The 63752-nt window shown below is 53.0% G+C and overlaps 1 protein-coding gene and 1 long non-coding RNA gene across 2 annotated transcripts; both read right to left on the reverse strand.

The window, feature by feature from the left end:
- Positions 1-7226: 7226 nt before the first annotated feature.
- COL2A1 (collagen type II alpha 1 chain) lies at positions 7227-38438 on the reverse strand. The gene is made up of 54 exons (XM_060657842.2): positions 38181-38438; positions 33844-34050; positions 32405-32421; positions 31941-31973; positions 31802-31834; positions 31650-31703; positions 31383-31484; positions 30095-30172; positions 29406-29450; positions 29249-29302; positions 28764-28817; positions 27945-27998; positions 27475-27528; positions 27303-27356; positions 26959-27003; positions 26361-26414; positions 23668-23712; positions 23176-23229; positions 21596-21694; positions 21242-21286; positions 21050-21148; positions 20805-20858; positions 20347-20454; positions 19898-19951; positions 19718-19816; positions 19508-19561; positions 18973-19071; positions 18529-18582; positions 18099-18152; positions 17713-17766; positions 17446-17499; positions 17202-17246; positions 16919-17017; positions 16616-16723; positions 16243-16296; positions 15950-16003; positions 15518-15571; positions 15115-15168; positions 14710-14817; positions 14085-14138; positions 13537-13590; positions 12667-12828; positions 12351-12458; positions 12003-12110; positions 11616-11669; positions 11334-11441; positions 11092-11145; positions 10827-10934; positions 10495-10548; positions 9978-10085; positions 9336-9624; positions 8713-8900; positions 8274-8516; positions 7227-7814 (listed from the first exon to the last, which is right to left on the reverse strand). The coding sequence occupies exons 1-54, from the start codon at positions 38263-38265 to the stop codon at positions 7668-7670; spliced, it is 4464 nt and encodes a 1487-aa protein (XP_060513825.1). The 5' UTR covers positions 38266-38438; the 3' UTR covers positions 7227-7667.
- Positions 38439-55683: 17245 nt separating this feature from the next.
- Positions 55684-58478, reverse strand: LOC144616918 (uncharacterized). The gene is made up of 2 exons (XR_013556775.1): positions 58348-58478; positions 55684-56964 (listed from the first exon to the last, which is right to left on the reverse strand). It is a non-coding gene; the product is annotated as an uncharacterized LOC144616918 (long non-coding RNA).
- Positions 58479-63752: the final 5274 nt, after the last annotated feature.

The raw sequence follows: 63752 nt of genomic DNA on the forward strand, positions 1-63752 counted from the left end.
AAATATGGCTACTCCAGTTTTCTTTTGAGTTCCAGTAGCATGATAGATGGTTCTCCATCCCCTCACTTTCAATCTGAAGGTGTCCTCAGGTCTAAAATGGGTCTCTTGTAGACAGCAAATAGATGGGTATTGTGTTTTTATCCATTCTGATACCCTGTGTCTTTTGATTGGAGCATTTAGTCCATTTACATTCAGTGTTGTTATTGAAAGATGTAGATTTAGAGTCATTGTGTTATCTGTAGGTTTCATGCTTGTAGTGATGTCTCTGGTCCTTTGTGATCTTTGTAGCATTCCACTCACAGAGTCCCCCTTAGGATCTCTTGTAGGGCTGGTTTAGTGGTGATGAATTCCTTCAGTTTTTGTTTGTCTGAGAAAACCTTTATCTCTCCTTCTATTCTGAATGACAGGCTTGCTGGATAAAGGATTCTTGGCTGCATATTTTTCCTATTCAGAACATTGAAAATTTCCTGCGACTCCTTTCTGGCCTGCCACGTTTCAGTAGATAGGTCTGCTACTACCCTTATGTGTCTACCCTTGTAGGTTAAGGCCCATTTATCCCTAGCTGCTTTCAGAATTCTCTCTTTATCTTTGTATTTTGCCAGTTTCACTGTGATACGACATCAGAAGATTGATTCAAGTTATGTCTGAAGGGAGTTCTCTGTGCCTCCTGGATTTCAGTGTCTGTGTACTTCCCCAAATCGGCTATGATTTGTTCAAGTACCCTTTCACCCCTGTCTCTCCTCCTCCTCCTCCTCCTCCTCCTCTTTTTCCTCCCTCCTCCCTCTGGAACTCCTATGATATAGATATTATTCCGTTTCATTGAATCACTTAGTTATCTAATTCTCCCATCATGGTCCAAAATATTTTTCTCTTTTTCTCAGCTTCATCTTTTTCCATAATTATCTTCTATTTCATTTAATCTCCTCTATGCCTCTTCAATCCTCACTGTTACCACCTCTAGTTTATTTTGCACCTCATTTACAGCATTTTTTAATTCATCGTGATTATTTTTTAGTTCCTTGATCTCTGCAGCAATAGATTCTCTGCTTTTATTGAAGCCCAGCGATTAATCTTATGACTATTACTCTAAATTCTTGTTCAGTTACATTGTTTATATCTGTTTTGATCAGTTCTTTAGCTGTTATGTCTTCCTGGAGTTTCTTTTGAGGAGAATTCTTCCATTTCATAATTTTGGCTCGTTTTCTGTCCCTTATGTGTTTTAAAAGCTTGTTATATGTCCTGTACCTGCGAGCACTACTATGTTAAAGAGGGTCATACACTGTCCAGGGCCTGGCCCTACAGGAGGGAGGTGTTTTTTGGAGAGTATTACTTGCTCTCTCTTGTTGTGAGTTTGGTTACTTTATCTCCCTACTCATAGTGATATTTTGGACCCTCCACCAAGTGTGCTTTGATTTGTTCCTTGAAGTAGCCCTGGAAAGGAAAACAAACAAACAAACAAAAAACAAAAAATACCAGCTACAAGTAAACAACAGGGTGGAGGTGGTGCTGATGGAAGAGACCTTATCCCATACTAGGAGAGAAATGACAGGGGTGGGGCGGGGAGGGGGGGTTGAAGAAAAGAAAATTGACCAGAGAAATTAAATGGCTTAATCCAGAGAGAGAGAGAAAGGAAAATAAGGAGGTATAGAACATATATAAAGAGAATAAATATGTCTGTTTAAACAAACCAACAACCAGAGTAACCAGACTAGAGGCATGAGACGAGAAAAGGAAGAATGAATCTATATGTGTGTGTATGTATGCATGTGTGTGTATATATATATGTGTGTGTGTGTGTGTGTGTATGTATACATATGTATATGTATATATACATACATATATGTATGTGTATGTATGTATATGTATATATGTATATACACACACACACACGCACACAAAGAATTGTCCAAGAATTAAATCAGGCAATGCAGCAGCGCTGGTCTGGAAGAGGCCTGTCTGGTTCGTCAGCATCAATCCCACTCGTGTAGATGTGCAGTTACCAGGCACGGAGGGGTGTGGTTTGGTGTAGGCGGCTCCCACCTCCACTGTGAGCCCTGCTGTCCTTTCCTGAAACCCCACCTTGTTGGTGATGGGGAGAAGAATGGCAACATGCCAGTCTCTCCTCCATGGACCAGGTGTCCCAAACCACTCTGTTCGAGCCATCCTCACTGTGCCGTGGGCACGAATGAGGCGGTTTGTCCTGCTCCGACGACTCCCTTGCCTCCCTGGGGCTCAGCTGGGACTTAAACCCCGATGTCTTTAAGGTTCCCACTCCATACACCCTGGTTTCAGGGAAGTGCCGCTCTGGCTGGCAGGCGCAAGCAGTCTTGTCCTTTGAAGGGTCATATACCTTCTTCCCACAACACTCCAATTAGGGGGTTGCTTTCTCCCACTTCAGACTGTGCCTCTGAACTAGTTACCGTGCTGGGGCTGGCTCCCTTCCTCCCCAGGTGCTCGATCCGGGCAGCTGGCCTCAGTCCGGAGAAAGCCCCACAGTTAGAGATTGGATCTTGCTCCATCCTCGTCTGTGTTTTTTCTTTTGTCCAGATACAGTCCTACGGTTCCCCAGCCTCTCTTTCTCTTCCCTTTGTCCCTCCGCAGAAGGGGGTCCCCCCCTCCATTCCTCTGCCGCCTGTTTTATCTCTCCCAGTTCGCAATCACACAACTATGGCCCTTCAGGTTGTCCCGGTGGGTCCCTGGAGGCGTCTCTGTCACTTTGCCACCTGGACTTTTGGAGTTCAAGATCCCTTGGCCGTTTCAACACTGCTGTGTTTGAGAGATGAGGGAACTTAGGATCCCCCTACTTCACCATGTGGGCCTCTCCTCCCCGTAGAGGATTTTTTTCATGACGGATGTTGTACTTTCAAATGCTTTTTCTGCGTCAGCTTAAAAGATTATATGGGTTTATCCTTTCTCTTATTGTTGTATCACATTGATTGATTTGTGAATATTGAACCACCCTTGCATCCTTGCATCCTGAGAATAAATCCCACTTGATAGTGGCATATGATTTTTTTAATGTATTGTTGGATTTAGTTTGCTAATATTTTGTCAAGGATTTTTGCATTTATATTCATGAGAGATCTTGGCCTATAACTAACTAACTCTCTCTCTCTCTCTCTCTCTCTCTCTCTCTCTTTTTGCAGTGTCTTTAGCTGGTTTTGGTATCATGGTAGCCTTATAGAATGAATTTGGAATATTTCCTTCCTATTCTAGTTTCTAGAATAGTTTGAGAAGAATATTAAATATTTTTAAAGTTTTTTTTGTTTCTTGTTTTTTTTTGTTTTGTTTTTGTTTGTTTGTTTGTTTTTGTAGAATTCACCTGTGAAGTCATCTGATCCTGGACTTTTGTTTGTTAGGAGTATTTTTTGATTACTGATTCAGTTCATTGCTGGTAATTAGCATATTCAAGTTTTTTTATTTCTTTCTGCTTCAGTTTTGGTAGGTTATATGTATCTAGGAATTTATCCATTTCTTCTACATTGTCCAATTTTTTGGCATATAGGTTTTCATAATATTCTGTTACAATTGTTTGTATTTCGTGGTGTTGATCATTATTTCTCCCCTTTCATTAGTGATTTTGTTTAAGTGTTCCCCTCCCTCTCTTTTTGATGAGTCTAGCTGGAGGTTTATCAGTTGTTTTGATCTTTTCAAAGAATGAGTTCCTGGATTTATTGATCTGTTCCTTTTTTTTTTAGTTTTGATATCATTTATTTCTGTTCTAATATTTATTATTTCCTTCCTTTTGCTGTTTTGGGTTTTGTTGTTCTTTTTCCAGGTCCTTTATTTTTTTTAAGTTTGTTTATTTATTTTGAGAGAGAAAGAATGCACATGCATGGGGGAGGGTCTGAGAGGGAGAGAGGGAATCCCAAGCAGGCTCTGTCTGGTCAGCACAGGGCCTGACACAGGTCTCGATCCTACAAACTGCGAGATCATGACCTGAGCTGAAATCAAGAATTGGACACTTAACTGGCTAAGCCACCCAGGTACGCCTCTAGCTCCTTTAAGATGCAAAGCTAGGTTGTTTATTTGAGATTTTTCTTCTTGAGGTAGCTCTGTATTGCTATAAACTTCCCTCTGGAGTAGCTTTTGCTACATTCCAACGATTTTGGACCATTGTGTTTTGATTGTCTCCATGTATTTAAATTAAATTGCTTTAAATTATCTATTAGTTACCTCCATTTAGTTTAGCTGTCTTGCTGTGATTCTGTCCTGTTCTTTCATTTGGGACATATTCCTCTGTCCCCTCATTTTGTCTGCCTTTCTGTTTCCATGTGTTAGGAAAGTCAGCTATGCCTCCTGCTCTTGAAAATAGTGGCCGTATGAAGAAGAGATCCTGTAGTGCCCTGCAGCATAATGTCCTCTGTCCACCAGAACCTGGGGCTGCAGGGTGTCCCCTGTGTGTCTTGCATGAGCCCTGCTATGGTGGCTGAGCCACTTTTGCCTTCAGTCCAGTCATCTGCAATGGCTTTCTTTGCCTGCTATGGGCAGGGTTTGGTCCCTGTGTTGTTAGTGGGCCAGTCCGGGGTCACCTTGGGCCTGAGTTGAGTCAGACCAGACATTTGCCAGAGATGCAATAGCACCAAAAGGCAGGGTGCTTTCCTTGTATTGTCTCCTGAGGAGCTTTTGTTGGTGGGTGGGGTCTGCAATCACATCAGCTGTCTGCCTCCAGCGCACTGTTGGGGCTGCAGTAGGACTGGTGTGCATAGTTTTCTTCCCCTCTCCCTAGGGTGAGAGTCACTTTGGAGTGGCACTTGCCCCTCTTGGGGCTATTTGCATACTGCCAGGCTTGTGGCACCACTTTGGATAGGCTTCAGCCAAGGGCATATTGGAGGGGACAGGTCCACAGGAGAGCATGGGGGCAGGGCTCATGGCCAGTGAGTTTTGCACCCATCCGCTATGGGAAGGGAAGTACCTGCCCAAAACTCTGGCCAAGGCTAGCCACAGGAGAACGCCAGGGTGGGCACTTTGTAAGCAAGCTAGGTGGAGAGCGTTGATGTCATACTGGTTCCCGACGCAGGTGTCCTTGTTTCTGGGCTGGGATGCAGGGGGCGGAAATGCTGCCTGCCAGCTCCTTTGTTCCTGGAAAAGTCTCCCAAAGATTCCTGTTCCTCCAGCACAGCTCTGAGATTAGCAAACAAATCTCTGTCCATATACCCCAGGCGCTTTCAAACTACTGCTTCTGTGCTGTATCTCTGCAGGACTGTTGGTTGTGCCATCTCTTTACTGGTGGGGACTTTTTCCCTCTTGCCATGCCAGTTCTCCCAGAGCTGAGCCTGATGATTTTTTAAATTCCACATATAAGCCCCTGCTGATTGTAAGAACTACAATGTTATGTCCCTGCAGTTTTCAAAGCCAAATATTATGTCTGGGATTTCTGGTGTGAGGGTCTGTTTCTCTCTCCCCTCTTCATGCCTCTGGTGTCCCTTCCTCCCTTGGACAGTCCTGTAGGTCCTTTAGCTCTAGACCACATCTTGGCCCTTCCTACCCTCTCTGATGCGGCCTCTTCTCTACATTTAGTTGTGGAGAGTCTGTTCTGCTAGCATTCGGGTCATTTTCTGGGTTATTTACAGTGATGTGGGTTTCTAGATGTATCTGTGGGATGGGGTGAGCTTAGGGTCCTCCTACTCTGCAGTCTTCCCCAGAAGTAATTATAAATAAGATTCTTCATCACCTCGATAGCAGTCTTAAGATTCTCTCTGTGTTCCTTCACTTGGCTGGAAGGGGAACCAATTTCAGAAATTGTTGTGATTTACCTAGGATCCAGGTGACTTGAGGAAGTCTGAGCTCTTATTTCTAGGTTTTACTAGGTACCCAGGAAGTGGATGGGCTTTGAGGGATCACCTTGATACCCTGGTGCAAATGGGACTTCTCTTACAAAGGTCCAAGCTGATGGTCACAATCTACTGAGCTGCTTCAGTAAGAACTAGGAGCTGTGACACCACTGTGGGAAGTGAGGTGGGATAGGAAGCAGTGTGAGCTTGGTGAGTGTGGCTGTGGGGTAGAGCCACACTCTGCGACTCCATTCCACCTTTGTCCACCTTCAAAAGCATCCATATACCCCGCTGCTCTCCCCTTGCCCACCTTAGCTCTCTTGGTAGATGGAAGGGCTGTTTTAAATTATGAGATAGCTATTCTAATTAGGTATTTTTAAGTATGTTTTCATTTTACTCCTTTAGTTTGTCATGAACTAGCCCTGATAAGATACCCTTTATTCAACAAAGTTTACACTGTAAGTTGGATATTAGTAATACAAACAGGTAGTCCAACAGAAATGCCCTATGTATCTTTTTTTTGTTTGTTTGTTTCTTTAATAGAAAAGCTGTCTACCTTCCTCTGGAGGAAGGGACAGGCAGGGATGGGAGAATGGGACCGAGAGAGGGACAGTTCCTCTGGTTTATCAGTAGTGGTGGGTAGCTTTTGAAATTTATGTTGCCAGATACTGTTGTCATTGATTTTGATTGGTTTCGTGTCTCCTGTCCACCTCACACATCACCGCCACTGTGCCCCCCTCTAGTAGAGAAGGTGACAGTTTCCTCACTGTGCCACCCTGAGTCACTGGAAAGCAAGGGACCCCTGATGGCAGGGAGAAATGGGAGGCCATCCATTCAGAAGCCTGGTGTTGGGAGGAAGTCCATGGAAGCTCTAAGTGTAGGCCTGGCAAGCAGAGAGGAGGGGCCAGAGGAGGGCACAGGAAAACAGAATAAGGGGTAGGGGTGAGTGTGTAACACTCCCACCTCTCCTTGACCTAAAAGTCTTAAAGAAAGATGCAGATAAATAGATCGCCAGGGTTGGCTGATGGTGTGTACTCGTCACGGGCCTCTGTGGACTTGCTCCCGTGCCTCTTCCCCACCCTCCCTTGGGAGCATCTCTGATCTCCCTCATCCAGCAAGGTGTGGCCCACACACTGTCCCATCCCCTCTGTCCATCCCCACGCCCTAGAGTTGTGTTTTGTGTTTACTCAAGAACAAGGCCGTTCCTGTTTTCTGCCTCCCTTCTCAAGTCTTGCCCTCCGGTCCCAGTTTACTCTTGGATTCCACGCAGTGCAGAGGTTACAAAAAGAGGCAAATGCGTGTTTGTGTGAGGTCACTAAACCAGGCAGTGTGACTCTAGAGTCTTCCCTCCTGGTTGAAAAGTCAATAGAAGAAGGCCTTCAGGACTGCCATTTGGTCATACCTACAGTATCAAAGACTAAAGGAAAAATGAACAAAGCACAAGTCGGTATGTACTTTCCAATAATTTTTTTGTTTTTAATATCAATTGATGTTTTAAAAAATACAGAGGTGTTTGACACAGAATAGCACCATTGTGTAGGACACACACAGTTCCTGCGCCCGGCACCTGAAGGGGGCTCTTCTTGCCTGGGCTGGGGACAGTCACTCAGGGGGCGTTTGACTCACACCAGTTAGTTTCCTGCCTCTGCCTCGACCCAAAGGTCTTACAGGAAGACAATAAATAAATAGAACACCGAGATTTTATTTTGCAGTCTGCCCAGTTCAGGTCTCTCAGAAAGAGAGAGGAGAAAAGTCCACACTGTTGAGCGGGTGGGATGAATGGACATCAGGTCAGGTCAGCCATTCAGTGCAGAGCCCTAGAGTGACTGGGACTGGAAAATACTTGGGTCCTCTGGGTTGGCAATGGATTGTGTTGTTTGTGGGTTCGGGTTTTTACAAGAAGCAGACAGGCCCTATGTCCACACCAAATTCCTGCTCAGGCCCTCCTATGTCCATGGGTGCAATGTCAATGATGGGGAGACGCGAGGTCTTCTGTGACCGGTACTCGATCATAGTCTTGCCCCACTTACCGGTGTGTTTCTAGGGGAGAAAGAGAGGAGATACTGTCCAATGCCAGCTGCCCAGGACCCCAAAAAGGAGCATCACAGAACACAAAGTGTAAAACACGCTCAGGGCTCCCCCGACCTCTCCTTGGCTTGCTGAAACCCTCTCCACCCCAGCTTCTGTCCTTACCAGCAAGTCCCCCTCCACCCACTCCCTCCCCCACAGTGAGTGTCTCTTCACTCCATCCCCAAGGCAGACTCACACACACGCCATGTGAATACTCCTACGAGAGTAACTGGACGTGCCAGGTAGGACTTCTTTCCCCTGAGCCCAGGGAGTGAAGAAGATACAACAATGGCACCTTTCCCTCCCCTGGCACTCCGCACGCCTTCTCTACATAACCCCTCACGCTCACCTCTTGAGGATCCTATCACCTTAGGCCTATGACACCTGCTGTGGACCAACCCTCTGCCTGCTCCAGCCAGCCCGACTCACCGTGCAGCCATCCTTCAGGACAGTATATGTGAACCTGCTGTTGCCCTCAGCCCGGATCTCCACATCATTGGAGCCCTGGATGAGCAGGGCCTTCTTGAGGTTGCCAGCCGCTTCATCCAGGTAGGCAATGCTGTTCTTGCAGTGGTAGGTGATATTCTGGGAGCCCTCGGTGGACAGCAGGCGTAGGAAGGTCATCTGGACGTTGGCAGTGTTGGGAGCCAGGTTGTCATCTCCATAGCTGAACTGTCAGGGCAGAGAGCGATGGCGTGAGGCCCAGAGGCAGTGTCCAGTGGGATCGTGGTTAAGAATACTCTTCCTCCTCTTTCCCTCTTCCGAAGCCTCCAAGAAAAGTGGTGGGCGAGGTGCCACCAACTTCAAGGGAGAAAGAAGAGAAGGGTTCTGAGGAGCCGTCTGGGGCCCAGAGCATACAGCTACTCACGTGGAAGCCACCGTTGATGGTTTCTCCGAACCAGATGTGCTTCTTGTCCTTGCTCTTGCTGCTCCACCAGTTCTTCTTGGGAACACTCGCCGGGTTGGGGTAGACGCAGGTCTCGCCAGTCTCCATGTTGCAGAAAACCTTCATGGCGTCCAAGGTGCAGCCCTGGTTGGGGTCAATCCAGTAGTCTCCTGCAGGGGGAGGAGGCAGTACCCCACTGGGGCTCAGACAGGCACACACATACTCCCGAGAGGGCCAGGCCTGCCTGGGAGAGACGGAAAGGCTTCCCAGGACACAAGGGGGAGAGGCACAGGCTGTGAAGGCCACGTGTGGCCAAAGGGAGGGGAGATGCAGGGATCTGGGAGCAAGGAGACCTGGACGGGAAAGTCTGATGCTAAACAGGGGCGCAAGCAACAGGGCAGGAGCAGCGCCTGCCTGGTGGATGGAACTCTACCCTCAAGTCACGTCTGCCAAGTAGCCATGGCAGGACGGGAGCCAGGGCTGAGGTATCTCTGCTGTGAAATGGAGGAGCAACCATCCACCAGAACCTTCCAGGCCTGGCTCTGGCCTGTGCTACGAGCGGTCTCCTCCCTCATTCTGATGGGGGCCATGCCCTGCACACTCACCGCTCTTCCATTCAGGGTGGCAGAGTTTCAGGTCCCGGCAGGTGCGAGCGGGGTTCTTGCGGGAGCCCTCGGGGCTGCGGATGCTCTCAATCTGGTTGTTGAGGGACTTGAGCGTGGCATCCACCTCGGCGTCGTGCTGTCTCAGGTTGCCAGCTGCCTGGTCAGCCCGCATGTACTGCAGGGGGTCGGGGCCCTTCTCTCTCTGGCCTAGGCCAGCAAAGGCAGACATGTCGATGCCAGGGCCAGGGGGACCTGGAGGGCCAGGGGGTCCGGGGTTTCCAGGAGGACCCTGTAGCAGGAAACGGAAATCAGCCAGGAATTGTGGGGATGTGCCCCTCCTGCGTACATCCCCACTTGCTAGAATATACTAGTGTCTTCTTCCAGACACTGGGTGGGGGAGGGGTGCAGCAGCCCAGGACCAAGAAAAATCACAGCATTTCCCTACTTCTTCATCAGCCCCTCTCTCCTGTTTCCCAGCACCAAGCAGGACCCTCTGAACCTCCAGGGAAGACCCAGGACACAGGATGCCATCTTCACTAGCTGCAGGCGGATGCCCTGAAAGAGGCCCTTGGCACCAGAGAGCCCGAGCCTCCCAGATGCTGGGGACAGGCCAGACAGCGGGGAAGGAGTCAGGACACTTACAGCCGGGCCAGTTTCGCCCGAACGTCCGCGGGGACCAGGAGGTCCAATGGGGCCAGGGATTCCATTAGCACCATCTTTGCCAGAGGGACCGACGGGACCAGGAGGACCCTGCAGGCCAGGAGAGAGGAGCCGTCAGCAAAGGCAGGGGTGGGGGGGGGGGGGGGCAAGGGGGGCTGGTCGGGTGGCTGTCCTGATGGGAAGCCCTGCAGCTTCACATTTCTTGGAGGGCCCAGACTTGTCTCCGCTGGGCCAGGGACCAGCAGGATGGCTTCACGGCTCTTCTGCCATCCTGAGCTCCTCTTTGTCGAATCCTATTCCCAGTGGGCCCAGCTGACAGCCAAGAGCTGTTCTCATGTTCATCCAGCCTGTGATCTCAGGGGGTTTCTGGCCACAGTCACCCTGAGCCCATCGTCCTTCCACCTCCGAGCGAGGCCCCCTGAGCCCCAGGCTTCCCTCCCCATCAGAGCGCCCACACCTGGCCCCACCCCCGAGGAAGGACTCACTGCATCTCACTTACTCTAGGGCCAGAAGGACCAGCAGGACCAGAAGCACCTTGGTCTCCAGAAGGACCCTGTGCAGAAGGAAGAAGCAAAAGTCAGAGGTCAGCACAGACAGGGCCCCATCTTCCAGGATGGGAAGCCTTCTTAAATGTGCATACGATACATGTCCCCCCTCCCCCGTCCTTTCCATTTGCTCCTCCCTCCAACCCCAAGGAAGTCTTGGAAATTTTTCTTTTGGTCCTGGATATTTCTTAGCATGATCCCAAGCTGGGTTAGCTGCATGGGACACTCAAGTGAGCTCTGAGCAGTGGGAGGCACCTGGGAGACGTGCACAGACAGCAATACTCACAGGAGGGCCAGGCAGACCCTGCAGACCAGTGAAGCCACGGTGTCCCTTCAGTCCCCTCTCACCAGCCTCTCCAGCTTCTCCTTTGTCACCTCGGGGACCTTGAGGACCCTGGGAATGAGACAGACACAGGTTGGGTCAGGTTGACCGGGGTAGAGGCCTCTTGCTGGCCTCACCTGAGCCAAGGAGTCCCAGGATCCACACAGTCCCCACTGACCTCCAAGCCTGCCCCAGTTAGGAACCCAACAGAGGACACTCAGATACTCACTGGGATTCCCCGGGCTCCTGCTGGTCCTGCAGGGCCCATGGGGCCTTGTGCGCCCTGTGAGGGAGAGAGTGGGAACTCTGTCAGCAAAACCCTCCTCTGCCTATGGCCCGGACTGGGCCCCAAGACTCCCTGGACCCAGGGATGCATCCAGGGCCTGGGAGTCAGGCACGTAGTGGACGAGCTCCCAGCTCACTTGGCCACCCTTCTCCGCTTCCAGCTTTTACTGAATTAAGGATACTCACAGCTTCTCCTCGGTCTCCCTGCTTTCCAGTTGGGCCAGCGGGGCCAGGAGAGCCAGGGGGCCCAGGGGCTCCAGGAGCACCCACGGGACCAGTCTCACCACGATCACCCTGTCAGGAGAGAGGTCTCAGGCTTAGAGAAGAATGTTCCAGAAAATCCATGGAGAAAAGGCCCTTGCAAACGGAGACAAGACTCTGACTCCAGCCTACCACCTGGGGCTGACCTGGTAGGCCCAACAGAATATTCTCCTGTCCCACTGCTCATAGAGACACCGAGATATTCACCTTGACTCCAGCCGCACCATCTCTGCCAGGGGGGCCATCAGCACCAGGGCTTCCCTGGGCAAGAGGAAACAAGATGCCATTAGAGCTTCCCCTGCCAGACTCCCATTCTGTTCCTCCCTTCTCCCCTCGGGAGCCCCAGGCTTATTCCCTTCCATCCTGCTAAAGCTTTGGAAGCTCAACAAGCTTCTTTATGCCTTCCTGCCCACGTACCAGTTCTTAGTCTCTGTGTCCCTCTCTCTCCCATCACGACCTTCCATCGCAGCTGGGCACTTGGGCCCATGGGCCCATCCCATCATCCCCTCCTCCAGGGCACCAGGACTGGGCCTGGCTGGCCCGGCACACCTCTCCCTGGGAAGGGCCACACACACAGTGTGTCCCATTGCTCACCTCTCGTCCAGGTTCGCCAGAAGGACCAGTCAGGCCAGGAGGACCCACGGGGCCGGGGGGACCTCGGTCGCCAGATGCTCCGGGAGCTCCCTGCTTGCCAGGTTCTCCCTGGAGGGACAGCAACAAAGAGGATGAGTGTGCACTCTAAGAATCCCGTCCTGGGACATACTGAGCCCTTCCAAAGAAAGGGCTGACAGAGAGACGGTGCTGAGGGTGCAGAGTAGGGGGAAATCTCAGGGGGTGGTATTGCTTCTGCAGAGACCAGGCCACCAAGAGCACTGAGTGAAGAACACCAGCCAGAGCCAGGCTGGGCCCAGTTCACCAGAGGAAGGGGCATCCTTCACTCACCGATGGGCCAGGCAGGCCGGGGAATCCTCTCTCACCACGTTGTCCAGGAAGACCAACAATGCCCCTTTGACCAGCCAGACCTTGGGGACCTGGAGGACCATCGGGACCCTAGAGAGGGAAGGCGAGAGTGAGAATTTGAGCTCTGACAGGGAGTGGCCCAGCCATCCACACCCAGCCTGGCCGCCATTCACAGATCCCAGCACTCTTCCCTGGCAGTGGCCCCTCCATGGTGTCCCCTCCTCCTCCATGCCCTCCCCTCCTCCTCCATGCCCTCTGAGCTCAGAAGATTCCTGGCCCAGGCCTGGGAAGGACTTACAGAGGGACCATCATCTCCAGGCTCTCCCTTCTCGCCAGGGGGCCCGGCAGGACCTTGGAGGCCAGGGTCGCCAGCACGGCCAGGGGGGCCGCTGTCTCCTCGAGCACCTTTAGGACCATCTTTTCCAGAAGGACCAGGGGGACCAGGGGGTCCAGGGTTGCCCTAGAAAAGCAAATGCAAGAAATGAGAACTCATCTCACCCTGCCCCATCCAGACTGCCAAAGCCACTGTGGCCCCCTCCACACAAAGGAAGCTTGACCCCCACCCCTGTCTGCTTCTTCCACCTTCCCTCCCAGGAGGGAGCTCTGAGCAGCCAGCCCTGGCTTGTCCAGCCCCACATTTGCTTTTTCTGATCTACTTGGACTTCCTCCTGCCTCCTTTCTTTTAGAAATCTCAATCCCACCATCCCTCAAGGAACAGTTCAAACGTGGCTCCTCGGACCCCTAAACCTCTGCACCCACTCCCCCTGCACTTGATTGGTGGTAAACTGGTGACTTTTCACCATCTCTCATCCCTCCATGGCAGATTCCCTGTGGGCAAAATGTAGAACTTGTACAGGCCGGGAACACAGAATGCGCTCAAGAAATGTGTTGAGGCAATCGTGCCAGCCTGTCCTGCCCACTGAGCCAGGAATCTGAGGGTCCAAGCCCAAGCCAGCAGGGAAGGTTGCCCATGGCCACAGCCCTTGCTCGCAGCTGTTTACGAGAACAGGTCCCCATGATCAATTACTCCCAGGAGTGGGAAAAGGCAAAGGGATGGAGGCCAGCTTGCACTCTTTGGAGCCCTGCTGGAACTGTGCCAGGCTCTTCAACCCCTGCTGTGCCCCCCATGCCAAGAGTAAGGTAAGAACCATCCAGGAGCATCACTTACATTGGAGCCTGGGGGTCCGACACGGCCAGCAGCTCCAGGGAATCCGGTGGCTCCCTATGGGATGAGAAGAAAGACTCTGAATCCCTCAGGCCCTCAGAAGCATCAGGAATCATATCGGGGGACGGACAGGGGTGTCTCAGAGGCTGGTGTGGAAAAGGGCAAGGAGAGCTAGAGAAGGAGAAAGGGCCCCATGGGGTCTGGCTATTGGATCAGGAAGCTGCAGCTTCTCTGCCTCCAGCTCCTGTAGGGGCTGGGGTGAGGAGGTGCATTCAGCTGGGACAGCCAGTGCTTTGGGAGCTGAGCAGGGGGCCTGCCCAGGACCACAGACCTCCCCAGATCACTGCACACCGGCAGAGAGGGGCGCCCATTCTTCCACATGGCTGTGGGATGGGCTCAGGCTGGGGGCAGAAGCAAGGCTAAGAAAGAAGCGGGTGAGTAAATCCCAGAGCACCACCGTGGGAGCATCTGGCCAGGCCTTCTTCGTGACAGCAGCTGCCGCCCCCAAGGCGCCCTCCACCCCACCTGGTGGGAACGGGGACCTCACTCACCGGGGGGCCTTGAGCACCTCGGGCTCCTTTAGGACCAGTCACACCAGTAGGACCCTGGGAAGGAAGGAGAGAGACAGTGAGGCCTGGTCACCCGGAGGAGAGCTGTGGGCTTCTGGGTATAGGGCCTGTCTGACCCCCAAGAGCTGACTCCCAAGGGGTTAGTTTTCCAAGATGTAGCTTTCTTGTCACTAAAATCCCAGCCTGGAGAAGGCATCACAGGTGGGCCTGCCACCCCCTCCAAGAGAGACTCGTGCTCTAGGAGACCTCGGGGGTGGGGGGGGGGGAGGCCTGGCAGGCATCTGCCCCCTTCCCTCCCCAGGAGCCTGGCTGCGTCGTCCCTGGTCATCTATCCTTAACCTGCACTCTGTGTCATCTCCTGGCCCCCACACCCTAGACGACATAAGCCAGTTAACTCCTTTTGAACCTCTATCCCCAAGTACAGATTCCTCCCCACAGCTGCTCCCTTCTGGGGCTGGGGCAGCAGCAGCAGCAGGCTCTAACATCTGCCAGGTAGAGGGGCTTCAGCTTGGGGTGACACCCATGCCTCCTGTCCAGGCCCCTCATCCTGCACGCCAATATCCCTATCCCATGGGAACAGCTCCTGGGGCTGCTCACTGCTACCCACCTGAGGTCCAGGAGCTCCAGAGGGGCCCTGAGGACCCGGGGCACCAGCATCACCTTTCTGGCCAGCCTCTCCTTGCTCGCCCTTGGCACCTGGCTGGCCATCAGCACCCTGTCCCAAGGAGGAGGAAGCAGATGAGTTAGAGGCAAGCCAGATACTTACTCCACGTTCTTCCAAAAGGGCCAGAACTCTGGGTGAGTGGGTGGGTCAGTAAATGAGCGAGTGAGCGAGCTGCTCTAAGATGGGACTGTGAGATCAGCGTGGAGGTTCAAGGAAAGACGGAAGAGGCCATTTCCCTCTTCTTTACATTCTGTCCCTCCCTCCCTCCCCCACAGGCTAGAAGGTGCCCTCAGGTGTAGAGCTGGCCTGAGCAGAGGGGTGGGCAGGAGGGTGGACAGGGACACTCACGGGAGGTCCTGCGAATCCAGCAGGCCCGGGGGGGCCGGTCTCTCCACGTTCACCCTGTGGGAGAGAGGGCCCAGGAGAGGTAAGGCCCTACGCCTACCTGCTTCTGTCCTCTCCTATAACCCAGGCCCTTGTGGCCCAGCCCTTGCATAGAAAGCCCAGAGACAGGACACGCAGACAGCCTCCAGGAAGCTCTGTCCTAAATACAAGGGACCCACTTCAGAAGACCTCTCTTGGTCAGAGGATCTGGCGACCTGAAGGCCCTCCACCTCGACCGCATCATGGAGATGAGGCCTTCTCTCTCCATTCTCATCTCTGCTTCCTCCCCCAGACCCAAAGGGCCAGGCTGAGAGGCAGGGTGGCTTCTCTTGCTCCCAGGGGCCTGGGCACAGGGGCAGATACTCACCGGGGCGCCACGAGCACCAGCAGTTCCTGCAGGACCAGGAGGTCCAACTTCTCCCTAGGGTGGGGAGGAGAGACGAGAGCCACAGGTAAGGGGTGGGGGTCAGAGTGGGGACCTTAAAGAGCAAAGTGCATCCAGGGAGCCCTGCAGCAGATGGCCTGTTTTCTCCTTGTAGCTTCAGTCCGAGAGGTACTTCTGGGGCCTCTGCTGAATGCTGGTTTACCGGTCCCCTCCCTCCCTGCAACAGCTCCGCTGGACGGGGTGCACAGCCCCTGACTCTGCTTTGAAGAAGACTCCCACCCCTCACTCCTTGCAGCTACTAGTGGGCAGAAGGGTGCCAGCTGTTGAGTGAGGAGAAGAGACGGCAGTCTTTGGCAGGAGATGCGCAGGTGTGATAGGGGAGGGGAGCCATGAGCGAAGGGAGCTGTGACTCACCTTCTCACCATTGGCACCGGCAGGGCCAGGGGGGCCAATGGGACCAGTCAGGCCCTAGGGAGAAAGGAGACAAAGGTGAGGGAGGAAGAGTTGACCAGGGACTTGGAGCCCAGTAGGGAGTCTGGGGACCTCACACCCGTGGCCCCAGCCTTGTCAGGAGAGTCCCAAAGCTGCCCAGCCTGCACAACTGAGATAGGACAGGGGCTGTGCTCACACACTGCGCTTCTGTGCCCAGAGCGCAGGGCTGGAGACCCACGGGGTCCCCAGGGTGCCTGCAGCCAGCATTCACTTACTCGTCCACCGTCCTTCCCAGGGGCTCCCTCGGGGCCTTTCTCACCAACGTCACCCTGTGGGATAGAGAAGATTGGCCACCTCAGGAGGGGGCTCCGGCTCCGTGTCACCCTGGCTGAGGCTGCAGGTACAGCTCAGCTCCTGGCCCAGCAGGATTGGCTATGGGTTCAGGGTGAGAGGCGTGGGATGGAGGGAAGGGTTGGGAGAGGGGATCACTAAAAGACAAATAGTGCCTGGGGTGGGTGGGTGGGGGGAGGTCTCCAAGTTCCTCAAGAGGATTAACTAGGGACCCCCCGCCCAGGTGCTGTGGGGAGGGGGTGAGTGTGGCACAGGGAAGCACGGCTTTGGGGGAGGCACAGTCGGCCTGGTACTCACCCTGTCTCCCTTGGGCCCAGCGATGCCAGCTGCTCCCCTCTCACCGGGCATCCCCTGCAGACCTGGAGGGCCCTGAGCCCCAGGGGGGCCGGCTGGGCCAGATGCGCCCTGTGGGGTGGGGGTAGAGGCGTCTGTGGTGGGCAGCACCTGCCCAGGACCCCAGCACCCAAGCCCCCCTTCCTCCCCTGCCAGGCCTCCTTTCTGTCTTGTCTTCCATCTTCCCTTCTCCCGTCCCCATCCCCCCTCCCCTCCCCCAGCAGGGCCTCCTAGGCTGACCCAGACAACCCCAACAGCCTCACTTACTTTGGGGCCGTCCGTGCCAGGAGTGCCAGGGAGGCCGCGGGGACCCTGGAGGCCCTGGGCACCGGGAGAGCCACGTTCACCTGGGAAACCTCGTTCACCCTGTGGCAGAGACACCATGGGGCAGTCAAGTGAGAGTGATGGGGCAGAGGCCCAGGGAAAGGCAGGGGGGCAGCAAGCAGAGTGGGGCCCCGAGACCCGGGCGCGGCTCTGCAGGGCCAGGCTGGCAGAAATGCACAGGGAAAGAGCAGGTCTGAGGGGACCACCGGAAACAGCCAATGCTTACCCTGGGACCCACGAGGCCGGGGGCTCCAGCTTCACCAGGAACACCCTGGAGAACAAACAAAGACGTGTGAAAGAGGGGGAGATTTGATGTCCTGCAGCCAGGGAGGAGCATCCCTCCCTCTGGAGGCTGAGCTGGGATGTGGCCCGGACACTCCCGGCCTCATGGGGCTCCTTGTGCCCTCCTGCAGAGCAGAAGAGACCTTCCCATCTAAATAGTTTGCAGGTTCAAAGAGCCCCACACTCACCTGGTCACCTGGCTTTCCACCTTCACCTGGGGGACCGGGAGGGCCAGGAAGTCCCTAGAAGGCAGTGACATGCGTTAGCAAGAGAGTAAGTTTACTCCTCCCGCCCTCCAGGGAGACCCAGCACAAGGCAAGAGCCAGGACTGTAGGGAAGCCTCACCCCCCTGGCCCCCATGAGAGGGGCGGGCCCTCCACCCACAGTGCCTACTACCACCCGCAGAACCCCGGGCTTGGAAAGGACTGAAAAGGGGGCCCAGCCCGGCCACCTACCTGGAACCCAGATGGCCCAGGGGCACCCTGCTCGCCTCGTTCACCGGCAGGTCCCTGCAGAAGGAAACAAACGTGACCCGAGCGCTCCGGAGAATCTAAGAGCCTCGGACACAGGGCACTGGGGTGGCCAGCAGGACAGGCCAGACACCCCCTGCACTGCCCAACAAGGTTGCAGGAGTGTGTGCCTCGCTATTCTCCCACCAATGACCTGCACTCCTGAAACAGGGGTGGGGTCCACACTGCCTTGGCTGAGTGGGTCTGGTGTCCCGCATGAGCCCACACCCAAACTGTTAGTTTCAATGCCGAGCGGGCCTGAGGTGCCTCGGCCTCCACGCCACCGCCCCCATGCCCACAGGGCCACCTAGAGAGGCCAGGCAGGTACTTACAGCGGGTCCGGGGGGCCCCGCAGCACCGGTCTCACCATCTTTGCCGGGAAGACCCTAGAGGGAAGGGAAAAGGGTGAGGTCCTGACACACGCTCTTCAGTTCTGTGGACCCCAGTACTGGGCAGGCACAGTCGGTGGCCCTGAGTTTCCATGATCCCCCAACCTGAACTCCATTTCTCCCCGCTTCCTTTCCTGAGCCCCTCCTTTTCCCAGTCTTGCTCAGCATGGGAGCCTTCCCCATCTCCCGGCTACTGACCAATAGCAACTAGAAGTCATCCTGTGTGGACTCCCAAAGGCCCTAGAGAAGCATGGGCTCAGCCACAGGACTCCACGCTGCTAACTAGGGACTCCAGGAGCATGCCACGGGATTCCTCTCCCCTCGAGGGTGTCCAGCCAGCACCAATGCGTGGGTAGTGAGACGGGGTACTTACTCTCAGTCCAGGGGCACCAGGAAGTCCCTTCTCACCAGCCTTGCCAGGTTCGCCCTGGAGGAAAGAGTGCAGGACCATGAAGGGAGGGTTTTGGGGGGGCGGGGGGTAGAGCAGGTGGGGGAGCCTGGGATTTGGGGCCACAGCCTGATGGACAGGAAAAGCTCAAGCTGAGAATCAGCACCTTCTCTTACGCTCAGAGGGTGTGGCAGCACTGCCCATGGAACAATGTCACGGCTGAGATGTCCCGAAGCTCTAAGGAGCCCCGGGTTTCCCCACATCACATGCACTCCTGTGGGACATGGAGGCCCCAGCTGCCCATGGCACCCAGGATCCCACTCAGACCTGCCCTTGGTTAACTCTCTTTAGGAGCCAGTCCTTTCCACAGGGGGCAAGGAGGTAGGTGGCACCATGTGGAAGGAAATGGAAAGGCGGGTTATTACTTACATTGGCACCTTTGGGGCCGGGGAAACCCATGACACCAGGCTGCCCACGAGCACCCTGAGGACCTGGAGGTCCAGGACGACCATCTTCACCAGGGGCTCCCTGAAAGAGAGGACACCGTTCTCAGAATGTAGACGCTCTTCCCACATCCGTCCATCCACCTACTAAGTGCCTACTATGTGGCAGGCACAGGGCAAGGCAACGACCAGACGCACGGCACAGGGATTGAGCAAGGTTTCGACCAGCAGCCCTCACCGCACATGTGGACCCCCGTCAGCAACAAGGTGCTGCTTAAATTAGAAGTTTTGCCTCTCACGGTGCGCACCAGGCTTCGTCTTCCCCCGAGGAAAGGCCTGAATGCACAACGGGGTGGCACTTCCAGAGCTCCACACCCGGCCCTGGTACCTACCATCTGCACCCCTCCCCTGTTCTCAAAATTCACGGGCTGCCCCCCACCCAGACTCCTGTCTGTCTTCCTACCTGCCTCCTCAAGGATATCCCCTCAACCTCTCCCAACAACTCCAAATGGTAGACTTACAGAAGGACCAACTTTGCCTTGAGGACCGGCATCACCGGGGCGTCCAGTGAGACCCTTTGGTGAGGAGAGAGACAGAGGGTGGGCGGGCGTCGGGGCAGGCCCCAGGTCCTCCCGATCCTCAGCACAGGGCTGGAGGGAGCAGGTGGGGAAGGGCACGAGGACTCCCGATCACAGTCGGAAGTCAAGGACGAAGGCGGCTGGGCTACTTACCCGGGCTCCAGGAAGGCCAGGCTCTCCGGGACGGCCAGGATCGCCGTTGGCACCCTTGGGGCCAGCAAGGCCGCTGGGCCCTCTCTCTCCAGGGGCTCCCTACACAAGGGGAGGCAGCAGTCATCAGCAGGCCATTTGACCAGCCATGCAGGGACCCCAAGCCCTTCTTCCCCCACTCACCTTTGGACCTGCCAGACCATCTTGACCTGGGAAGCCACGGTTGCCAGGAGCACCCTAGGAAGAAGTGGGAGGGCAGGTGGTGAGTGACAATGGCCCCTGACCCAACGGTGACTCCAGGGAGCCCAGCCAGGCTTTGGGGGATCAGTCCCACCAACCCACAGTTTCTGTGGGGCTGTAGCTATGGCCGGCAAGATTCTGAGAGAGTAACTTCTTGGGCCTGACCTGGGGAGTAGCTCAAACCATTTCATGCCCTCCTGGGGGCATGGGGTACAAATAAGAAGAGCTCCCTGTCCCCGTGGCATTGAGTGGAGAAGAGAGGAATCTGATACTCAGGCCACAGGACTGGACAAGAACACAGAACCACCAAGACTCCACTTCCACGTTCAGGTCACACCCACAGAAAGTGGGGACTAGGAGTCTCCTTACCTCTAGAGTAAGAGCCCACTTACTCTTTCTCCAGGGGGACCAACGGGCCCAGCACCACCAGGCTCTCCACGGGCACCTCTCTTGCCTTCCTCACCAGCAGGACCAGGGGCTCCTTGGGGGCCAGCAGGGCCCTGAGAAGCAGCACAAAAGAGAAACAGGGTGAGTCTTCACCTGACCCCGGGTCAATCACTGACCTGGCATGTGGTGGAAGTGACCTTGGCCATTATTTCAGGGCTAGGGGATTTGGGGAAGAGGGGCCGTAGAGGGTCAGCCCAGGAAGAGCAGAAGTGGCCCAGTGGGAAGAGAGAGGGTGTAAGGGTCAAAGATGGGAGCTGAAGCTGCATCAGCTTCTCAACCCCGATATGTCCCCCTCCCCAGACACAGCCTGAGGGGTCCCAGATTAGGGGACAGGGCTATGGAGGAGTAGGGCAGTGGGCGGGGGGATGGCCTTGGGCCCAAGAGCTGGTGGGCAGATACTCACAGGCTCTCCCTTGGGGCCTTGTTCGCCTTTGAAGCCAGCAATACCAGGCTCACCCTTGAGAAAAGACAGAGGCAGGTTGTCACGCTGGGTTCTCTCCATGGACCCTGCCCCCATCTCCAGAAACCCTTAAAGGCATGCCCCCCCCAGCCCCCAACAAAGGACACTGGTGTGAGTGCAGGAAGGAGGGATGGTGGGGTTTGACCCCGATGGTATCGATGGGACTTGGGGTTCACTCTGGGTCTTACCGTCTGACCTTTCGGGCCCAGCGGGCCAGTTGCACCTTGAGGGCCAGGTGGACCACGGGGCCCAGGGAAGCCGGGAGCACCAGCGATGCCCGGAGCACCCTGTCAGCATGAGTAGAAAAGAGGGGCATCAGGAGAGGGGGCAAGGAGGGACTGACCCCACCTGGAGGAGCCAAATCCAAGGGCAACACTCACAGCAGATCCTTTGGCTCCAGGAATTCCATCAGTTCCAGGGTTACCCTGAGGAAAGAGATGGGGTCATTATGAAATAAGTAGCAAAGAATAAACCCCAGCTACCTCCCTGCCCTCCCAGACCACAGGCCCAGGGGCTGGGCCAGCAGCTGGCTGTCCCAGACATGGTCCTGCTGGGGGTTTCTGGGACAGGATGGGGTTGGAAGGAGACCTGCCCCTAGAGATCAGGGAGCAGGTGCTGGGCCTAGATGAAGGTTTGATTGGTGGGGCTCCAAATGGGCTCCACGTCTCTCAGAGGTAAACAGAGTCAAGAGCACCCAGGCCACAGACTTCAGGCCAAAGGGAAGCTGTACTTACAGAGGCACCGGCCGGTCCAGGGGACCCAGGAGTACCAGGTTCACCGCGAGGACCTTGAGCGCCTTCGGGGCCTCGAGCACCAGTGGGGCCAGCTTCACCCTGGATAGAGACAGAGAGGGGTGGAGTGAGGAGACGCTACGGGGCGGGTGGGGGGCAAAGACCTCTCCTCGGCCAGCAACAGCTCAGGGACAGAAAGTGGAGTTGCACACACCACACCCACTGTGTGCGTGCACGAGCGTGTTCCCCACGTGGTCCCACACGCCCCCCCACCCCGGAGTGAGCTCGCCAACCTGATGCCTTCCCCCCACACCTCCTCCGCTCTCCGTCTCCCCTCCACACTTTAACCCCCCACAGCAAATGCACACCTCCGTGCTATGGCATCGGGCCTCAGGAAGGCCAGTGCTGGGGGGTCCTGCCCACGCTGAGGGGCGTAAGCTGGTAGACGGGCCACTGAGGCGGGCAGCCTTTACCTCCCCCACTCTCCACCTATTCCTTCACCGGGGAAAGGGAGGCCCTTGGACATCTGGACTCAGGGCACCACTCCACTTGCGTCTGGCCAATGTGCGAACACCGCCACCCCCAGGCTCCGGCCCAGGCCTGTCTGAAGCCAGCCAGGAAGCCAGGACGCAAGCAAGCCGGGACGAGCGCCCCACTCCACTTGCCCCTGCTCTGACCACGGTCCAGTCCTCCTCGGCCTCTGGCAGGTCCCGCAACCCCCCAAAATGGCCTCTGCTTTTACTTTCATTTTTTTCCTGAAAGTTACAACTGGCTGCGATCCGGGCTCTCTGGCCGGCCGAGTCCTCTGGGGAGGACTGCTGACCTGGAGGCGGGGCAGAGCCTCCTCAGGTTTCTTCTCAGAACATTCTTGCTTCACTCTTGTAATTATTATTTTCTAAAGGTCAGGCCCCCTCACCTTCCGCTGTCCCTCTTCACAATGGGTCTCCTTCACCCAGCTCCCAGGGCCTCAGACACTGTCTGGTTGCCATGGAAACCCCCAGGAGGGGAAAGGCAACCTGATGCCAGTGACCACATGGAGGCTCCTTATTCATCTCCCGGCTGCCCTGGGAGAGAATTCCCAGGGAATGTGCGCACTGGAATCCTTCTTGGGCCACAGGGGCCTTTCCCTGAACTGGCTGGCCTCCCACTGGCCCCTATTAATCCTTGGAAGAACTCTGTTCACACTGCCTGGAAGAGCCAGGCCCCCGGTGGGGTAGGGGCGAGAGGGAAGCTTGGAGCTATCTCCTTGCCCACTTCCTCCAGCTCTCTTCCGGGTCTAGAGTTTGCCGTCCTCCAGTTCCTGGTCTTCTGCTCCCTCCCAGATCTCCGGTGTCTCCCCATCTTTTCCTCCCTTCCCCGGTCTGACGCTGTAACCGCACCTCCAGCTTCTTATCCTTATATCTTACTTTCCCTTCCATCTGGTGACTGAACCGCCTGGCTCGTCCTTGCCTCCGCGGAGAGCAGCAGTGGGTGGGGGTGGGACACACTCCTCAGAAGGGAAGTGGGGACGGTCCAGGGGGCAGTCGGTGAGGGTGATGGGGTGGGGAGGGGGCGGCTCCCGACTCCACCCGCAGGGCACGTACCTTGGCACCGGGAGCACCAGGGAAGCCAGGACCGCCAGCAGGACCCACGGGACCCTGGAGGAAGGAAGGAGGGGGAGAGGGGAATGCTGTTTCCGGGCAGTGTTGCTGCAACCCCCAAAGGGGTTGCGAGCCACCCCCACACCTCACACTCCTTCCCACCTTTGTACTGATTTTGCACTACGTCCATCGTGGCCCAAAGTCCCTGGGCGAAAACCGCCCCCTCTGCCTGAGCCTGGCTTCACGAGGCAAAGCCGGTTTCTAACTACAGACATGGTGAGAAGCAGATGATTCTTTTACCTCCCTATCTATCCCTCCTCAAAAAAATGCCAAGAGGATGGCTGAGAAAAATGAACCGTTGCTTCAAAGCTTGTTATCGACAGGCTAGGGTGATACGGATTCCTCTCCCTTTGCCCAAGAAGCGCCAGCACTGCCAACCCCACTGGGCTGCTGAAAGGGACTCGGCTAAACCTACCACAGATGACAGGCACTTACCGGAGGCCCAGCAGGGCCTGGTTGACCGTCGTTGCCCCGGGCACCCTATAAGCAGGGGGGGAAGAAGCGGCTGTGGTGAGAGGTGCCTGACCAACAGACCAGGCCCTCCCCGCCCACAGTGCCCACCCCCCCACAGAAAATGTGGGCGGCGCTGGGCCCCACGGGCCTCAGGGCTGAGTGGGGGGCTGGCCAGGGATGGGTGCAGGGCAGCCCCTGAGGGAGGAGCAGCCCCAGAACCCCTCCGTGTTGGGGGTAGCAGTGGGCAAATTCTGAGCTTAAACACAGCTTGGGTGCTCTCCTAGCTATTCCATCATTTCTTAAACTTCCATTTAGACCCCAAATATCCCCAACATCAAGGCCAAGTTATCATTTAAAGACTCAGTGAATCAGGCCAAAGGACAATGAAACAGCCAAGCAGCAAACCTCACACAATTCCTCCCACCTGCTCCCAGGGGGAAACACTTCCAGGAGCTTGGTTATCCTCCTTGGTTGAGGCTTGGTTAAGGCCTCCCCTTGGTTAGGTCCGGGATGCCTCTGGGCTCCGCCCTCTCCCCACCCACTCTAGACAACCTATTTCTAAGGAAACACAGATGCTGCCGCTGGCCCAGGAAGAAGCCGTGTTCTGCGATAGGGACAGAGCCCTGGGCACAGCCTGAGGACCACGTCTGAGCTCTTGCCCCTGAGAGTCCTTTACACAGAAAGACAGGGCCTCCAGGTCGCTCTCTAGGACTAATTTTGAGGGTTTTCCCCCCAGGTTTGTGGTGAGCACATTCTCCACCCCCCCATCTCCCCCCCACCCCCACCCTGCCTTTCTCTCTCAAGGCCCCTCAGGGCCCAGGGAACTTTTACCCAAACTCTAGGAACCATTAGGCTAGGCCCGGCACCTGGTCCTTGGCAGGGGACTGGAGCAGGCCAGAAGGCGACCTTTCCCAAGCTGGGCCCCGCCTGCCTGCCTCTGCCTCTTCTAGGGTGCTGAAGAAGGATGCTTTGGCGGGGAGCTCATATTTTAAATAAGACTCAAATCTTCTTCCTGGCTATGATCCATTTCTCCTGACTGAGATGCTCCAGACTGGCATTAAACAAGAACGCAAGAGGAGACTTGACAGAAAAAAAATGTCAGAGGGAACATAAAGCCTCAGCGTTGGCCACGGCCCATTCTGGGCCAGGCCGGCTGCTTCGGGAAGCTATGGAGCACCTTTCCTCCGGGGGTTGGCCAGAGGAGAGGCCTGGGGCCCAGCATGACCCGCGAGGCCTGTGCTGGCGTCGGTGGCTCTCCCTGCAGCAGAGCTGGGAGAGGGCACAGTCTGGCCCAAGGGGGCACGTGACCACAGCAGGCAGAGGCCAGCCCAGCCCCGTCCCGGGCCCAGCCTTGACACCAGGCCTGCACTTGGAACTGCGTGACGTTGTCAACTTTCTATGCCAAAGCCTATACGCAGCCTGCCAGCCTGACTACTGCGGGCACAGGAACCAGCGGGGAGGAGCAAGGAGCAAGGCCTGCTGTGCTCGGGAAGGAGGAAGAACAGGGATGCAGCTCGTCTCTGCCCCTGACAGGGTGCGGCCACCACAGCTCTGGGCCCGGCCAAAGAGCCACAGGCCAGGTCCTAATAATCTGCAAAAATAGCAGTGTTTCTTGGCAGCCCCAGCACTCTCTAATCCCCTCACACAAAGTGACCCTGGGACAAGGCACCTCAGCAGCTCCGGGGGACAAACGGGGGTCGGGGCTGCCTATATCTGCTCTGGAGGGAAATTTCTGCCAAACTGATACATTATGCAGGAGGCAGCAGAGTGAGTGAAGCTGATTTACTTTGGCCAGCCCTGCAATGGCCTGCGAGGAGGGGCCTCGGAGCCTGGGTGGCTGGGGTATGAGCTCAACCGAAAGCATAATCTTTCTTAAACACAGCTTTCATCACATCACTCGCCTGACCAAGCGCCTACAAGGGCTCTCCATTGCTGAGGGATCAGAAATAAACACCTGCGCCCTCCGCCGCCCGCCGCAAATCCCCTGCAAATCCCTGTGCCCTTCACTTCCCACGTCAACAAGAGGCCACCAGAGGTGGAGGCTGCCGAGCAGGGTCTTAAGCTATGCAACCTTTCTGTGCCTCGGTTTCTCCTTCCCTAAAATGGGGAGAAGAACGGAATCTACTTCACAGGATATGAGGAGAGATTCGGTGAGACAAAGCATGTAAGGTATTAACCCAAGGAAGTGCCTGTGGCAGGGTGGCCACTGGGATTATCTATCACAGTATCACCAGCGGCAGCAGCAATGTCAAGTATAAAGACCCCATGTGCCTAGTTGATGCTAGACTGTTATGCTTTAATAGGGCATCATCTCAAAAGCCAGAAAGAACAGAGAGTAGCACAGCATCGTAAGTCTGTCCATAAGTTCAAACTGGATTGACCGGGGGCATGGGGGGTGGGGGGGCCCTGCGAAAGGGATTACCTGCACCATCCAGCCTGGTTAAGAGAGAATCCTGCCCTCACCAACCAACCCTCCCATCGCTGTCCTTCAACGGTGCAGACTCGGCCTGGGGATTTGCAGCAGGGTTACTCAGAGATAATCCTCACGGGGTGACAATGCTCTCTGCGCCTCACGGGGTCATTTTGAGGGTCAAGCAAAACAGCCACCCACGAAAGTGCCTTGTAATCTCTAAAGGGCCGGCCAAAAGGTGGCCTTTGGCCTTGTCATTACTCACCGCAGCCCCAGCGGGGCCAGTCCGTCCTCTCTCACCAGGCAGGCCGCGGGGACCCTGGAACACACACACCAGGCCAACACACGCATGAGTCGGCTTAACGACGCTCCACAAGTCCTTCCCAGACACCGGAGTGGGGAGCGTGCGTGTGCCCGGGAGGCAAAGGTGTGGATGCCCCTGATCCTGCCTTCCCGACCCATCTAGAACTTCTCATATCACATCAAAGTTCTTCTGCCCAGCAGACCACACACACGCTCCTGTCGTTACTGTCGGGAGTCTGGTCACAGGCGTGCCTTGCTTTGTGCAATAGACGAACACCCCCCTCAAAACGTGGAGAATAGACAGAATTTTAAAAAACTGAAGTACATCCTAAGTGTGTTCACGGGCTATTTCAAGGAAACACTGGTGACACCTTCAACAAATCATCTAGCTGATAAATTTAGCTTTTGGATCTGATCATAACCAGATCAAATCTACAAAACCGAGTATCTCCTCTGCACAAAGGGAGCAGTGGTGTCCATAGCAGAGTCATCTACTAGGCTTTAGGAGACGTCTGAAGAGCGTCCCGAGGGCCTCCCCAGGGGGTGATATTCACACTCACCATTGGGCCCGGGGAACCATTCTCACCCGGTGAACCACTCTCACCCTGGAAAAAAGATGCACAGTGTCAGTGAGCGGGACCCCACTGCCCCCAGAAAACTCCCAAGGAGGAAGCTGAAATCTCTGGTCAACTCAGCTACCACCGAGACCCCCCCCCCCCCAAAGTTCAGTTCTGCGAGGGACAATTCCCCGAGCTCTCCAGGCCTCCTGCTCCTCCATCAGGATGTAGGACTGGGTGTTCCCAACCAAAGCCGTTCTGACATCCTAACTCCATGGACTCAATAGCATCTCCTTGACCGGAAAGAAAGGCTCCTCCATTGTCCCCATGTGCTTCTTGGTCCTTACCTTCACACCTGGAGCACCAGCTTCTCCCTTAGCACCATCTAGACCTGGGTAGCCCTAGGGGACAGGAGAAAACGTTCGATCACACTTCTGGAAGAAGATTCGTGCCCCCCAAATGATTTTTCTCTCCCCAGGGCAATTCCTTCCTCCCAACCCCCGCGTCCGTGATACTTACTCTGTGACCCTTGACGCCAGGAAGGCCTGGGGTTCCCGGGAAGCCGCGAGCACCCTGCAGTCCAAAGAGACGTTGAAGGCACAGTGCGGAAGGGCCCAGGAGAGGCAGACCCGCACTACAGAGAGTCTCCAAAGCCAGCTCCCTCAGGCCGGGGCGGGAGGGGGGGCGGTCAGAAGCCCAGCACTTGGACAGTTCTTTCAGTAGATCCCAGAGCCCCCCTCGCCGTGCTTCCCCCATCTTATGGGAAAACGGGTGTATACAACAGCTGCCTAGCCATCCCCACCCCGTGGGCCTGTGTCAGGATCCTAAACATCAGCACGAAGGTCTGATGTACGTAGGGGCTGCTGGAATTCTGCTTTAGAAGTGAGCTAACCCAACTGGATGAGCTGGGTGCGAGGCCACTGCCTTGGCTGCAAAGGAGGGAGACTCACAACGAGGTTCGGGGCTGGGAAAGGCGGGGAGGGCTTTACCTGAGGGCCAGGAGGGCCTCTTTCACCAGATTTTCCAGGCTTTCCGGCTTCACCCTGAAGGGAGAGAGATGTATTTCAGCTTCTCCAGAAGACAAGGTAGCACAGTTGGCACGATCCAGATCACCTCTCTCCTCTTAGTTTTCTATGCCTTTGCCCACCTGCTTACTCCCTGCCCGCCCCGCCCCGCCCCCACCACCTCCTTCAGATTCCACACTTTGAATGCCCCTCCTGGGTCACCATGCATTCTTTCAGACAGCTGGGCAAGCTTCTCCGTCCCCCCCAGCCCCCAGCTGCCCCGGGGGGCTTTTCTCTCTCCCCTCCTAGGCTCTGCCCATAGGGCCAGCACTGCCTTACCCTGAGAGACTTTTTGCTGTCTAATGTGATTCATAAGAATAGTTCGAGAGCCAACTCCCTTCACTTCGTTTGCATCCTTTGCAGACATCCTGACTCAGGCTGCGCTTTTCCTAACTCATTTACAAGTAAGATAATGCTGGGCTGTTGAGTGTCTTCCTTTGTTTTTCCTTCTCTACATCTGTCCCTCTGTGTTTTCCCTTTCCCTTCTCTTGTTTCTCAATTTCCCTTCGTGGAGCTAATGATGTTTTAATTATTTCCCTCCCCAGTGGGTCCCAAGCAGTCCCCAGGCACTCGCAAGTGGGAATGTAGACAGTAGACAGGGTCTGAGACTCCAACTGACCAGTTCTGCCCCTAAGGACACTTTCCCCCGGACCAAGCCAAGGGCGCTTCTGCCCCAGCACATACACCCCCTCCAGACCCTCCCAAAGGAGGCATCCACTCGTTTGACTGGTCAGGTGTACTCACATCATCGCCAGGCTTTCCAGGGGGGCCAGGAGGACCGCGGGGACCCATGGGACCCTACAAACAAAGTGAGGGAGTCTAAGAGATGGCCGGAGTGGGACGATACCTGATCGGTAGACAAAACTTCAGGACTGTAGCCTCTGGAATCTAGTTCCCCCCATAAGGAAGAAAGATGGGGTGCAGGGGTCTTCCCACTCTGTGCTGAGAGAGAGTGAGCCTGCAGGGCCGACTGTACTGGAAGGCAGCAGGAGGCACAGGCCAGGGGCGGCCCAGAAAGGGGACTGTTGTGACAGAGCTCCTGGTGGTCCTCGCCCGCCGTGGCTCTCTGTCAGAGATCCCACAGAGCTAAGAAGTGGCATCTAGATTTCCTCAGGGCCCTCCCCTGGGAAAGCTCTGGGCAGAGCCAGGGAGGTGACAGTGCCGGGAGCTGGGTGGTCCATCACTGGAGGCTCCCCAGGGGGAGGACAGGGCCCAGCGCTGGCACTCACAGAGACACCGGGTTCCCCAGGTTCTCCAGGGTTGCCTTGAAATCCTTGAGGTCCCTAAAAAGTAACAGGAGGACACCAGGTTAGCCCTACAAACTGCCACCCGAGAGCTTGAAAGCATCCGCGCGGCCACCACCATCAGGAAAGACCCAGTACTTACGGGAGCACCAGCAGGGCCTGGAGGCCCTCGAGGTCCCATGGGGCCCTGCATCGGAACAGAAAAGGAGGAAGCTCAGCGGAATTGCCTCGCCAGCGGCCTCCCGCGGGCCACCTCCTCCCAGACGAGGGCCCAGACAAAGGACACAATTTACCCCGTGGGGAGGGGGCATCCAGTGGCTGCTCCCTCTCATTTCCCGCTCCCCGCACAACAATCTATTTATTTATAGGCACCATTTGGATAGAGAAGCTGGCCTTGCTCTCTCCTGGCCCGCAGCCATGTTTACTAAAGTCTGAGTTTCATTTAGCATGTGCCAAGTCCAAGCCGCAGGGCCGAGATTTCCTGCTGGAAGCCTTGTGGATGCTGGAGAACAGTGGCTGCTGTCTGCGTTCTTCAGTTCTCAGTCCAAGAGCAGTAGCAACCAGCCTTGCAACAGACCAGCCTATATGTGTCTCTCCATCCTCATTCTTCTTGGTCACTCCAGCGCATCATTGAAACCGGCATCCGTCACCATTAAAAACCAAATGCGTTGCGCTAACCGCATGGGAGGTTACATAACCGGTGGAGAAGAGCTGCTCTACGCAATTATCTGTAAAGTGAGGTTGTCAGCTTCTCTGACTCTGCTAAGGGCCACCGCCTGCCATTTTGGCTGCCAAAAAAACCAAACCCAAAAAACTGACGTCTTGTCTTACCATTGGCCCTTGCATCACTCCCATCTGGGCACCACCAGCCTTCTCATCAAATCCTCCGGCCATCTGGGCAGCAAAGTTCTGCAAATAAACCCAACCACATTAGGAGCCCGACAGGCTCCATGTAGTTCCGCTGTAAATCGGTATCGAAAAAAAAAAAACCAAACCTTAACTTCAGATAAACTCTAATTGTTGGAAACTAACCTAGCATCGGATAGAATTACCAACGATTCCTGAAAAAACGGTGTGGAAATGTGTTATTAGATGACAGCGGCACACTCATTTCCCTGGAAGATGCAGTGCTATTTGGAGAAGCATCCGTGACTTGCATTTCATTTTACAGGATTACACTTTAAATTCTAAAATGGGGGGCGCCTGGGTGGCTCAGTCGGTTAAGCGGCCGACTTCGGCTCAGGTCACGATCTCGCGGTCCGTGAGTTCGAGCCCCGCGTCGGGCTCTGTGCTGACAGCTCAGAGCCTGGAGCCTGTTTCAGATTCTGTGTCTCCCTCTCTCTCTGACCCTCCCCCATTCATGCTCTGTCTCTCTCTGTCTCAAAAATAAATAAACGTTAAAAAAAAATAAATTCTAAAATGGTAAATAGGCTGTTTAACCTACGTTGAGAAATGTAACTCAAACATCGCTTCACAGGGTTTCAGAAAAAAAAATTTCCAGGTCTTTATCGTTCAGCCAAAGACTAAAACCCACAACCTTAAAATTTTTCAGCAAGGAAGGTAGCAGGCATCTGCGAGCCACTCAAGAATTTGAAACGCAGCAAACATCAAAACGGCAAACCTGCAAAAACTGGACAATAACACAGTTCGTTGACTGGCTTCATTCCAAAAATGACTGGAGCCACACACCTTCACTCAGTGGGGCTCTTTCATGAGAATGAATAGTCCCTTGGAATGTACTTGGCAAGGGCCACGATTAAATGTCTTCCAAGGACAGTGGTCTCTCTTCTTCCAGGGAACTACAAGTGCCCAGTCATCCTCTCCCCCGGCCCCACACCCATGCCCAAGAATCGACCGCACAGTACAGACGCCTGGGAGCCAGGTAACTGAAGACTTTCTTTGCAGAAACCCAGTGAGTGAAAAAAGTCATCCCTTAGCGCCACAGTCTGATGCCTAATATGTGATTCCGCTAAATTACAGGCCCGGGGAGAAGCCCACGGGCAGGCTGTGCACACACTGCTGGCCGGCCTGGGAGCCAGCCAGGTAAGCGGGAGTAGCAATTTAGAAGCCACATTTTTCTGGAGGGGCAGCTGAAGGAAGGGGACATAAGGATACTTACTCCACCGAGGCCAGGGGGGCCAGGGGGGCCAGGAGGACCAGGGGGGCCGGGATTTCCAGGGGTCCCAGGCTCTCCGTCTCTGCCACGCGGTCCAGGGGCACCCTTGGCAGAAAGAGAGAAGGGCACCCGTGTGAAGCAGGATTTACACAAGAACCGCCCTGGCCACGGCTGCCCCCGAGGAGGTGGTCATGCACATGGGAGGGGGCAGAGGGGATGCCCGGAGGATCTGGGGGTTCCACAGGAATCGGGCAGCTTTTCTCTACTCACTTTTTCACCTTTGTCGCCACGATCCCCTCTGGGTCCTTGTTCACCTGCAGGTCCCTGAAGGTGAAGGGAATGATGAGATGACAGCATGGCCAGGGGCCTGCAGAACAGTGACTTGAGGAAGAGGTGGGAGAAGAGATTTCTCCCTTTCTTACCTGAGGCCCAGGAGGTCCTTTGGGTCCTACAATCTGTGAGAGAGACAGAGACCCAGAGGATGGCAAGTTAGAGGGAGCCCAAGGAGCCGACCCCCTCGGAGCAGTGGAGGCAACCGACGTGAGGACAATGTGTACTTACATCCTTAATGTCTCCGGGTTCTCCTTTCTGTCCCTGAAACACGACACATTGTGAGGACGGAGCCCCACAAGCCCACTAAAGCCCCCAGCACGAAACCCTGCCCTGCAGCCTGAGCATTGAGGTCCCCCCGCCCCGTAACACAGAGCTCTGCCTGCTGCCTACAAAATCACAGGCTGGGTGAGCACAACATTGCTCCTGAAGAAAGCAAAAACAGAGACAAAAAAAGGAAAAGAGGGGCACCTGGGTAGCTCAGTCGGTTCAGTCTCCGACTTCACCTTAGGTCACGATCTCCCCGCTAGGCTCGTGAGTTCGAGCCCTGCATCGAACAGCTCTGAGCCTGGGGCCTGCTTCAGATTCTGTGCCTCCCTCTCTCTCTCTGCCCCTCCCCCTCTCACACTGTCTCTCTGTCTCTCTCTCAAATAAACTTTAAAAAAAAAAAAAAAGGAAAAAAAAAAAACCCTTACCTTTGGTCCTGGTTGCCCTGCAAGTGGGAAAGAATAGAGAAGAATGAAAGATTTGTGAGATGGGTTAGCACAAGTTCTTGTGCTCAAACACTCTCTAATGGATTAAACAAAGACAAGGATGCAACCCGGGAAGGAGGCAGCTTCCTGTCCCTCTGTTGGGATGTTAGGGTCACTGGGGTCCTGGGGTTGCTGGAGGTCCCACGAGGAATGGAGAGGACCCAGACTTTGTTATTAAGAAAGCAGTCAGCATGCAAAAGAATGGAGCAGGGCGTATGAAGGGAAAATGAGCAGCTCAAGATCTCATGAGCACCAAGAAAGGAAACACCAGAAGCTGGCAGAAGGTCCAGTCTCTTCTCTCCTCACAGGGCAGGAAGCCCTTCCCACAGCCCAAGCCCTCCCGGAAGAAGGGTTAGGGAGGTAGAAGGGTCTTACGTTCAAGCGGGGTCTCCTTGAAGCGAGCACAAAAACACAGCAGGGCAGAGGAGTTATAGACAGCATCGAAGCCAGCACCCCCCACCCCCACAAATCAATGATCCCTTCCCCCTTCAAAGCAGTGAGGCCCTCACCACTTCCCCCACTGGGGCCTCAGAAATGATCGGGAAATCTAGACCATAAAAGCAGCTTGCCAGTGTTGGTGAAGGTGTTAAGGAAGGGCAACTCCTTGCTTCCCTTTCAACTTTCTTCTCTGTTTGAGTAGGAAGGGGACAGTGAGGGCCACCCAAGAGACCTAGGCATGTGCCCGTCCCCACCACCCCCTTTCCCCCGCAGGGAGATGGGGCGTATGTTCAAGTGCTGGGGAGGGGTCACGTGCACACATGTGGTCCACCAGCACTGGTTCTGGCTGGGAGTGAGTAAACCCACCAGAGCACACGCCTGCAGGGCTCCAGCCCAGCGCCATTTCTCAGAGCCCAGCCCCTCCTTCTCCTATTAACTCGCTTCGTAATTGGCAGTTAACTCCAAGAGAGGTAAAGACAACAAAAGGCAACTGCCACCAACGTTCCAGATTTCAAAGAGGGAGCCCGCCCTGTCTCCCCACTGAAGACCATTAGTGGTCGCCTACAGAGAAGACAAGGTGTGGGTAACTAATTAATCTGGGGAATTAATCTGGGGTTCGGCCCACAGGATATGGGCTCTCCATTGCAGCTCTAGTGATCAGAGAGGATTCCAGAGAGGATCCTTTTGTGGAACCACATCTGTCCTTCCGTATCTTGGAAGCGTACTTTTTTGGAGGTTTTAGGTGAGGAGGGACCCCTCTAGTGTCCCAGGCTCATTCACTTTCAACCCGCAGGCAAGAAGTGGCCTTTCCTTTCAGCTTCAGCTGCCGGGGTCCCATGGATAACCAGCCCCTCTGCCGCGCAGAGGTGACCAGCATCCATGGGAGGTTTGCTGCACCTGCAAGTAATTTATTTATGTGGAAGAGGAAATAAATAAATTACGACCACTGGCAGTGGCGAGGTCAGTTGAGCAGATGGGGCAGCACTCTCCGAAGGGGGTCTCAGGGCTGAGGCAGTCTTTCATGTCTTCACAGATTATGTCGTCGCAGAGGACAGTCCCAGTGTCACAGACACAGATCCGGCAGGGCTCGGGCTTCCACACATCCTTATCATTATACCTCTGCCCGTCCTGCACACAGCTGCCAGCCTTCTCTGCACCAAGGGCAGGGCAGGGGAAGCAGAGAGTGAAGGGAAGGAGGGGGTGGGGAGCCAGAAGAGAAAAAGAGAAAGAGGTCGCAGTCAACTTGACATCATTCGAAGAATGATGGGCTCCGGCCATCCAAAAGTAGAGAACTTGGAAATCATTTTTCTAAGACATCATTCAATCTTTTGTGCAGTCAACATATGTTTATTGTGCACCTTGCACTGTGCTATCCATTGACCAGTGAAAACCCTGCCCCAGCAGTGAAGGTGGGCGAGGGGTGCTACTGTAGCATATTCTCTTCCGAATGCCTGGGGCAGACCCAAGGGTGTTGGGGGGGCGGGGACTCCGAGTGGGAACTCAGGAACTGTCCAGAGGAGAGGGGAAAATGGAGAGACCCACCCCCCCCCCCCCAGCACAGGAACAGAGGCCTTTTTTCTGCCTTCCTCTAGGAACTACGGGATTTGCTAAAAAGGACTGACAGCTACAATGCAGGAGGCATGTAGAAAATTCAACCCACAAGAATTAGAATCTATAAACAACCAGATTCCAAAAGCAGATATACGGGGTGGGGGTTAAAGGAGGAGCGGTGAGAAATAGGATCATGTCCCACGACTTAAATCATATTAGAATTCGGGCCAATTTGGGGAGGAGGATAGGGGCCCATTCAAAAAATGCCCTTGGGACCCCCAGCAGGCTAACAAAATGCCTTGGGAGACAAGAAGGGCGTAGGGGCTCCCCTCTGCTGACCTCCAGCTGTAGCCCTCCCTGGAGAGAGCCTACCTTCATCAGAAGACAAACCTCAATGTGGGGGGGGCGGGGAGGGCGCTGGGGGCTTTGAATGCCTGGCCTGGGCTAAGATTAGCCAGTCCCGGCCTGGCCTCCTCCAAGAATGAAGACCGAGAAAGGCACGGACTAGTCCCTCTCCACCAGCGCCCTGCCGTCTGGAACTCACCCTGCAAACGAAACCTGTGCTGACAAGAGCGCTCCCGAGAGCGCCAGGGGCTGAAGAGCCCGCACCACGTGCTAGGGAGCGCCCAGCGCTGTTTTTCTCATCAAAATCCCCAAAGCGAAGGCAGCTGCAGGGGATGAATAATAGGAAAGCGCCACAAACCAGGTGGGCGGAGAAAGAAATGGGCCTGCCTCCTGCTCTTTAAAGAGACTCTGAAAACCTAAAGATAAACCTTCCTTTTTTTTTTTTTCTCTTGCCACCAGAAGAAATCCGCTCAGCCTTTAGGCAAGATAATCCCGGCCAGAGTAGGGGGATCCCAGGGTAAACACAGAAGTTGCGGGGACACGCCCACGGCTAAAATAGCTGGAACGGTAGAAATCAGGCGGTGGGGAAGGAGAAGGAGCAGAGGTTAATGGTCTCCCGTCTGGACCGAGGAAAAGCCCACCTTCACCCAAGAGGGCCCAGGGTGAAAAAAGAAAACGCTGGGAGAAGGGGGTGCACCCGAATGCGGGTCAGATTTCTCTAGGAAGGGCGGCCCCGGGATGCGCGGGGGCGGGGCCAGGCAGCGCGGGATGTGAGAGCCGCTGGGTGACTTCTGGCAGCAGCTCTGGACGCGGCTCGCCCACAGACACTGGGAGGGTGAAAAGTGGGATTAAATGACCGCCCCAGAAAGGAGCCAGCCCCGTAACCGGATCCCCTAGGTGTGGACGGAGGAGCCCAGCACCACCATAATTGCTGTTCGAAACCGCTGCCGATAGCATCCCGGCGCGCCTGATCCGGTTCCCCTCATTACCGCAGCGCGGTATAAGTGCTCCTTTGTGGCAGGCCAATTAAAAAGTTACCTCTTTCGGGGAACTGTTTTTGCTTCGCCGCCGCTTTGCGCAGGGCTGGAGCCCGGGAGGTGGCGGCGGGCGGGCACAGGGGGGCATTGTGGAGAGGGGGGTCAGGGAGTCCGGGGGAACCCACCGGACCTCGCCTCTCATGAATGGGGCTTTTCTCGAGCGCACACAGAGCCCGATTCACAGGTCTCCGCAAGGAACCAGTTTAAATAAATACGGGCAGCATTTCAGCCCCATCTGGAAGCCATCGCTGCCAATCTCCCAACGCAAACAAGCCTCACAAAGGAGGATTGAGGTCTCTCCCCTCAGCCGAGGGGCACTTTCGCAGGCGAGGGCTGTGAAATGCAGATGTGGGTCAAAGACGCCGCCTCCAATAAGTTTCTCAAAGTCGTGGACAGATGGGGAGGAGGGGCGTGCCCGAGCTCTAGGTTTCTGACATTCCTGACGTCCACGCAGACTGTGCCTTTCCCCACGTCACTTCTTTGGGTCCACCGACCCAGGGGAGGGGGTTACGAGGCTCGGATGCGCCTGGGAGCGAAGTCAACCGCCCCGATGCACTCCCCCCCCCCCACCCCGGGGAGGAGGAGGAGAAGGAGGAGGAGGAGGAGGAGGAGGAGGAGGAGGAGGAGGAGGAGCGACTGGAAGGTTTGGGCCCAAGAAACTGTGGAATTCACTCACTCCCGGGAAAGTTGCGGCGGTGAGAGCGCTCTGCCATTTAAGTGAGCGCCTCTAAGACGGAGAATTTGGGAATTATTTTAAACTCACTTAGCTAATTTCACTGTGCACTAAGCAGAGGTCAGTCAAGAAGACAGCTTTGTGGGTGTACAGGGAAATTGAGGACAAAAATATAGCCAGTCCGAGCCGGAAACACTGATGGACACACCGTATCCCAACAAGTGCCCGGGAGCGCGCCGCCAGGTTAGCGCAGCACGCGACGACCCGGCCAGAATCTCCTGCCCCGGGCTCGCTGCGACTGCGCCGCGGGCTCCAGTCCTGCCCCCGCCTGGGTCAGCCACTGTAATGAACGGAAAGTCCTCCTGGGCCCAGAGCCCTCCAAACCGTCTCTGGAGACAGCCTGGTGGCAGGAGACACCAAATAGAGCCTCGTCGGCAGAGGGATTTTGATCCCCCCCCCACCTCCATCCCGCCTCCCCAAACAGTTTCCTCTGCGATTGATTTACAATCTGTAACATACAAAGACAGAGCTGGAATCCCAGCCATCGGAAACGTGCCCAAACACGTGGGGAAAAAAAAAATCCTCTCTACCTAATACACTTTCCAGGCTTCGTTTGTCCTGAATATAATCCCAGACAGTGGGACTTTACCAAAGGAGACGATGGAAAGGTGAGATCCGAACTGCCTTTGGACTAGACCGTAAAACTGCCATCTCTAACTATATTCGGCTGAAATTGTTATAGCAATTGACCAACTGTGCCCCCTTCCTCTGCTACACACACACACACACACACACACACACACACACACACACACAGAGCCTAGCCCGGTGAGTTCCAGAAATTTAGAAGAGTAACTCATTGTAGTACCTCCGGGGTTTGGAGGGGAAGACGGCGGGGAGGGGGCGCTATTTTCTGGGGCGTTTGAAAAAAGCACGGTCTGGTTGGAATGTTATCGCCTTTCAGATGGCCTCTCCTACGGGGAGTTTCTGTACCCATAAGAGGCACGGCCAAAGTCGAGATGAGAACGAGGGCTGCACCTTGCTCCTGCGCCAGCCGGGAGGGGGAGGAAACTGCGAGAGGCGCTGAGATCTCAGAGCGCCTCTCGGAAGCCTCTCTTTTGTGGCCTCCGATTTCAGCCCACCAGATTCAGAGCATCTCCTTTGTCTAACTCCCCTTTGAACCCTCCAGCCACCAACCCCTGGACGCGGCTGCGAGGTCAACCCTTTGGCGCTTGCTCGTCCCTTCGTTAGAGCCCTTTCCAACTTCTCCTAAGATCGATGGGCCACGACCTGTTTTGCTGCACTCCGAGTGCTTCGGGGAGGTGAGATGGGTGGGTGTGCGCCTGCTTAATTATCAAAGCTGGTGGAAAAGAGCGCGCTTAAATCTATGCGCAAACATCTCGACCCGACACTTTGCACGTTTCAAATTCCTGCGCAACGTAGAGACCTGCAAATGCCTCCAACTGCGACCTGCACCAGCCGACGCTCCAACAGAGCCCCTGACTTGCAGAACTCCGCTAGGTGAGCCCCTGCGCATCATGCGCCCAAGTCTCGGCGCGCTATGACCCCTGGAGCCACTCTAGCCTGGACCCGCCGGCTCCAGAGAGGGAGAGGGCCGGGGGAGGGTGCGAAGGGACGGCACAGAAGGGTGGCAGGCAGGGACCGGGCGACTTACGGACATCCTGGCCGTGACACCGAAGGACAGCGGCGACGAGCAGCGTCAGCAGCACCAGCGTCTGGGGAGCCCCGAGGCGGATCATGGCTCACCGCGGGGCCTGGCGGAGCCGGCCCGAGCGGAGCGCAGCGAGGCGGCAGGAGCACGGCGTGGGTCCGGGTCTCTACCGCGCCCTCATGCAGGAGGCCCTCGGAGCAGGAGGAGGAGGCAGGAGACCCGGCAGCCCAACAGCGCTCTGCGTCTTCTCGCCTCCGCGGAGCCCGTTATATGCGTCCGGCCCCTCTCGAGGCTGGCGAACTCGCCCAAACCGCGGGCCGCCCCCGGCCCCCCGCCGGGCTGTAACCTGAGACCCCGCCCCCGGAGCCGGCCTGGGCCCAGCCAGAGCCCGCACCTGCCTGGGCCGGACCCCCCTCTCCGCTAGCCCTGCTTCCCGCCCCCCACCCCTAGTGTGCCGAGTGGCCTGATCGGGCGGGGCGCAGAGACGGCTGCTGTCCTCCCCCCAACCCAGGGCTGCGGCGCTGCCCCCTCCGACCACAGGCGGGAAGGGGGGCCTCCGGCCCCTCCCCTCGGAGTTCTGCCCAGATTGGAGGGGCGGGGGGTGTTTGCAGAGGCGCAGGCCGCGAGCCCTAGACCGTGGACGGAAAAGACTTGGGAGGGAGGAGGGAAAGCGGTAGAAAGGAGCAGCGGGGGAGAGTTAGCGGGGCTCCGCGTTGGGACCTAGGGCAGGGGGAGGGGAGGAGGGCGCAGGGGGAGCTCGCGATGGTATCCGGAATCCAACTCTTGGAAACTGGCAAGCAAGGCCAAGTTTGGGGAGGTGCCCCGGCCTATCTTCTAGCCTTCTGGCTGCTTCCCGGAGTACCTGGCCCCGGGGCTCCCACCTGGAGATTCGGAACGACAGGCCCCATCCCCTCCCCCACCCAGCTCTGCGAAGAAAGAGCCTCCTCTGGAGCCTTGGCAGAAGTTGGCCGGAGCCAATCGCCAGGAAAGGGGCCGGTGTGTTACAGCACAGAGGGAGACCTGTGTGAAGGTGTGGGGGCGGGGGCAGGCCCTGGGAAGGGGGCTTGAGCAGCTACAGAGGACGGAGGGAGCCCAGACTAAACCGTGCGTGCTGCCGAGGTGGGGGACTGTCTAGTTCCAGGCTCAGACGTGGTGTCTGCTCTTCCTGGCCGGGGGCCTGGAGAGGGCCCCGGGGGGGAGTGGGCACTGCCGCCCGGGGTTGAGCAGTTCTGGCCAGGGACATTGGTCACTGCTGCAGCCCGGTCCAGGGAGTGAGGCGGCTGCTCCAGCTGGACCGAGTTCTGTGAGCCAGGGGAGAAGCCAGAATTTCCTAGTTGGCCCCCTGGCCCTCTTGCTGCTTCCCACCTCACTTCACCTTCCCCGGTGAGCTCCCTTGGGGCATCTTGGCCGGATGCTGCCTCCTTCTCAGGGCTCAGCCATGCTCTTCTCTTGGCTCCTGGTGACTCACTCCATTGATATTAGAGAGGCAAGGACCCCAAACAGACCTTCCTCTTGACGAGATGGTTTTCTGTCCCCGAGGACTGTCAGGTCTCTCAAACAACTTTAGGAAAAATACAAACTTTCGTGAAACTTGGACTTGGGGGTCTGACTTGCCCGGATCTCACCTCCTCGGCGGTGGGGTTTTTGCTGTGCTTTCCTTCTGGAGGTTGAGGGCACTTGGAAGAAGCTACACAGGGAGTTCTGGGCTTCCCTTCCCTCTCTCCACTCCCCCATGCTATGAAGCTTCCCCGAGTAGAGCCCCGAATTCCAAGAGTGCAGGACTTGTGTGCAGGTGTGCTGGCCAGAGAGAGAAAGAACTGTCACTGTTTAAAGAGATGGCTCCACATTTTCGTGCAGTCCGGATGGAGGTGGGTGAGGGACTGAACCACTGGTTCCAACTCCTCTACCCGCCAGGGGCCTTCCTTCGCTCTCTTCCTCACCTCCTGTTCAAGGAGGTTGCATTAAGCTCTGAGCCTTTCCTCGGTCCCAGCCTCTGCCCAGAGAAAGCTGCTCTAAGGCCTACAGTGTCCCAGTGCCCTCCTTGGGGCCATGGGTCCCATCTTCCACCGGCAAGGTAGGATGACCAAATCCCAAGACCCCCTGGGTGAGAGCCCCTCTGAGAAGCCTTCTCGGATATCTCTAGAACACAATGTCTCCCTGCCTTTCTGAATCCCTCTGGCACTTGTAGCCCGTATCCACAGTTACACTGTAAGATACATATGTTTTCTGTGTGGTTTTCATTTTTTTTTTCTAAACGTTTATTTATTTTTGAGACAGAGAGAGACAGAGCATGAACAGGGGAGGGGCAGAGAGAGAGGGAGACACAGAATCTGAAACAGGCTCCAGGCTCTGAGCGGTCAGCACAGAGCCCGACGCGGGGCTTGAACTCACAGACTGTGAGATCATGACCTGAGCCGAAGTCAGACGCTTAACCGACCAAGCCACCCAGGCGCCCCTCATTTTTTTTTTAACCCTTGTATTAACTGGTCTTATCTTAGCAACAAGCCTGGGAGCCCCTTGGGACAAGAGCGATGCCTTAGGTGCACCCCCTGTGGACTAGTGCATTTAGTTGCAAAATATGATTTCTTTTGTGATGCAAGCAATACATAGGCAGCTATCAAGCTAGACCTACATACAACTGACCTCAAATAGAAATGGCCATAAAAGTTCAACCGAAAACAAAGTTTTGGGGAAAACACTAAAGTATATGAAAAAATTAAAGCCTATTTCAAAGTGATCTAGTTTGACCAGCGGCAAAGTGCCGCATACTTCTGAGCTAAGTTGCTCTTGATTTCATCCTCTGTCGCTGTGATTCATCTTTGCTAGTGAACTCTTTCTACATATAAGAACTCTGGATTCTTCCCAGTAATCATGGTTCATCTGTGAATACAGTTTCATTCTCCACTTGCTGTGGTGGAGGGGGGAGGGGGGGGCGGATTTTTTTTTTTTCATCAGAGAAGAGAATTGAGCAAAGCAAAATAAAATTTAATATTTAAATCAACAAAGCCAAAATAAATTACGGAAATTATTTAAATTCTAAAGCCAACTAAACACCAATATTAATATTTTACCCATTCGTGAATCCAAACAACTACCATTTCAAAACCTCTAATTTGTGACTCAGACTAAGACTGAACCTGTATGTGGCAAAAAGAGAAAAAAAAAATCATGGATTTGGAGATTACTTACCCAGCAATCTCACTATCCAGAACATAGCCAAGAAGCTAAAAAGAAGAGGAAATAAACCGGTGAGCAGGGGATGAAGCACCACTCGGAAACCTGAGCAGCCATAATTCACGTCACAGACTGAAAGCATATGCATTTTATGCATAGTACAGCCCCTCTTGCCCTGGGTGTGTTGATCATGGTTTAGATATTGCATTCACAGGTAATGTCATCTGACCTCACCAATTAGATGCAGAAAGATAGAGGTAAAATAGCAAAACAGTTGTGGGACGAAAGCACAATAAGAACAGCAAGAAGGGACAAGAAAAGAAGGTAGAAAACTCAATATGAAGTTGACCCAGTGAATAAAGAACATGGTAGCCTGGGGCCAAGAGGGCTGGGGTCAAATGCTCCATGGTCCTCAATGGCACCAGGGGGTATCCAGCTTCATGGCATCTGCCGCAGTGCTGTGGTTCACAGTGATGAACTTCAATGTCCAGGAAAATGTTCCTTTGAGTTTAATATGGTCTCTTTGAGGAGGCAGGGAGCTACGCATTACATTTTAGAAAGGTCTCTGTGAAACATAATGAAAATAAATGTTTGTTCACTTAATGTAAAAAAAATCTCCTGTCCTAGCAGTGCAACATAGATGCGGAAGCGCCGCGGTGCCTTGAACTGCAGAATTGTATCAAAGAGCTGCTGGTTCCCCCACTGGGTGGAAGAAAAGCATGGATGGCTGAGGACAAAGGTCCCACGTGGCCTCGTCATCCACTTACACCTTTGAGAATAGCACGCCTGATAGCAGGTAGAACATTTGGCGATCAAACAGATACGATCAGTGCATCTGCCCCAGCTCAGATCGATGCGGTGAGACAGATGGATGAAGCCAGTCATTTTTGTATGGTGTAGACAAACTAACTGTTCAACTATTTTTTCCTTTTTATGGGCATATTAAATTTAGACTTCCGTAGACACAGACTCACTGGGAAAGGTATTTGTAGGTAGACTGGAAAGAAAGGGTCTTTCTCTCCCTCTGCACAAATTCCATTTAAAAATAGTGATAAAGTGAGGAAGGACTCGCATTCCAAAGAGGTAAACCCACCCCAAATATGGCAGGTGGTGAAGGCGCACACTTCACTCAGGCTCTAGCCGCACTTCACCCAGACGGCCAGCCAGCCGTGGTGGAGGGCTGGCGGGTCCGCCTCGTTCAGTGACATTCAGCTTCTGTCGGTTGGGCTCAGTTCAGACGTCCTTTCAAGATGTGTTTATGTTTTCCTTTGGCATTTTGGGGGCAGAGTAACAGAATCAGGACTATCCAGGATAGGGTTTCCAGATTCATGGTGTACATTCCATCGCATAGGAGCATAAATGTGTTACTATGTGTCTTCAAATGCAAACAACATCAAGAATCCCACTCAGTGTCCTCCGTCCTGTCTTAGCCCCGTGTGACTCCAGGTTAGCGCTTCTGTACGAAACGGGGAGATAGAGAGGGTGAAGAGACTGCCTTTGAATTCTCGTAAAGGAAACAAGAGAAAAAAGGAATTTGAGAAATGCTGGAAGGAAGGTACCCTCCTAAAAAAAAAAAAAAAAAGGAAAAGAAAAGAAACCACACAAAGAGAGAGAGAGGGAAGGACAGAAAGAATAGCAGAGAGCAATGCTGGGGAAGGCTTCCTGGGAGAAGTTGGCCTCTGGGACAGGTAGGGTTTTGAAAATGCAGAGGCATAGGAAGGGCACGGGTTGGCTCCTATAAGAAGGCAAACAGGCAATGAAGCAGAAGACATGGCAAGGCTCCCAGAGCAGCGTGGAGTCAGCCTTGGGGGCCACCGGGAATAAGACATAGCCATCCGGATGAAATCAAGGCCAGACGCAGAGGACTCCATGAATGCCGCTATTTGTCACTGAGTCTGCCTCAGACCTGCCTCTCTTACTTCGCTCTCCCACTTCAACTTGTCTCCCACGAGATAGGCCTTTTGCGGAAAAAGAGAGAAAGATGTCTGGGGTTGTTTTTTTTTTTTTAAGGTTTACTTTTTTTTTTAATTTTTTTTTTAACGTTTATTTATTTTTGAGGCAGAGGGAGACAGAGCATGAACAGGGGAGGGTCAGAGAGAGGGAGACACAGAATCTGAAACAGGCTCCAGGCTCTGAGCTGTCAGCACAGAGCCCAACGCGGGGCTCGAACCCACGGACCGCGAAATCATGACCTGAGCCGAAGTCAGCCGCTCAACTGACTGAGCCACCCAGGCGCCCCTAAGGTTTACTTTTTGAAGAAATACAGAGATGATCTTCCCATTTCCCTTCCTTCCTCCTTCCTTCCTTCCTTCCTTCCTTCTTTCCTTCCTTTACATAAGCCTTTCATACCAAGTCTTGCGTTTTCTTAAAGTGCATGGTGTTCTGGCTTCTAAGGAACGTGTGTCTCTCTCATCAGTCCTTGGTGGTGCTGGGGTGCAGGGAAAAACACAAATGACTCAATGCAGAGATGTCCGAGCACTCCCAGCAGAGGCTGTGAGTGAGGCAGTCGGTTCTGCGTCGGAAGGTCGTCCAGCCACCGCCGTCTCCCAGAGCCAGAGAGCCTTTGCTCTGGGCACTCGTCCAGCAATGACACAGCTCTGTGGCTCCAGGGGCACCCCTGGAGGGGCCCCAAACCTGCCAGACAAGTGAAAGTGGGTGGCTTCTGTCTCCCATCTCTCTCCCTCCCTTGCACTCCTCACTTACATATCGCCAGTACCTTGGGGTTGTGCCCTGAGTCGTTCGTTCATTCCCTCGTCTATTCTTCACGCATGTAGAGAAAGCCTACGTGACTCTCTTCTCATACGTCCTGGAGACCAGGGGCCATAACGTACACACAGCGGGTCTCCATAGGTGCCAAAACAGAGTTGAGTGTTCTAAATCTTTGCGACTGGCAGTGTGGTCCGTGGACAAGCATCCCCAACCTACCCTGGGGCCTTGTTAGAAAAACAGAACCTACTAAATCAGAACTGGCGTTTTCCCGAGATCGCCAGATAACTCAGATGCCCATTAAAGCTGGAGAAGTGCCCGTCTAAGGACTGGAGGTGATGGCTAGTGAGTTGTGCCCCCCCAGCCCCCCCGGGCTGATGGAGTGGTGTGGTCTGCACGGTGGGGATCCCACGTGCCCTGCATCTGCAGGCATGGCAGGGTGGGGGCCCGAGTCCAGGGCTGGGGGACAGGAGCTGAGGGAGAGGGATGGACAGAAGGTTGTAGAGGGGGCACGGCTTTGAAAGGCCTGCTGCTGGGGGTGTGAGCGTGTTAACTCTCAAAGGCCGGCTCCTTCTGTGGTAGGGGGGAGGTCACTTTCCCTGTGTTCTATTTCTGAGGGGAAATGGGGTCAGCGCGAGGAAGAGCCTGAGCTCCGTGGAGACGGCGTCAGGGCAGAGCAGGAGACGAGTGGAGGCTGACGTCGGACCCCTTTCCCAACAAGCGCCTCAGCCCTGCCTCTCCGGGGCCGCTCACCCATGAACTCTTCCTGGGTGGGAAGCGGCACGGAAAGCGAGGAGCTAGATGGGGATGCCTCTGGGCCTAGTGGGGCGCGCACCCTTCAGAGAAAGCCAGGCGCCTGGAAGCCACGTTTATTCTGCCCCGGTTGGGGGGGGGGGGTGCTGCCCTCCAGGAAGTCCCTGAAAAGCTCAAGGGAACTTGTGGCAAGCTTCTAGTGGGTTCCCCTGCCAAAAACAACCTCTGGAGGGAGCAGGACAGTGTGTACTGCCCTTCTCCACACCGCAAACCCAACGAGGGCGCCTTGTCTGCCCTGCCTGAGGCACCTGTCCAGGGGCAGCCGGAGCACCATTCTGTCCTCACGCCCCGCACTGGCTCTAGCCTGCAGGCCAGCTCCTCGGCTGACACCCACCCGCTGCCCTTGAAACCCCTCCCTCAGAGCCTTGGAGTCCTTCTTGACTGCCCCCCCCAACCCCATCCTCCTTCCGGTCCCCTCCCCTTCCTGTGTCTTCAGCTCCACTGTGCTAAGCACCAGCTATGCCCTAGGCACTTGGTAAATGGTGTGGGGGACACAAAGAAAGATCTATTTAATATGGATCCTATCCTCAAGGAGATTACCCCCCCCCCCAGGAGATACTCACATAAAAAGCCAAACTAAGAGGTAAATACATGGTAATATGTTGTGATGAGGTGTGATGGCCATGCCCTGTACGGAAGCACTCTGTCCTGGCCAGCACTCTGTCCTGGCCTTTAACTGAGACTCGCTCTTGACACAGCCTTGGGCAATGAGGACAGCTTGGTCACACCTGTGCTACACCAGCGTTAGTAATCTCCTTCTGAGCTCCAGAGATCTGCCTTCTTCCACCCCCACCTTCACCCCCAATGATAAGTCTCTTCCTCTGGCAGCTTAGCTATGTGACCAGCGAGGCCCCCACAACGGGGTTTGCTCCTTGTCCCATAGGGACCCCGCCCTGGAGTCCTCCGCTGGTTGTCCGAGCATTTCCTTCCCACGCAATCAAGCGAGAGTAAAGAATCCCACGGGCATCCGGTTGTCACCTGTGCCAGCCCGCCAGGACATCAGTCTAGTGTCACCCTCGCAGTACCTAGAAACACATCTATCCTTACTGTTTTCTTGGGTACACATAAAAAGAAACGAGGGTTGCCCTTCGACCCACTCAGGTTCAACACGGCAAGTGCACTTCCTAGCTTTGCCCCCTTGGGCGAATCACGCAGCTTCTCTGAATCTCATCTATAAAACCAGGGTAACAGCAATGTGCTCATGGGCTCATGGTGAGGACAAATCAAGTAACAGATGTGGAGTGCTTTACAGAGGAGGCTCAGAGTCGTGTTTCTCATCCTCAGCACCGCTTTCCTTGGCCACTGCCCTAGTTACTGACCCTCATCCCCTCTGTCTCGTCACCCCATACAGAAACAATACCACTTCTCTGTGTTTAATCAAGTCGCATTAACATTTTTTGTCTTACCGGTTATGTCTCCACGAGTTCGGATTACAACTAACGGCGTCGAGGCTGATCAACGAACATCCTGCAGTTTGAGGTTTTCAGCTGAAGACGTTGTAATTATCTTAAAATCCGTAACACAAGCTCTGGGTGCACAAACTTTCAGTATTACCTGAAAAGCATCCTTGGCACCGGGAATATGTGGATTGGATACTCGGGCGCAGCTTTTCCCTAAGAAGGAGACCGGGACCTTGTCACGTTGTCATGAAGGCTGGGAAGACGAAAATAGCAGCTGACCTCCACCGTTATCAGGTTAAACAAGAAGACAAGTTTGATTTGACTGTCGAAAGATAAGATTTGGGGGAAACCACCTGCAAGGCTTTTTGATCCGGTTGGATGAGGAGCTTGAGAGGACCTAACTCAAAGAGAGGGAGAAGTTAGTTCTTCTCGGGTCAGGACAGGGACAGTGTGACATTTTCCAGGGAGGGAGAGCGATTCAAAATGAGTGAAAAAGATGCCTCATCCTATCTCGGTGTTCCTATGTCTTTAAATCTTGCTTAGAATTATGGAGCTTTGTTTCTATATTTTCCTGGGGCACCTGGGTGGCTCAGTCAGTTAAGCGTCTGACTTCAGCTCAGGTCACGATCTTGCGGTTTGTGAGTTCGAGCCCCGCCTCGGGCTCTGTGCTGACAGCTCAGAGCCTGGAGCCTGCTTGGGATTCTGTGTCTCCCTCTCTCTCTGCCCTTCTCCCACTTGCATTGTGTGTGTGTGTGTGTGTCTCCCCATCTCAAAAATAAACATTAAAAAAAAATTTAAATTATGTATTCTGATTCTTTGTAATCTTTATACTTAACTGCATTTACAGAGGGTTCTATTTGGTCAGGGAAGGTATATTTATTTTTTTTTTTAATTTTTTTTTCAACGTTTTTTATTTTTTTATTTTTGGGACAGAGAGAGACAGAGCATGAACGGGGGAGGGGAAGAGAGAGAGGGAGACACAGAATCGGAAACAGGCTCCAGGCTCCGAGCCATCAGCCCACAGCCTGACGCGGGGCTCGAACTCACGGACCGCGAGATCGTGACCTGGCTGAAGTCGGACGCTTAACCGACTGCGCCACCCAGGCGCCCCAGGGAAGGTATATTTAAATAGAAAATCGCATGCGCCAGGTTATTCAAACTGTCCACAGATACAACCGAATATCCACCTGGTGGCAGAGGGTCACAATTGCAGGCAAAGTGCCCAGGAGCCCGTGGGCTGAGGAGTGTGATTTAGCAAATGTCAGTGGAGGTCACATCACTCTTCTATAAGGGTTGTAAATACTTAACATTCTCCTTGTGAATTCAGTGACTGTGTTTATTCTTGGCGAGCACCTACCAGAAGTCTTTTAAATGACAGCGCTTAGCAGATGTTAGAGTCCCCTAATATTAATGCCTGTGAGTGTCTGTCCAGTCTGGTGTATTTGTTCTTGGAATTAAACTAAAGGGCAGGGATTCCTTTTGTCTAGCACAGATTCTCAGTGGAGATAACACTGAATGGTGATAACCCTGGGATAGTTGTCTAGCCTGAGAACTGGTAAGTAACATGATCGGTGCCAGGGTAGGGAGAAAGAAAGGAGATTTGAGAAATGCTGGAGGATATGTTTATTAAGAACTGACTTTTTACCACTTTGGTGCCTTGGGCTGCACAGCTTGCGAATGTGCAGGGGGGTGTATCCGTAGGCTCACAAACGGAGCTGCCCTTCTCTACCAGCTTGGAAACATTCTCTGTGGTTGCAGTGCTCATCACAACCTCTTTATGCATGATGAGTTACTCATTAAAGATGTTGCTTTAACGCTGAGATATGTGGGGGCAGCGGAGGGGGTTAGTCATCCCAGAAGGAGTGTGTGCAAGGTGAATCCAGCAGTAGGATGTGACAAGTGGGAGTGAGAAAGCAGGAAAAAAGCAATTTCATTTACCATCTTTTCCAGCAAACATTTCAAAAACACCTATGTTATGTATCGTCTTAGAGACACAAATTTATGCAATATTCTATTTCTTCTCTTGAACGGCATGTACATTCTTGCAAATCTCTTGGGCATGAAGCGGTGAAAAGAACACTGGCCTTGGACTTAGGAACTCTAAATTTTGCACTGGCCTGTGCATTTAATTTGCTGTGTGATCTTGATCTAATTGCTTTATTCTCTGGGCCTCAGAGGCTTCATCTGTAAAGTAGGGTAGCTTCATGTGGTTTTGTGATGAGAGGCACCAGCTCTAGTCTGTTTCCCTGTCCCCTTGACCCTAATCCTAGCAGAATTTAGTTTTTACTATCAAGGACCTATCAATGGAATCTGAAATAAGCTAAAATAAGAGATCAACTGGATGAAAGTTTTCCCACCCAGAAGCTCCTCTCCCCCTGGGACTCAGCACCTCTCTCCCAGCCCCACTTGTCTCCTGGGTCCATGCTGGCTGCCCAAGAAGAGGGAGAGGGGTTACCCAGAAATAGAGAAATAGAAAGCAGGATGTCTCCAGACATTTCCATTTCCCCAAGACCCAGGGGGAAAGGCAGAGAGAGAGAGAGAGAGAGAGAGAGCATGTCCAGATTTGTCATCTCTGAATTGGGTGGAAGGTGGGTGCATCTCAGCCCATCTTCTGGGTTATAATGACTAATGATGACAGATGCTCTGACAGGAATCACCTGGGGCCCTGCGTTTTCTTGCCTGATTCATGGGCCAGCCAGAGGTAGGGGAGCATTTCCAGTGCAAGCTGGTGATTCATCTCTGCCATGCTGAGTTGTCCTGGTTGCAAATCTACAAGAATGTAATTGGTGCCCAAGTAGACATCAGTTAATCAACCAGTGTTTATATGGTGGTAGTCCATGGACAAAGGCGTTAGTGCTCTAACCCGAGCAAGCATTAACTGAGCACTTACTACAGGTCCAGAGCATGCACACTCTGCACGGAGAACAAAAGAAATGTGTTCTAGTCCCTGCCCTCAAGAGAGCTTCAATCACATTTCAAGAGTTGGCCCCTCGAATGGGGTGTCAGAGACACAGAGATCCTTCAAGACAGAGCTACCTGATAGAACTTTCTGTGATGATGGTAACATTCAGTGTCTGTGCTGTTCAGTATGGTAGCCACTAGCCACGTGTGGTGCTTGAGCAATTGAAGTGTGGCTAATGCAATTGAGGAACTGAATTTTTAAGTTTATTTAATTTTAATTTTTAAAACTTTAATTAAATGGCCATATGTGGCCAGTAGTTATCATACTGGACCATGCATCATGTCCTTGCTATTCAAAATGTGTCCTGCAGACCAGAAACATCACATCACTTGGGAACATGTCAGAAATACAGAATTTCGGGCCCCAGCCCTACTGAATCAGAACCTTCCTTTGAATAAGATCCTGAGGTCATCTGTTTGTACATCAAGTTTGAGAAGCACTGGGCTAGGGCACTGCTTCCCAACTTGACTGCATATTAGAATCACTTACATATCAGGAAGCTTTTAAAACTCCCCGTGTTGTGACTGCACCCCAGACAAATGAAACCAGTATTTGTGGGGGGTGAAACCCAGGCACCCGTGTTGTTTAAGCCCCCAGGTGATCCCAGCGTGCACACGAAGTTGAGAACGGCTACTCTGGGGCCAGGCAGCCAGCCTGGGTCACACTCTGATGGATGAGTCCATGTGAGGGCCAGCGACTCAGCCTTAGCCTCTAAATTCACTTGTTGGGCCCAGCTGCCTGGGAAGCCAAAGGGAGTTATTCATTTTCAGCAAGTGTAAGAACTGGCTGGGGTTTATGTTTGTTTCCAGCGCCTAAGTGAGATGTTCATTAGTTTTTGACAAAACACGTCCAAATGCCACAGTACCAAAGGGTATTGAGCCAGCCGGGTCACTGAAGGCTGGGAAGGGCTGATTCACTTCCTCACTCTGGGGCCTGGATACCCTGGCATCCCAGAGCAGCCCCATGAAGGGAGCTATTATTCCCACTCAGGGTGGAGGCGGCTGGTTTTTCCAATGCAACTTGTCTTCAGCTCTCCCTTACTGCTGCTCAGCAAGTGCCCAAGGGTCACTGGGGCCAAAAGAGAAAAGGTGGGTTTTCCTGAACAGCCAGACTCTCATCCTGTTGATCTGAACAAGACCTGAGAGGCCCCAGCCACTTTCTAGTGATGAATGACATTTGCAGAGATGAGTCTTCATCTCCCAGAGGGTGAAGTTTCAGGGAAAGCACGTCTGAAATCGGGGTCTGAAGAAATTGGGTCCCACCAGCAGCAAGACTGTCCCAAGGGATGGAGCTGCAGCCCCAGCGTGGGGTGTTGATTTCCAGAGTCTCACTGAGGAACATCTTCTTTGACTCAGGTGATATGGAGATGCAAATGATTCACTTTGTAAATGAGATCCCCAACTATGTGACTTTTGGCTCATTTGTCTTGACATATCCATAGAATTTCTTAAGCTCTGAATCCATAGTTCTTCTCATGCATTGCATGCTGACCTTAGGAGAGTCGGTGAATACAAGGGTGTCTTTAGGAAGACAATGAGAGAGCCAGCCATGATTTTCACCCATCTTGGAGCAAGGGAGGAACCAAGACCAGCACTGAGAGTTTCCAAGGACAACCAGAGCAAATGCCTCTCTGCCTTCTCTCCACCTCCAAGTCCACCTTCACCTGTAGGTTACCAAGCATCTTCCAGATATCCAGATATCCTTAGAAAGCTTTGTTAGCCAGCAGGTCCCTAGACCACAAGCCACATATGAATGAATGAGGCTCTCTCTGTGCTCTGGCTGGATATGAGCCTATTTCCTGGGGAAGATTAGGAAGGAGGCAGGGAGAGGATTTTTCTCCCCTCCATGGTTGCCTAGACAAGGTTGTGCCCAGGGGAAAGAGAGAAAGTTGGCCAAATGTTATCTCTTCCAGCTTTCTTAACTCTATTGCTGTCCTGTTGTCTCTCTGAAGACTTGGTGTCACTCACCTACAATGATGTCTGGGCTATACAATTAGCACTTGGCTAAGTGCTCGCTAATTCTTCAATGGCACTTCATCACCATGCCATAAAGCATCAGGGCCCTGCAGGCTCCTTGGAGGCCAAAGAGTCCAACACTCTTGACTCACAGATGGGGGAAATGGCGCCCAGGAAGCAGTGCTCTGAGCATATTGGAGCCTGAGGCTAAAGGAGAAATCAGTAATACTGATTCCATATCTATTGAAAACTTTGGTATTTTGTTCATTATGGATTTTTTTTGCATTAATTTTTGAAAACAGTGCCTTAAAATCCTCTCTACCTTAACTACTGAGTTTTTTGGTGCCCCTTCAAGTTTATACCTGAGGTGAGTGTCTGACTTGAGGCCTGGCCCTGGCAGGAAGGGTTGCTCAAGATGACACTAGTTTTGACCAAAGGCCAAAGGAGAACTTGGGTCTTCCAAATCTGTGAACTTCCTTCTTTTATGTTCACTTCAAGTGCAAATCCTATCTCTCCAAATAAGTGGAGAGTTCTAGTGGGCAGGGAGCTGAATTGGTAGAATAATGACACCCTTATAATGTTATTGTCCAACCAGAGAAACAATATTTACAAGTTCAAGAAGCTGCAAAATCATTCTCTAAATACAGGATTGCTGTTGATGGCTGTGTCAAGCTATTGTTACTGCAGTAAGATAATAAGAGATATGGGGACACATTCCAAGATGTGGACTAGTTCCCCAGCCCAACTCTCTCTCACCTGTACTACTTTCCAAGCGAGGAAGCCCCTTCCATTCTTTCCAAACCCAGGCTGATGACATTCTTCAAGGGTTTTGTTTCTTTGATCAAGCTTTACCACATCTGTGGTTCTTTTACTCACCCCATGCTCCTGGCATAGAGCACAGCCGTGGGACATGGAGAATGAACAATAAATAACAACTGAGCACCAAGGATCACCTCTTCTTTCTGTGTAATGGCTGCGTGACGTGGAGCATTGCTCGGTATGGCGGCACCATGTTGATGGACATCAGTTGCTTCTCTTTGTTCTCTCCTTCCCTTTCCTGCTCTCCCCTTTCCCTCTCAATCTCTCTTTCTCTCTCCCCCTTTTTGGCTGGGGTTAAGCCTTTTTTTTTCCCTCCAGGGTTCTGCATTGCAGAGGTATGTAATGCACATAGTTTTCTCAGAAAGAGTACATGTTCCCTGCCCAGAATCAGTGCTGCTTGGGATTCATGTCCCCTACCTATAGGGTCAGCTGTGCCCCACTCAATGGGAAGACCTGAAAACCCCAAAGTATGGAAAGTGTGGTTCGGTGATGAGATGTTACAGACAACCCATTTCCTAAAGTGTCTGTGAGCATGGGTGCTGGAAGAGCCCAAAAAGGAGAAAGGAAAGCCACCTTGCTGGGAACCAAGTTGGGTCAGCTTTGCTTCAGCTACAAAGAAAGGAAAGTACACTTGGTCTTTCTTCTCTCCCTTTTTTGCATCATTATTCTTTTTTTTAAAGAAAAAAATCATAATTTTAATATTATTTTTAATAGGTAATTCATTCTCATGATTCAAAATATCAAAGGTATAGAAGGTAAAGTCTCCTCCCAGCCACTTACTTCCCCTTCCAGAGGGGACCAACTTGACCTGTCCTCAGGTACCTGTCCAGAGATATTCCAAGCATACCCAAACATCTGTGCATAAAATCTCCCACTCCTGTTACAAATGGTAAAAAGTCATTCCTCCCCTCTCTTAGCGCAAATGGGAACGTACTCCATATACTGGTCTTCACACAGGACTTCGGTTTTTTTGTATCTTGGAGATGATTCCAAACCAACCCATTAAATATGTTCTCATTGTTTTAATGATGCTTTACTATTCCATTGTATGGCATACTACAATCTGTTTAACAAGTCCCCTTTTGATGGACATTTGAGCTCTTTCCAGTCTTTTGCTGAAGAAATGCTGCAGTAATATTGGTATATATGTCACTTTGCACATACACACATTTATCTGTAGGATAATTTCCTAGAAGCAGAATTGCTGGGTCAAAATTGATGTGTGTTAAAAAGTTTGACAGGTAGGGGCGCCTGGGTGGCTCAGTCAGTTGAACGTCTAACTCTTGATTTTGGTTCAGGTAATAATCCCAGGGTTGTGGGATCAAGCCCTGCGTTGGGCTCTGCGCTGAACATGGAACCTGATCTGACAGGTATTACTAAGTTCCCTTCTACATTGCACATGCCATTCCCTTCAGCAGGGTATGAGTGCCCATTTGACCAAACCTTTTCCAGCCACTCCTGCCATGGTTTACTAAGGAGAAATCTCACAACAGCCACCTGTATGGTGACTAACCCTTCAGGCCTTTTCCTATCTGAAAAGTGAAGAATGGTGTCTGAGTGTGGTTTTGATTTGTATTTCTCTTATTAAGACTGGGCTTTATTTTGTTTTTATTTTCTAGGAGCTCTTTTTTTTCCATATACTTAGCCCACTTTTCTATTGTGTTTTGTATTTTGTGTAGTATCTGATTTGTGCACACTCTTTGTACAGATCATTAGACCTTGTCCAGGGTAAGAATAGCAAGTACTTCTTTGTGGTTTGGCATTTTGTCTTTTGACTTTGCCTGTGGTGATTTTGTTTGCCAGGCAAACCTTTTTATTTTTATCATTAAGTTTATCATTATTTTATGATTTCTGGTTTCATTCATAGATTTCAAAATTCTCTTTTAGAGTTTGATTTTTACTTTTTTAATGTTTATCTATTTTTGAGAGAGAGACAGAGTGCGAGCAGGGGAGGGGCAGAGAGAGGGGGAGACATAGAATCCGAAGTAGGTTCCAGGCTCTGAGCTGTCAGCACAGAGCCTGACATGGGGCTTGAACCCACAAACTGTGAGATCATGACCTGAACCGAAATCAGACACATCCAACTGAGCCACCCAGGCACCCATTTTTTTTTTTTTTTTTTTTTGGAGAGAGAGCACGCACACGCAAGCAGGGGAGGGGCAGTGGAGGAGAGATAATCTTAAGTGGGCTCCACGTGGAGCCTGGTGCGGGGCTTGAGGGGCTCGATCTCATAACCCTGAGATCATGACCTGAATCGAAATCAAGAGTCAGTCATTCAACTGACTGAGCCACCCAGGTACCCTTGATTTTTACATTTAAGCTTTATATCTACAGGCAACTCATTTCCTTTAAAGGTGTGAAGTATGAATCTGACTCTATTTTTTCCCCCAATGTCTCCCCAGGATATTTATTGAGAAGTCTTTCTCTCCTCACTGAGTGAAATGCCACCTCTCTATGTAATAAATTCCAAGTTTTGTTTGTGCCTGTCCCAGCTCTTCCTCTGGTGCCTCATTGGCCTAGGTACCCATGCGCCAGCACCAGGCCCTCTCTTTTTCTTTCTGTGCCACTTGGACTTGACTATAGGTCCCTGGGCTTGTGGACACTGGACTGGGATGGGGTAGGGGTGGAGGAATAGCAAAAGGGTTGGATAACATCAGAAAACTTCTAGGCTTTCTCCACAGCCTCCCCACATCTAAAATGGTTTTGCTCCCACACTTCCTCTCTAAAGAAAAACAAAAAGAACAAAGAAGTTCTATTCCTCATTTTAAAAATCTATTTGTCTGGCCCGGAGGGAACCCCCTGTTTTTCTGTGCACTCTGCCGATGTTCTCGGGGAAACGGGGCTTCCCTTCCAAGTTTAGGAGCTTGGGGACACCTTGAAGGAGGGCTTTGATCACTGAGTGACTTCCCCCACAGGCTCCTCAAGCCTCAAACCCAGCAATTGCTGGTGGAGTGTAAATTGAGCTGGTCTTTATCTTAGAGACATTACAACAGACCCTAGACAAACACATTAACAGCCACTAAAAGACTAAACTAATGCGGGCCAATAAACAAATCCCCAGGAGAGATTATGCAGAACCTTCCTCCCTCTCACCCTCCCTCCCTTCCTCCCTCCCTCCCTCCCTCCCTCCGAGTGCCCCCTCAGCTCCTGCTCTCTCAGCCCAAGAGCTCCTCCCCAACCAGACCCTACACGCCTCACTGGCAGCTGCCCTGCTTTGGGCCCCTTTTCTAACCCGGCTCTGGTCCATGCACTCAGTAAATATTGCAAATAACATAAGAGAGCAAATCTCCTTTGATGGACCAGCTAATAGTTCCAAGATATCAAAAGGAAGGTTCTCCTTTGGAGGTAGAAATTATCCTATATACCTGAGGTTTTCAATTTAAGGTCTTCAGATGTGCCTCAGAGGTTCCCTGGACCCCTGCAGTGATTTGCAATATTTATAGGTAAGCCTGGGGGGAGCATTTTTCTAAGTGGTGGGAGAGGAGGGTGGGTCCTTGGTGTTCCTAAGAGTCCAATACTTAAAAAAAAAAAAAAAAAGTACAGATATCTATGGATAAAATGATACCTGGACTCTGCTTCAAAACATTCCAGTGGGAGTTCAGGGAGTGGCTGGGATAGGTGTAGTTATAGATGAAATAAGATTAGCCATGAGTTGATAATTGTTAAAGCTATTGATGGGTGCTTGGCAGTTATTATATTATTCTCTTGTGAAGGAAGGAAGGAAGGAAGGAAGGAAGGAAGGAAAAGAAGGAAGGAGGAGGGGGAGGAAAGAGGGAGGAAGGGTTGGAGGAAGGAAGGAGACCCTTGTTACAGACTAATGGAAAGAGCCAGACAGCCCACAGTCTGCAGCTGCCTCTCACAATTCCGCTTTATAGGAACAACTTCTGCCCTGATTCGTGTTTGGGAGGCCGGAAAATGTGTGGATGCAGAAGCGTGTCCCCTTCACTCTCACCTCCACCCTCTGTGCTCAGCATCGCCCTGAGAGCAGGACCAGAGTCCCTGAGGGCATCTTTGTTCATCTTTGTCCTCCCGCTAAGCCTCCCCCTGCCCCGCCACAGGCTTGGGGGTGGGGGTGGGGCAGGGAGTCATCCGAGGCCCTTGGCTCTCCACCCCAGCCCAGGCAGATGGAGCCCCGGTTGCCTGAACGAGGTTGTGCAGAAGGGGACTGTGGCTGCACCGTTTGGATGTGCTTGGAGTAGAAAATTCACAAATTCCAAGCTCCGCTCCCAAAGCAAACCTCCCCAACCCAGGTGGCTGCAGCCCGTCCTCCCTCTGACAGCGACAGCTCCACGGGCCGCCAGGCGGGGAGGCTTTGAAAACCAGCTTGTGTTTGAATTGTGAAAGCACCAATGTTTGTGATGTTTGCCCAGCAGAGAAGGAGCATATTTTCTCCCTTCCAAAGGCAAACTCAAAAGATGCTCCACGGTTTTTCTTCAGACTTTCCACAGGAAACATAAATCAGGAAGAAAAATGACCATAGGTGCTGGGGCCTGAAGAGGAATGCCAGCCCCAAAGGGGCTGCTGGAACAGGCGCCCTCTGTCCTCCGGTGAGGATGACACCCTTCAGAGTCTAGGGCCGCACTTCTCTCCTCTGAGCAACCTTCCCAGTTGAGGAGAGGGGAGCAACCAGACCCACTCTCAGGCTTCACTCCTGGTCGGTCTTCCCCATCCAATGGCGGCTGGTGCTTGGGCTGGGCAGCTATTGAGATCCCCTAGCTGCCTATCTTTTTGTCTTCTCTCTCTCTTGTGTTAAAGTAAAACAGACATGGTGCTCCAAGCCCAGGAGCCCAGCAACGCTGTCAGATGCTGGATCAGAGCGTTAAGGTGTGGACATGGCATGCAGGGAGCCTGAGCGCTGCCCCCCTCATCTGCCGGCCGGCCCTGCCTGTCTTAAGCTCCATCTTGGAAGGAGAAGGACTTTCCCAGTCTGTGGTCTCTGCCCTCAGGGAGCTTATAATCTGCATGCAAACATAAAATAAGAGAGGTCATAAGGCAGTGTTTGAGTGCACACTGTTAAAATAAAAAAATAGAGACCAATCTTGAAAATTCCCTGAGCAGACAAAACCAATTTACTTGTACCAACAAAGTTGAATGTAACTTATTTTGCAGAACTAACCTGACTTGGATTATTTCTTGCTTGTGCCTCTGGAAATCCTAGGCAAAGAACTGTTTCCCAAGGTTGATATGAGATAACCACTGACCAATTCCCTGTCAGTTAAGAAGATTCTAATATTTTAAGAAGAAGAAGAAGAAGAAGAAGAAGAAGAAGAAGAAGAAGAAAGAGAAAAGAAAAGAAAAGAAAAGAAAAGAAAAGGAAGAAATTCTAATACTATAACCAATCACCGTGAAGAATTAGCAGTCCCTGCTTTCTTGCTATATAAGCTGCTTTACAACAATATACCCCAGAGCCTCATTCCACTGTTTGATTCTATCATTCTCTGCTCTCAAACTGTCTTTTTGGTGTGCACAGTAAATTTCTACTAATTACTACTTTGGTGATTCATTGTTTTTACTTCTGCTATTTCTGAGATTTTGACAACACGTATATGCACTGACTGATCTAGGCTGTGACTAATCTTTTTGTTTTTAAATAGCAAATCTCTTAATCTTTTTTAAAGTTTATTTGAGAGAGAGAGAGAGAGAGTGAGCAAGCATGAACAGGAGAGGGACAGAGAGAGAGAATCCCAAGTAGGCTCCACGCTGTCAGCCTGATGTGGGGCTCAAACCCATGAACTGTGAGATCATGACCTGAGCTGAGATCAAGAGTCAGACACTTAACTGACTGAGCCCCCCAGGCACCTCAAAGGTGTATATACTCTTTTTTAAAAAAAATTTTAATGTTTATTTATTTTTGAGAGAGAGTGAGAGACAGAGTGTGAGGGGGTGAAGGGCAGAGAGAGGGAGATACAGAATCCAAAGCAGGTTCCAGGCTCTGAGCTATCAGCACAGAGCCTGATGTGGGGCTTGAACTCACAGACCACAAGATCATGACCTGAGCTAAAGTCAGATGCCTAACTGACTGAGACACCCAGGCACCCCTATCCTTGATGGACTTTTTTCTGCACAGAGGATCAGACTCTTTTTCATGGGTTATAAGTACCAGCCGACTGCTTCCACATTGGGAGTTTGTGAAGATTATATACATTGACAGATCAACTGGACCCTACAAAAAGCTTGACCCAAGAAATAGAGGATTGAAATCAGTTTGGCCTGTGCTAGCAGAGCTAATGCAACATGCTGATTGATTCATTATAAGCCACGATGCCTTGAGTATTTTCTAGGGCTGTAGCTGGAATGCTTCAAGGCCACCATTTCTGTCTCTTGACATCTGAGAAACTTACTTCTTGAGATATTTTCCTCTCCTATAATGTTCTGTCTTTGGATAGACCCAACAAGCCCATTGAGCATCTACAAAAAAAAAGAAAAAAGAAAAAGACATATTATCAATTCGTATAGCCCTGTGATAAGTCAACTAAACAAAGAAAGGACACCATTGGAAGATGCTTTTGAGAGCATGCTTCCAACCAGAGTTGGAACTTGGCTTTGATGGACCAAATTCAGAGAAAGACCACAGAAACCATTTCCTTTTCAGCTGACGTTTATTTATTCTGTTCATCTGAAGCCAGAGCCAATAAATTAAGTAACTTTCAATGGCTAAAAAGGTCTCTGAGATTAGATTGGTCAATCCCATGTCAGAAAGCTCAACTGACCTGCAGACCAGCCCGCTGTATTCATGAGTGGTGCCAGTTGTGAGAGGGGCTTCTCTCGTGCTGCTTCTGGCTGAGACTGGCTCTGACCAGAGACGCAGAGGAGGAGAGGGAGGGCGGTGCGCTGATGAGGCTGAGGAAGAGCGATGCAGTGGAAATAGGGTGCAGGTGGCTGAGACCACGGGCTTTGGGGTCACACGGACCTGGGTCCAAAGGGCTCCTGGGCTGATGTGCTGCCATGTTTCCTGACCTACGAAAGTGGCACGATGCTAGCACCTACCTTATAAAGCGATTGTGGGGATTAAGTAAGATAAAATGTGAAGAGAATTCACACTCAGCTCTCAGCAAATGCAAGCTATTCTAATCTCAGCGAAAAGAAAGAACAAGGGGACCAGTCGGGGTTGGGGAGGGGGGACACGGTGGGAGGGGTTCAGAGGCCTGACGTTGCAGAGAGCAGCACCCCACCCAGCCCCGTCGCCAGGCACCTGGGACTGCACATCTCCTGGTCCAGACAGATGGCATACATGTTTATTGGAAAACCATCCACAAAAGTTATTGGAAACTTTACATTTGCGGCCCGGTCTCTGCACACCGCCTAACTGCCACTGCGGGAAACAAGGCCTCATTCACTCCCCAGGCAGCTCCCTCAGCTGCCCCAGCCCCTCCATCTCACGCCCCACTGGGACTGGTGTGCAGAGGCCCCCTGGTGCCCAACCTCCTCCCCTCCCCTGGCTCTGAGTGATTTCTGACTTGCTTTTTCCAAATGTGAAATCTTTGAGTGAGGTCATTTCAACCGGGGAAGGAGCGAGGGGAGGGTCACCAAGGCGATATTTCCTAAATGCAGAGGTCCCTGGGGTGACTTTAGATGGAACTTGGATAAACATTTTTCATTTTAATGGTTACATATTTATTTTTAAATGTATTTCTTTCAATGTGATTGGAGGGAAAGGTAGAATGTCAATCCCATGATACAGAGTTTTCAGTTCAAGTAACCTTGAGTAAAGCAAAAGAGAGTGAGAGAGTTGATTTAAGGAAGCTATTAAATGAATAATAAGTCTAGGTGGTCCTCAGATCTAACAAATAGTTCTGGGAATGCTGCACACTTGCTCTCAGCCCTCATCTGAAGTTTCCTGGACATGGCAGTCTGACAGACACGGTTTTGATCTCAGCAGGATGGTCCTGCCCTGAACTGGCCAGGGAGAGGGGCTGTATATAGCTCCAGGGACATGTCACAGCTCCCTCGAATGCAGTTCCGTCCGTCCCATACAGGTCTGCACCTGGCCGGCCTCGCTATCCTCAAATACTACTCCCATAATTCAAACTACTCAAGAGCCCTCCATAACTCTCCATTACCTACAGGATAGAGGCCGACTCCTCAGCCTGGCACTTCAGGCCCTTCTCAATCCATCTTTCCGTTTACGCCACAGGTCCATGTACTCACTGCCTGGAAATCTGGTGTCCCCCCTTTGGCGATCCCTCTGCTCCAGCTGCTCTGCTGATGTACATTGTCCACTCACCTCCAACCTGCCCTATGCTTCCTCAACCTCCTCCCAGTCCTCTGAATCTCCTCCTCCCAACAGGCAGACTGATGGTCTAGCACAACGCTCAGGGCCAGGCTTGGAGTTGTGACTCTAGCACTATTGCTTACCAGCTGTGTGTCCTTGAGCCAATTACTTGCCCTCTCTGGTCCTCAGTTGTTTCATCTGTAATGACGGGTGATGACAGCAACATCTCCCTCCTCCCAGGTTTTTGGGAAAGCTGAATGAGATGCTGCCCTTGGCACAGCACCAGATACACAGCAGCAATAAGTACCCTGTGGTGGCTGCCCTTCCTTGAACTTGGAGTTTAGTTCTGACCAAGAGCAGCCTTTTGGCAGTCATTTACAGGGAGTAGGTGTTTGATAGGTATTTGTCGACTGATGGTGGATGTCCTGTGATGTGTTTTCTACATACTTCTCTTGATCAGAGGCTCCGCGGAGCCCGAGAGCAGTGTTCCCTCTCCCAGGTCTGAAGGTCCTCCGCAGCCTTGAAAAGCATCTATTCCTGGACCATCTCACCACCTTCTCTTCTCTGGGTGAGTCCTCTTTGGTCTTGAGGGCTCATTGTGGAGCTACCTCTTCTTCCTTCAAGTTTGGCCTCACACTAGAATCTTCCCAGGGGCAGCCAAGACCGGCAGCGGTGGCACATGAAGCTTCCCTGGGGCAGATGGGAGGGGACAGAGAGGACAACGGCTGGGCACACACAAGGCCATCTTGCAGGCTAGAGAGAGGCCACCAGCACACACTGAGCCAGGGCCCCCTTGTGCAGGGCACTGTGCTAAGTGTGGCCCCGGAGGCCCAGGCCCTACCCCTGGTCCTGTCCCCTTCAGCCCTTGCTCTGGTTGACTACAGAGACGGCCCCAGAGCCTGGGGTTTAGCATCAGTGCCCCAGTGACCGGCCAGTGGCCACAGGCCTAGAGGAGCTGCGGGCCTTCCCTCCCCCACCCGGTCCTCAGCCTTCTCTGAAAGAAATGTGTGTTCCCTCAGCCCTCCCCCCTCGCCACATCCCCTTCCTCCCACAGAGCCCGGGTCCCCAGGCTGCAGTCCAGAAGTCCCTCTGAGCAGACTCCAGCGAGGCAGGGCTTTGTTAGGAAACCTCATTAGCAGCGACAGCGAGGCCCAGGCGGCGCAGAGTGGCATTCCAGGTGTCAGTTGAGAGGGGCCACAGGAGGCGAGGCCATTAAACCATGCTGAGGTCAGCCCCTAGCAGAATGAAAACAACAAACTGCAACCAGGGAAAGCGGTGGGAAGTAAACCGGTGGATTTTAAAGGGGATGCCCCATACTCGTCCCTGCCTGATCCTGGGAGTCCCGAGGGTAAGGTCTGTCTGAACAGCCTCCACTCTGTGAACCCCCGGAGGCTGGAGGCTGGGCGTCAGGAGACCCTGAGCCCCCAGTGCCCAGCACATACAGGCACTCAATAAACTGAATGAATGAGTGAATACTTAGCTTTTCCCGGGGAGGAGGGCCAACAGTGGCTCGGACTCCTTGAGCACTCACCATGTGGCAGGCACCGTGCTAAACACTGCCTGCGTATAAGCTCTTGGTAAGACAACAACACAAGGATTATTAGCTCCATTTTAAAGACGACGAAGTATAGATACCAGAACGTGTTATTTGGGCCTCCTCTGGCTCTTCAAGAATGCTCTAGAGCTCTACCTACTGATACTTGGAACTACTGAACACATTCCTTCCTTCCACTATTAGTCATGAAAAGGCTGAAGGAACAGTGGGGCTGAGGAAGCACGTGGAAGGAAGCTCACTCCTCCTGAAGGGTAATTAGTGTGAATGGTTGGTATCTGGAATTCTGTGTCCAGAGAGGGAAAGGAGCCTGAGTCCTGGGACAGACTCTATTGAGGGAGGAGAGGACAGTGGCTGCCTGTGTGGACTTGCACTTTGCTTCAGTGAGTTCTGTTTGCCTCCGCTGGGCAGGGACGTGCAGGGGCTGGGTATTTTTGTCGCCAAACGGGGAATGCACATGATTTATGAAGTCCTTTCAACCTGAGGCTGCCTCATAAAGGAGCTTTGAGGGGACTCCAGGGAACCTAGTTATGAAAGGCCTTCCTTTCTGGGGCTCTGTTAGACGAGGCATCACTGCCTGCCTGCCTACCTTCAAGGATTAGGAACCTCGTGTGCCCTACCCTAGATCTGGAATGATGGGGACCGGGGACCCCAGGAAGGCTGGATGTGGATTTGTCCCTTGTTCCCTTATCCCTGCTCAGGCTGTTTGTCCTTTACATCCTCTTAGCTGAAACCTGTCCCCTAGAGATTGCTGATCCCTGATGACCTTGACTTCTGAGGCCCAAGCTTCCCTTGGATGAGTCATTCATCTCACTGAGCCTCAGTTTTCTCACCTGCAAAATGAGTATAATACTACCTACCTCAAGTTTTTGTACTGAGGAATCTAGACCCCCACCAGTTGGAAAGCTCTATGAGAATAGCCCCCTACGTGTCTCGTTTATTCTTGTCTTTCAAGCACCTAAAACAGGGCATATAGCAGTGGGTACAAAATGGCAATTTGTCCATCTGAATTCTACTGGATTCCACCATGAGGAATAAGTGAAATGTGTTTGAAACTTCCAAGCACGGTGCCTGGTAGGCATTTAGAAAATTTGGGTTAAATCTGAATTTGAATTTAATTCTCCTCTGCAGATATGGAATGGAGACCCCTTCCCACATTGTGAGATGGGGTCCCCAGGAGTTCAGCCCTCTCCTCCTGGACCCCTTGGGGCCAGCTGCAGAGGACCTTTGTCTGTCTCCCTCCCAAGTGCTCCTTCCCCAGCTGGACCTCCCAGCCTCTCCCAGCCAGGCAGCAGCCCCTGTAGCCCCTCTGAGGCGGTGGGTGTCCCTGTGCGGGCACAGCCAGGCCAGACCCCTCTCCAGGGAAGGGACTGAGGGGTGTGAAGGACTGGTGTGTGGGACTTTGTTTATTTTCTCTGAAGGATCCTGCCTGAGCCCTGCTATAAAAATAACCTGCCTGGAAACCTCATCTCTGAGGGGGAGAAAGAGGCTTTTGTATCCAGAGAAGTGGCTCTAACGGCCTCCCTGTGCCTTGTCTCAGCCCCACACATCAAGGAAGACCTGGCTATGGTGATGAGGAGCCAGGGCCCAAGAGAAGTGTGCAGGGCAGCTGCCAGGGGAGGGCACTGGTGGGGGAGAGAGAGGGAGGAGAGGCAGCTCAGTAGCCCCTCTCCTGGAGCCCCCCCTTGCCTGCTTGACCCGGAAGTTCAGGAGGAGGAACTGAGGGAGAGGAAGAAAGGTGACATCAACAAGAGATAAAGGCCAACCAAGATACACTGGATATCAAGAGACTAACAGGCCAGGAGAGAGGAAAATCAAAGTCCGATGGAGAGGAGAGACATAGGGAGGAGACTGAAGCCAAAAACAGAGAGAGATTCACCCAGCAAGATGTGAATGGAGCTCAAGGAATCTGAAAGAGACTGCAGCCATGTTTACAGATGGAGCTAAGGATTTGGTCTAATTCCTGGGATCCCCCCACTGTG

The sequence above is a fragment of the Panthera onca genome, chromosome B4, assembly GCF_046562875.1.
Source record: "Panthera onca isolate mPanOnc1 chromosome B4, mPanOnc1 haplotype 2, whole genome shotgun sequence".
Taxonomy (NCBI): Eukaryota; Metazoa; Chordata; class Mammalia; order Carnivora; family Felidae; genus Panthera; species Panthera onca.

What these genes read in the sequence shown, in the direction of transcription:
- COL2A1 (XM_060657842.2), bottom strand. Translation starts at nt 38,265, where the DNA reads ATGATCCGCCTCGGGGCTCCCCAGACGCTGGTGCTGCTGACGCTGCTC. An exon ending in CAGGCCCTGCTGGTGCTCCC is followed by an intron (nt 29,303 to 29,405) that starts GTAAGTACTGGG and finishes GTTACTTTTTAG; the next exon opens with GGACCTCAAGGATTTCAAGG. An exon ending in TCCTGAAGGATGGCTGCACG is followed by an intron (nt 7,815 to 8,273) that starts GTGAGTCGGGCT and finishes TTTCTCCCCTAG; the next exon opens with AAACACACCGGTAAGTGGGG.